Genomic DNA, 72,089 nt, shown 5'->3' on the forward strand with positions numbered 1-72,089 from the left:
TTTGTTTCGATTTTTTAATTGAATAATTCAATATAAAATGTTTGTTTAAAAAGACATGTGATATAGAACTATATTTGCCAGAGTTTTATACTCAAAGCTTTAATTTATACATCCCAAATCAAATATAGAAAGAGTTACAAAACAGGATCACAAATCGTTCAGATTTCAACAAAACTAGGGCATAGAAAACAAAGATATCAGGAGTTGACAACTATATTATTGAAGCAGATATGTAAAATGACATTAAACATTGTGTTAATTGTGTCTGTTTCCAGTCCACAAGTTCGAAGTATGCAATTCCTATCATAATTCGAAAGAAGATGTGTGCTGCTGATAAGGAAGGTATTAGACCAAAAATTTTAAGTCGCAAAGTTTAAGTCATCCCTTCAAACATTTTACGGACCCCACCACAAAATGGTTGACCGTTATGTAATATCTATTATAGGTGATGACAGCTTTTTTCCAATTATTGTGCTCACAATACTTTCATCGTTTGTGACATTACTGAATGAGACCCATCATCGAATTTGTATTTATTTTAAGTTAGACGATAGGTGTCACTAGTTGATTAATTGTTGGTGGTGTTCGTATTGCCTGTTCCTTATAGTAGTGTTTTGTAAACTTGTTTGTCTTTTGGTAAGCTTTCGTTTTATGCCATGGAGTTGCCCTTGTTTATTGCCGTTTTAGTTTTAAATGCTTCATTGGTATCTTCCTTCTCTTTTTGTATTTACGTCTGCATTTAAAAAAATAATTGTGTATATTAATAAAAAATAAAGCTGCAAAACCAGGTTCAACCCACCGTTTTTTAATCAAAATGTTCTGTACCAAGTCAGAAAAATTGTAGTTGGCATCTTATAGTTCGTTTCAGTGTGTGTTGCATTGTCGTTTTGGTTTTTTGTTGCACTTCAGTATTTCTGTTATTTCGTTGTTTTCCTCTCATAGCGAATGTGTTTACCTCAGTTTTAGTTTGAAACCAGGATTTTTTGACAGATTGATGTTTCTAGAATGGGTCGATCCTCTAGAGGGTACTTATTGGGATCCGCTTCTGAACGACCTATGTTCTGTACTCACATGAAGCAGAAATCATATAAAACCTTTAAATTTGGAAGAAAAAAATGAAAAAAGAAAATCATGGAAAGTTCATTAATTTCACTTTTAGATAAAAAGATGATATTCTGTCACTCAATAACATACTTTTCAATGGGTTCTCACATCTCAACTATAATCAGATTTCAATTTTACAATTGAGAACTTCCTTTTTCACAGCAGCACCATGTTCTTATCTCAGATTATACGTGGCGCGCGTGCATGTTCACACTATACGGACTTTATTGACAGGGGTGTTCACCTTAAACAAAAACTACTCCAAATGAGTTACGAAGCAGACCTATAGATCTACACTGCGTGCATTTTGTGATCAACATTACGAATTGTTTGACTAATATGACATGTCAGTATTTTAACTCACTAACGACAATTTGCACGATCTTAGATCTTAAAATACATCTTCTGAACAGTATTTTATCGATGTTGTCCTTTTGCCGATTGTAATAATCTAACTGAGCAGAGCAGAAGATGCACATCCTGTCGAGGACACCGACGGTTAGCTTTGATGGCACAATAACAAAAGGAAGCGATATATATATATATTTTGGAATATCATTAACGTCGTCATGTTTAAAGCCAGATCTAAAAGACAGAATAATACTGTATGTACTTCTGATCTATGCAAAGGACAAGCACTGCCTTGCTTTTAAATATACAAAAAAAAGACTTCTTAAACTATATTATTAAGAGTTGAGGAAATGAAAGAAGCAAACAATCTTCAAATTTTATTATCATAGGGTAGCAATACTCGTTATTGAAGCCTTTTCATATCACTGCTTTCACAATTTAGTACAGTTAAATACAATTTTATCAGTTACTTTCTTTCATATTATGCATTCTAACAATATCATGAGATAAAAACAGACACAGTTCTGAATAATACTCTTATATTTCAAGTTTTGTTTTAAACACTTACAGAAAGGCTGTTTTCAAAAGGCAAAATTCATAAAAGAACCCATTGTTTTAGAACAAAAGTTAGATGTCTGAAATTTTAAATTTATGTCCCTCTAGTTGTTTTCATTCGTATTTACGAGTTTGAAATTGAATAGAGGAAATCTATTGCATCGTCCACCTAAATGAAGCAGATTCCTTGATTGTTTCCGTATATTTTGTTGGTGTAAAATCATTTGAATATCAAAACTCCTGGCACATTCCAAATTGTTTACAACACAAAAGGTGCCACACATGGGGCAGGGACTTTTCAATTTACCTCTCCAGAACACTTGCGTTCAATCCTTGATTTCAGCGATGTTCGTGCTGTCAAATGTTGTTTTTTTGTGTGAAATGTTTTGTGGTTTTGTTTAAAATTCTTTCGTTATTTGTCATTTTTCGCCATGGCGTTGTAAGTTCTTCTTCAACTTTGAGTTAAAAATATCTTTTTGGCATCTTCGACCATTTTATTTAGTGAAACGGAAATAGACGGTTTGTCACACTAGATATAGCCATGTAACATGTTAACATTATTTTATATATAATGTACAAATGGTTTCAAACGAAACCATGACAATGCATGCTTTTTTCAAGACTATTGACATTTGTTTTCACCATCTGTAGGTTATTTATATGTTGACAGTAAGCTACGACTACAATAATAATAGAAAAATAAAGATAAACCCTAACTATATTCTAAAATTATACTTCTCCCGAAATAAATCTGTTTATTTGATTTATAACATGTTAGTGTATATGTATCTGTCAATTGTTAGGTATGGTGATATTTAGATGTCTTTTGGATACCTTATGTTGTTTTCTCAATGATGTATTACCCAAATCTTTTATTTCATTCATACGATGATAAAACGACAGGGTATGCTCATTATTAAGCGTATCATAGAGGAGGAACATCATTTGAAATATGCTTACTAAGTCTTGATGTCAAGGATTATATTGATTAATGATATTACTTAATATTCCAGCATTATAATAATTCAATAATTTATGCTAATATTTGACAATAAATTATCAAACCTATTATGACTATGCTTATATTTACTTTGTTAATCCCAAAACCGATAAATACACAGAATCTAACTGAACCTGACTTTATCTAGGTTGGTTAATGCTACAGCGTTTAAACATTTAATTTCAAGTCAGCTTGCTCAAAAGTTTCATTTAAACACATTACGAATAGTTTTACAATAAATTTGAGTATATTCTTAATCTGTGGAACCGGTTGATGATGAAAATTTAAAAGGCAGTAGAAATAAAACGATTTGTCAAAAGTTTACAAACAAAACTAAGGAAACAATAAGAAACGATCAAACTTTTCTGTGGGCCACTGAACCTTTCAATAAAGGATCGTTCGATGTTCTCATTATATGATATTTACACTGAAAAAGCGTTACTGGTTTAGTTGTTTCACTTCCATATTGATACAATAAATCAAAGTTTGATGCAATATATTTGAAGTTTGTTCCTTTAATATGAACGTTTTCCCCAAGGGGATTTGGTCCACTGTTGGCGTTTGAAAGTTGGATTTTTAGTGAAATATCCTTCGTAAGACTGTTGTTGCTCGAAGTTTTCCATGGCCTTTGTTGTTGGATTTGCAGATACGGTTGTTCGTTTCTTTCCCCATCGAGCCTCCCACATCTGGTGTCGTTTAACTGCATTGTGGTCATACACTGGTAGATCCTGCGATGAGTCCAATGAAGGTCCAAACGATGGCATGGCTATTCCACTATGACGAGAATTCCTTTTCCCATAGGCGATCCAACGGTCACGTTTCCCATAAGCTACTGACCAGGAATATTTGCCTCTCTTTTGAGTGCCAAGTTCACTTAAATGAGATGGGTATTTGTTCTGTCTGTGATCTTCATTTGTGTCTTTGTCCCGAAAATATTCATCTAATAGTTCGTACATTCGTAATTGCCCATCTTTTTGGTTGTTATTATTGCTAATTGGGACGGCGTATACACCTACAAAAGAAATAAATTATTTAAAACAGACTCAAAGAAAACAGGTTTGTTATCCTTTGCGTAAGTTTATATCATTAATAAAAATATAAACAACAAATAGTAAAGTATTTGTATAGTTGTTTTACTACCCCATTAACGTATGCTGCACTTTTTAAATTAACACTTAAAAGTGCTTAATAAGACAAAACCACTAAACGTAAAAACGTTAAAACCACCTACATTATTTGATATGTCACCATTGAGTGCAAAAAAGAAAAGTTTTTTCTTTCTTTTTCGGAAAAAAATGTTCCCTGCCCTAATTCCATCACAGACTATTTGCAAGTCAATAATTTCACACTAAAGCTGGAGGTCAATAGTTTTTTTTAAGAATATTAAATGGCAGTTAAAAGTTTTAAAGACTATTAACCGCAATACAGTAGTTGCAAAAACCATTAACCAAGTTGTTTGACTTAGATAACTCCATTGACTCTTCGTGTTACTTTTTAATTTCAAAGGTAGAACATTTACATAAGCAGTATAGTAAAGTGCTACGGAGACTTTTCGTACTTAACGTATTACTAGTCGAGACTGTTCGTACTTAACGTATTACTAGTCGAGCCGCTTTATAAATCTAGATAGCCAAAACGTAATGAATGCTTTCTGGGGGAGCCAAAAATATTACTGAAGACGTCCTTTAAGAGGCTAGCTTCGTAACATATAGTTCAACACAAATGTATATCTAAGACATTGCTATTATCATTTCTACTACAATATTGAATGGAATCCTGCAGATGGGTTTGTTTATGTGTTACATATTTGTTTTTCGTTCATTTTTGTACATATATATATATAAGGTCGTTGGAATTGTTTTACATTGTCATTTCGGGCCCTTTATAGCTGATAATTCGGTATGGGCTTTGCTTATGGATAAAGGCCGTACGGTGACCTAAAGTTGTTAATTTCTGAGTCATTTTAGTCTCTTGTGGAGAGTTGTCTCATTGGCAATCGTACCACATCTTCCTTTTTTATATTTATAGCTAAAAGTTATTTTCGTTTGCATCCGTCTTAAAATATCGTGGTCATTTTCCGAATATGCTTTGAAATTCATAAATTACTTTGTAGAAGCAAACTTAAAAAAACGTCCATCTGAAAATTTGTTTTTTTTTATAGCTCTTAAACATAACTAATGTATGGTATGGGTTTCTCGTCGTCTGTGAAGATCCTGGTGTATTGTTATATAATTTTAATAAACGCTATTCATTCTCAGACAAAAATTTACATAAGGACGCCTGACTTTGAATAGTATAAAATTAGATACATACATCCAGAAGGAAAATACCTTTTTTTTTGGTGTTTATTTTTGGGTTTAGTAAAATACTTACAGAATTAATGACTAGTCTGTAAGTGTATAACTGTTCATTTAATGTCATTCCAGCATTTTCATCATTTTTTGTAGCTTAAACATATTTTAGTAAGACAGCAAATCATAATTACAATTAAAAAAAAATGATAATAATAGTGCTCTCGCAATTCTGTCAGAAGAAAGAGACAGATCATGCACAATTCTTAAATGCACAAAATATTTTTGAACTGTCAATTTGGTTTGAGTTTACACAATACATTTTGTGATTATTTTTAGCTATTTATATAATAGTATTTAACTTTATGTTAACTTGATATACACTTTCCGGCAATTTGTTCATATAAGAAAATTGATATAACAAAACAGAGGGTGAACATTAATTGTGTTATTTTAAATTATTTCAGTTCTAAACTAATAACAAATAGCTTTTGCAAGTAAAATATCTATTTTACTATCGATTTGGAATTGGATTCGAAACTCTAAGCTGAATTAGTTCACATAAATCATCCTCATTATTGTTTTTGTGTCTCCCAGGGCAGGCAATGGGACATCGCTTAGCAGAAAATACTATTATCAATCGTATCACGTGATCACACAACATTTCCGTTATCTTAACGACAATACGTCAGATAGATTTACGGCAATCTATTACGACAATAGATATGTATCAACGTTTCAAGGAAACAGCTTTTATTTCGATTTATCACTGTTATTATTCTTTGTTCGATACACTTTTATAGTAATGCGTCTGATAATGCAAAAAGTCAAGTATTAGATTTTTTGTTTTCAATATTGTATATACTAGTATCTGTTAATGTTATACTTCTTTTTGTTCTATTTGAAAAAAACAACATGAACTATCAGATAAATTTCAGAAAACGAATTAAACTTTAAACCTGTTCCTCAACATATTAACACTTTATTCGTCTAGGGGTTCAACGACTTCATATTAGCTCAGCATATACAGCTCAGTGTAGATCCTTGTTGTTATGCTCTTAAAACATTTTTTTTGTCGTGAGTTCCAAGTTTCCAGAAAAACTTTTTATGATCACAGAATCAAAGTGACATGTTTGGTATTCATTTTTTTTTATTACTTAATTTCATTATAATTGCCGAAGAAAATTTTACTTTTTCTACATACCAATTCTAAGAAACAAATATTTGACAAATGATTCCAATGTTTCTGAACACGTTACATGTTTCTTGTTAGTACAATGTAAACGTACAAACGTTATTAAGATATTAATATATAATTATATTAATATTTATTAATTCTCTTAAAAGTTTATTCAAAATTGTTTCCATTATAGAAAGTATGGTTTAATTTATAAGACCAAAAAGGGGTCTTTTAAAGTATATCTTGAAGGCCGTACATTGACCAATAATGGTTTACTTTTATAAATTGTTATTTCGATGGAGAGTTGTCTCATTGGCACTCACACCACATCTTCCTATATCTATTGTGTATCCTTTTTATCATTCAAATTATGGAAAGATTTCATATATCAAATTTTAAAGTAAGACCAAAAGTACAATTCAGACGAAATTGCCATAGCTTTAAACCAACAAGGTCATTAAAATTTTTTTAATTGCACTATCGATTAGAAGAAATACTTTTTTAATATTCAAATTATTGATAAGTACGTATTTGTAAGTAAAGTTATAGGTATACTGTCTTAAATACTAAAACACATGTAACCACCAGTGAGTGAAATGAAGATAAGTATTACACGGGATATAAGACTAGGTTGAATCAATCATTTGAGGTTTGAATTTGCATTCTATTTACCTCTTTTACCTAACCATTAATTGGTTTTATAAACAGTATTGTATTGTTATAATCTGAACAATAATTAAGCGTAGGAGAAAAACATGAACGGACTTGAATATTATTACATGTACATATGAGGAAAAATAGTTATTAATAGGAAGAGAGTTAAGAAAAACATCGCTTTCGGCTATCAACACAAGAAAAATGACGCAGATGACGCTTCAAAATCGAATTAATAATTACAATGTAATTTGTAATTATGTAGCCAGCGATAGCTTTGATTCATTGCTAAAAGCCTTTAATACATTCTACATATATGACAAATCGGCGATAAAGACATGTGAATAGAAAAATAGTGATAAATTTACTTTCAATAACTAATATATTTTTAATCTAAATGTTATCTACAACTTAAATAAATTTCAAACCACACAGAATTAACAAAGAACAAGACACGCGTCTCATTCTAAGACCTTTATATTTAATACGACTGAAACAGACGGAACACGATACTTTAGATTAAATTTCTGAATATATGAAGTTTTCTTTTTTTGTGGGTTCTAAACACGTTCGTTAAAAAAGATTCTTGAAAACGTTGTTCGTTTTTTGAAGTTTTTATGCCATTTAACGGTTTGTGTCAAATACAGCAAAATCAAAATAAGATCATAATTTTTTTCTTACATGTACAATGTAGGTGATAAGCTATTTCCACAAATATATTTATATATATATATATGTATTAAGAATGCAACACGCTCAATGGTACACATGTAAATTCACGCCTGTGATTATTTTTATTCCATCAAACAAGATCAACTTCACTATTTTGAATTTTATCGTTTGAAAGTATAAGACTAGCATAACAATGTTGCTTTGAAATTTTATTTTGTGTGATTTGAATTATTGTCTCATTGACGTATACCCAAACATTCGTTTATTCATAATTTTAACTTTTCGGTCTTGCTGCGGCGGCGTTCACATTTTGAATAACCCCTTTTATACTTGCATGTGTCACTTACATATATCATTTGGATTGTTTGTTTAAAATTAAAGGCGTTCATATATAACTAAAACATATATATCTCACAATTGTTTTCAATTATGAATGATATAAACCTGAATATAACTGGCTTATAATGGAATCATTTCCACTGTATCACGGATGATTAGGCTGTATAAGTCACTTATGTTACAGGATTTGTCAATTTCAGTGTCTATAATAGTCTAAAAGCTGACGGTTTAATGCTATTGCAATGATCCGAACGGTTTTCTAGAGTTCTTTGTACACAGAACAAACTTGTGTCATTAGTTTAATGTCTAGTAAAACAAACGACAATGATATGACATTTTAACACGATCAGATAGCAATAAAAGTTTTAAAATTTTTTAAAAATCAAAAAGGTCATCGCAACTATAACAAACAATGCGAGTAAAGCACGCTGCAAATTAATTGTCCATGTTTCGTTTTGTACTGTATCAAACATTATATTGTTATTGTAGAAACTGAGCATAAACTACAAATATATGTACCAGTGTATCAAACGGTAGCTAGACCCCAGTGTCACCAATTTTTTTATATTATATTATCAGTGATATCTTTTAGGAAAAATTAATAAAACCTGTTTACCTATATGGAATAAATAAACTCATCATAGATAACAGAATTGCAATTTTGTGTTTGCGCCAGACCCCCGTATCGTCTACAAAAGACTTCTTTACTCCAAATTCATTGGATGTTGGATGTGTACGGATTGATAGTTTAGTCTTAGATGCATGATTTTGTTATTAGTTGTTAATGGCTTTGAACTAGCTGTCAGATAACTGCGGATACTCTCAGATCTGTTCATTGTGTCTTTTTGTGTCGGGATATATACGTACCCGGCCACGTCCACTTGTATTTTTGTCCATCTGATGAGTTAAGTCTTTTTCAACTGATTTTTATAGTTCGTTCTTATGTTGTACTGTTATACCACTGTCCCAGGTTAGGGGAGGGTTGTGATCCCGCTAACATGTTTAACCCAGCCATATTATTTATGTATGTGCCTTTCCCAAGTCAGGAGCCTGTAATTCAATGGTTGTCGTTTGTTTATGTGTTACATTTTTGTTTTTCGTTCATTTTCTAATATAAATAAGACCGTTAGTTTTCTCGTTTGAATTGTTTTACATTGTCTTATCGGGGCCTTTTATAGCTGACTATGCGGTATGGACTTAGCTCATTGTTGAAGATCGTACGGTGACTTATAGTTGTTAGTGTCTGTGTCATTTTTGTCTCTAGTGGACAGTTGTCTCATTGGCAATCATACCAAATCTTCTTTTTTATATTATCAATGATGCTCGAACAAAGGCCAATTTAGGAAAGAAGTTGATGGGCATTGAGGACTAAACATTCCTAAATGTATTGCCAAATACAGCTAAACTAGTCTATTACTAAGGGAGAGATACACCGAAGCAAGTTTGACAATACTATAGTATTTGTTCATATTCTTAAGATATTACTGAATATTATACGGAGTGAATCAATCTTAGATCAAATAACCTGACCTGAGAAAAGTTTTCAAAACACATCATCATCAGTTAATAGAATTTGAACCTACATATATGTTTTTGATTATTACAATCGTTTTATTGTATAGAATTCCTATCATTCTAATTATGATCAGTATACTTATCATAATATACAAGTCTGTTGGATTGATAAGGAAAGAATCTGTTGATAAAGTACATCTTTAAAGAGCAAGTCATGAATAATTCAACAGAATGAGGAGGGCGTTTTTATTACACGATTCTTCAAAGTCAATTGCATCCTCGACAAGGAAACGACAAAAAAAAAACCAACACAACTTTACTTGGAAGTGTACTCTTGTCTATCATTACAATCATTAAAACAAAGTGATACATACAAATTTACCTAACGTTTGACTTCTAATTTGTTACTAATTAGACATAATACGGTCTTCAAGTCTTTTAGAAGAATCATGGTTAAATAAAAAAATGTATTCCTTTTTAAAATTGATTTATATTTATGCAATAAATTCCATTTGTTTTAATCATCGCTGAACACTTGGTGCAAAAGTTACTACCTAACATGCAACATGGAGTGGTTTGCCGTGTCAAAGCAATGTATTAAAACTGGTTTATGCAACCAACAGCTAAAACATTGAAATACTATTTCCGGTCTCCAGACCTCACTAGAGGTAATAGCACTAGTGGTTATTCTATATAAGTAGCATTTAATAAAATTTCTTAAAGCTATCGAAGAGGGGCGAAAATTCCTAGAAGGCGGTCTACTCAATGCTGAAATGTTGCTACATAGAAATGGAAATTTCACAATTAGGAAGCTTAAATCATCTCATTTGGCGTAAAGTTTTGTTTTCAACCGATCCTCATTGTCAATGTCTAGATGTACCTTACTAAGAAGTTCCTGTATGAATAAAGAAGGGCAACATTAGTATACCGCTGTTCGAAACTCATAAATCGATAGAAAAAAAAAACAATTCGGGGTAACAAACTAAAACTTAGAAAAACGCATTTGATATAAGAGGAGAACAACGACACAACAGAAACACAACATTATAATGTAACACACACAGAAACGAACTTAGCATTAGACAAAATCCGAAGACAGCCTCATAATAATAAAGACACTCAAAAAATAGTGTGCTCATAAGATATCGTAATCTCCAAGCCTTAAGGTAGATCATAAGTAAATGTTTTTTGAGACAGATTTTTTTTATAATTTGCCAAAATGAAGATCTTACTACGCTTTTTTCAAAAATATAACGAAAAGTATGGGTCACCGTGATATTTTTCGAGCTATGAGTCGTTGAAAAATGCCTAAATTTGGTTAGTTTGTGCATGAAAAAACACATAAGAGTGCATAAAAAAAATTCTATGAGATAGAATTTTGAAATAAATTGTGAGAAGATAGTTTTCATAATATATTTTAAGAAAATAAAAGGAAAACATGGTGTCACCGAACTTGTTTTCTTGCCACAAGTAAAAATAAAAAATTTCCCTATTAGTCCAGTATAAATTTTGTACTAAAAGAGTTATCTCCCCTTAAATGGCTCATTTGAAAAAAAATGATTTTAAAAACCAAAAAGCTTGATATTTGTCAAAATATTTTGAATAATACAATAAATTTACAAGTTTTCTTAATATAGATAAACAGTCTAACCATTAAATTGCAAATCTGTTTCCAAATTTGTTGATTTGGGCAAATAACTAGACCGATTTTGTACTGTAATTGTACAATCCAAGATGGCGGTATACCATGAATCTATCTTAAGAGATCCTTAGCGAGACATCAATAATTAAAAAATAAAAAAAAAAAAACAAATACACTGTAAACATTACAAGACATAAAATTTAAACTGACATCCCTGTTTTGAATTGAGTGCCACTGGCATCTGGTGTATCCTATTGTAAGTCTGATATCTTCGGATGAGATGTTTATATACTTCACACAGTAATTGGTATAACGATGCAATAACAGACTCAGGAAGTTTAACATGGCTTGAAGTTAGCAAGTCACAACGATTTCAATTCTTTATAAAGATATGGTATTAATTGTACAAATCATACATTGAAAGTTAGCAAATCGGAACCTGCTTATTTTGCTAACATTAATTCCTCGTTAATCTAGACTAACATTTGTTTTTCATTTTCATTTTTGAATGTTTATGGTTAACGCATTTTTTCACGCGAGTTACATTAACCATAAGTAACATCAGTTTATTGATATAATAGCAATACATATAATATTGCAGATAAAAGCAAAATAATGTTTTATCCAGGACAACAAATTTGAATATCATCAATTAAAAAAAAAAACACTTTTGTTCATAGCTACATTGTATATGAAAGCAATTAATTTAATGACTTAAAATATGGAGGCATACAATAGAATGGTCACGATTGCCAATGAATACGATCAAGTATTTGTATTTTATGGTACTCTATTTTATTATCCATAATGAAGGAGGCATTAAGTGAATATCTGTGTTTGCATTGGCTTGTTAATAGAATAATCATATACAGTACACATTTCACATACTATATTCAATCTCAGATTACTACAAGGTGTCTCATAAGTGTCATTTAATAGAAATAGCTAAACATTTGGTAATTGTACAATCAATGGTAATTAATATACTTTATAATCGAGTCAAAGCTGCCCCGTATTAATGCACTTATATACAAGTTTTTTTTCTAAAAAAACTTATTACTCTTGTAAATCAAATAGTAACGTCTGTCACTGGGCACAGTAAAACTGTTGTTTTTGCTTCTTTTTGTTATCCAATAGGCGTACATGTATGTGGTGGTATTTTTTAACGTTAATATTGAATAGTTTAGTTCCAGCATGTATCGTTTAGTGCAAGAAGTTACAAGCTGAAAGAAGAAAAGAAAAAAAACCCACACAAAAGAACGATAGGAAACCTAATTCTATTTGTGTTTGTTAGACTAATGTCTTATCCTCATTGGAGAAAATAATATTTTTAAATTTTTTTTTTTAATACAATTCAAAGGACCAACATATGCTGTTGCATTATGATATTTTTCGTTTGGCTTCATAATTGAATTGCAATAAATAAATGGGGTAAGAATCAAAGAATGAATTGAACCAATCTGGTTGTGTTATCTGAATAGTGTTGCACTTTTCGACATTATTAATATATGACCATGGCAATACATCATAGGAAATGTGCCGAACATAAGAATAAAAGGGGTATATCTATATTGCATGATGAAATGAAAACATTCACAAATCAGGTTAATTGTAGTTGTCATTAAATTGTATCTTGTCAAGAAACAACATAACATTCGAATGTTTCCGTTTTGAACAGTTTTGAGGTTTTATCAATCAAAATATGGCGCCATTGGTCCATTTTTATCTTGACAATAATACATAGAGCAAGCTAAAAATATGTTTATGACAACAGATTATTTTATGACCGATTTCAAAATGTTGTAAAATTGAATTGTAGTGTTTTCCCCAGTATCGTGTCATCAAAAGTTTAAAGTAAATGATTTGACGAAAGCAGTAAGATTCAGGAAATAATCTATGAGGTCAATTATTGATTTATAAGTTTTATGTTGGTAACAAATTATCCGAACAAACCACGTGATACGCTGGAAGAAAATGAATTCTTTTAAATATTACAATTACATTAAATAGTCGTTATTTAATTAAAACCATTGTTGTTTTTAGAAAAAAAATTACATGAAAACGTTACATACGGTATGTTTCAAATGTATGTTTCCTTTCTTTTTACGGTGAGTAACGAAAAAAGGAAATCATGATAATACAACGTCCTTATTTTTTTTGTTGAAAAAAAAAAATGTTTTAATTAACTTTGAGAAAAACCCAAATTAAAATGAAATCCATGCTGGTTTTTTAAATCTAAATTTTCAATAATATGCCACTTACAAAATAGGAAGTTCTTACAGCATGTACATTGGGTTTTCGTGTCGGGCTAAGAATAAATTAACGTGTGTCTTCAGCTTTACAGTTTCCAGCTTTTAGAGTTCGAGATAAAAATAAATGTGAGAAGGCGTTACGGATAGGACGCATACCATTATTAGGTGTAATTTGCATTTCGTCAGATAACACAAATAATTTGTGGTGTAGTTTATACCTTTATTTCAATATAAACAGAAATTTTAAATACATTGTAAATGAATCGATATACGAAGGTAACAGATTGTGAATGTTGATAGTAGCTCTGTTATTAATTTAAAAAACAAATGAAAATAATAAATATCTTCTGAATGGAGCAAGACGATGTACTGTCCAAATTAGTGTTTTAAAGTTGAATTTTTCATTTGGTCATAGGTTCGAGGATGAAAGGTTAATACTATTTTCCTTTTGTTAATTTTGAAAAAAAAAAAAAAAATAGATCAGTATCCGTTTTGGAAAAATGTGAAAACATCTTGACAGTTTCTGAAACTCATCATGACAAAAGTTTGAAAACGAGTTTTCATTTTCGTTATTCGTTATTTAACATTTCAGCATTGACACATTTATTCAAAGCCAATAAACCAATATTGGGTACATTCAAATGAACACAGCGTCAATGTTTTCTCGATTATCTAAAGTACAAAATATTAAACATGAAGTTGTTTGAGAAATATGAGATAAACAAGAGAAAATAATAGCCAATAATACATATTAACCCAGAGAAAAAATAAATTTACAAAACTCTGTCTGAATATGAGAAAATTATGACTAACAATGCAAACTAACCAGGAACAAGAAAAACACATAAAGACGGTTAAGGTAAATTTTAACATTTAAAACAATATGTGTTTTCAAATAGCCTGACTTTTGTTTGGAATGAACATTTTATATCTTTGAAAGCTTTACAGTTGCCTACACTTATCCAATGATCATTTGTGTTGTAGATGAAAATACCATTTCTTTCGACATTGTGACAATTAATAACAGATTTCTTTGAAGCCGTTCCACCTTTAACATGTCGCGGTAATGGAAATTTCTTTAAATGGTCTCTCAACTCATAGATCAAACCGATGTTTGAATATATTGTTTATGTTTTATGTACCAATAAATTGGCAAGAGCTGTAAAAATGACGACAAACATTAGTTTCGTTATTTACTGCGGGATAGTTGTCTTACGACTAGTTCGCAGTGAATTTATTTTATCACTAATGTCTTTGATCGTAATAAACTGATATTTAAATTTTCTACCCTTTAACGTGTTAATTGATATGAAATTGTTTTTGGATTTGTATTTGTTGAAATACAGACAAATGACGTCGTTTTGCAATAAATATAATGTAATGGCGGGAAAGAAATATGGACATTACTTCTATTTTAAATTTTGGGTCAATGGAAGTGCTCAGTAACATATACCATAGTAATTGAAATACAATTTTTACTAGTTTACTCCCACACTTCGGCAATCCTAATGGCAATGTAACAATAACTTTATATACGAAACAATTGTTTTCATGATATAAATATGTCGTATACGAAACAATTGTTATCATGATATAGATATTTATTAACCAACTAAGTACATTATTGCCGAAAATGACTGTTTATTAAAAATTATATATTTTCTGTAATGGCCCTGTTTTTCTGTAATGGCCCTGTTTTTCCTGTAATGGCCCTGTTTTTCTGTACTGGCCCTGTTTTTTTTCTGTAATGGCCCTGTTTTTCTGTAAAGGCCCTGTTTTTCTGTAATGGCCCTGTTTTTTCTGTAATGGCCCTGTTTTTCTGTAATGGCCCTGTATTAATGCCCGGTTTTTCTGTATAAAGCACAGAGGTTTTTAATAAAGTTAATAAAATTAAGTTGTAAAGAGTATAATACTTTTTTTTATATTTTATTTAATTTAGTAACCAGTTACCAACATTAAAGAACCGTATATAGGGATCACTGTTCATCCTGTTTTTCAACACAACTTCTGTCAGAGACATAAAATGACATTTAAATAAATAATTATGTATGAACTCAAATTATTTAATTAATTATGTTAAATTTAACACTGAAACAGTTAATTTATGCTTTAACATTCACCTTTACTTCGGGTACTTTTAATACATTGATAAAGACTCTATTACCCAAAGAGATCTCGCGAGGTTTAAATCTGGTCGTGTGATATTACGGGATTTCGCCGAGTTGCCAATCTCTTGTATTATATGTCTCTGCTTCTGTCAACTTAATATCTTGGATATTTGGTATATTAGCACATACACTTTTATTCAGTTGGTTAATAAATGTATTAAGAAATGGGTGTTTTTATAATAGCTCTGTTATATGTCCTCGGTCAGTAATAATGGCCTCGGATTCTTTAATGGCCCTCGGCGTTGCCTCGGGCCATTACAGACTTCCTCGACCATTATTACAGACCTTGGACATATAACAGGGCCATTATAAAAATACCCATTCATTAATACAATAGTAATGTACCTTTACAATCTATATCAAGATCGGTCTATCCTTTTAGAATGGTAACAAAGGCTTTTGAAAATTTAAAGACAGAAGGACGGAATTGCCTTTTTTGCGTTTAACAGTTACCAAAAGCGTAAGTTAATTATTTGGTATACTAGTATGCAAATTTATTTAAACGTGAAATATCAGTTCTGTTTCGATGCCAATGCAATGATTCTGCAATATTTTAGGAATGCTTTGACAGGTGTATTTGCTTGTTAAAAGGTACAATTGCATTTATTTCAAATTATGTATGCATCTACAATGTGTAACGTTTCATTCATATATTTCCACTCATAAATGTGAAAAGAAGTATAATAAGATTTACAACAAAAAGAAGTAAATCAAACAAGTTTAAACTACAAAACCATACGGCGACCTGTAGTTGCTAATACTTATGTCATTTGAACTCTAGTGGATAATTATGGCGTAACACTATATCTCCTAATTTTTGTATTCACTTCAAAAAGTGAAGTTCTTATCGATTGCAGCAAATATAAGTAAACAGAACTGGAGCTATTGCTCGTCAACTTTGTATTTGTTTGACTTTCTAACTATTTTGATCTGAGCGTCACTGGTGAGTCTAATGTAGACGCAACGCGCGTCTGGCATATTAAATTATAGTCCTAGTATCTATTGATAACTATTTTATCCCTTTTAACTCAGTATATCAATTTTTTAATCCTTATCTGCAGTACTGCCGAAATGCATTTGATAGTTTATTATGTTATTAGTTCTGTTACATATTAATATCACTTAATGTCAGTAAATTCATATGCACGTTCTCAAAACACACACACAAAAAAAAAAAATACTAGTTATAAGTCCAGATTTTTCATTAATAAGAAAAAAAAAACCATTTCAAATCCTATAGCCTAAAACTAAAGATATGGAACGCGTACTTCCAAACATTAAAAATCAATTTTATTTAAAAAAAAAATGATAATATAATCCAAATATGAATAGTAATATTTAACCGTAAAAAACATATTTAAGAAGTACGAATAAATCAAAGATTTTATCCTCTAAAACCTGTCAAAAAGCAGCGGTACTTTCGTGCAATATTGAATTCTAAAACTTAGATCATTATTAAAACTGTATTATTTCAGAAGTTATGTAAATGAATATACCGTTTGTAAATTTCACACAGAGCTGCTTTCTCAAACTTATTTATTGGTATACGCTTTATAGAATATCTTTCCCATCGATAACATATATACGTTTATATCGGTTTGATGTCGTTTATGTCCATTGATTATACTGTAAATTTTTATAGATTTTGTTTCCTTTACAAGTTAATAGTACAATATATTGGTCACACGATATCGTCATGAAGATTTTAATTCGTAGGTGTCACGGCTATTTAAAGGAGGAGGGTGAATGCAACAACATTTCGTAGTAACGAGGGATTCAATAGAGAAGAAAATATAAGCATTTATATATATGAACATTTAAAATGTAAAGTTCTCTGCCAAATTGTGACCATAATGAAACTTTGATTTTACAGTAAAATGCGACCAAGTGCTTTTCCCAGTGTTTAAGACATATGATTAAGAACGGACGAGCCAGGTTTTAAGAAACTTTCAGCAAGGGTAATGATGTTGGTATAAGTCCTAAAACCTTCCTTCGATACCACAATAGTTTTTGGTGGGGTTCGTTTTGTTTATTCTTTAGTTTTCTATGTTGTTTCATGTGTACTATTGTTTGTATGTTTTCTTTTTCATTTTTAGCCATTACGTTGTCAGTTTATTTTCGATTTATGAGTTTGACTGTCCCTTTGGTATCTTTCGTCCCTCTTTTACCCAAACATTTTACTTATTGACAGAGTTACATATATGCGTAGGTACTTTTTGTTTAAAATATTTACTTCTCTCTTGTATGTCTTTCAAACCGAACCCAAATTATGGTTCTATGTCATATAACAGATGAGTTACACCTTTATTAACATTTATTTCAAGATAATAATGAATATACAATGTTCTACAAAAGTAGAAAGTAAAATAACAAAAATACTGAACTCCGATGAAAATTCAAAACAGGAAGTCTTTCTCAAATGTAAAATTAAAAGCTGAAACACATCAAACGAATGGACAACAGGGGAGTTCTATCTAGATTACCATTGATTTATATCGTTTTGACATTGAATATGTTTAAATTTTTAGTTTTCTTCTATGGATGATTTGCCTTTGCAGGTATATTGGTTGCCGTCTTTATATACATGTTTCTACGCCGTATAAGCGCTCATCTTAAAATATCTCGATCACGTACCTAGGATTCACGGCGGCATGGATTTATTTAACAGTATTATATCAGTATTATTTAATGACGTAATGGACTACAAAAAATCACAATGAGGTACATAGAACACAATTTAGGGCATGCACGTATCTATTTCCGATATACAGTCTCTGAAGAATACCAAGCCGGATGTATTGGTATTTTAATCTTAAGACATTAAGTCTCTCAGAGTTTGAGTCGTAGGATGTCAATTTCGTATTGAAAGTTAAATTAACTTTATGTTTGTCATTTTGAAGATACAGTCCATAACGTTCACAACACCTACGTCAATATAACATACGAAAATTGACTAAAACCAGGTAACAATTTACAATTTCGACTTGTTGAAACCATTTAGTTTTTAATTGTTTAGAAAAACATTCTCTCTAAGTTGCCGTTACAAAATATCCGGTATATGTATATTACAGTAAATATTTATGTTAACCTTTGCATCAATAGCATAAACATATGTCAGAGCAATTATATATGGAGACAAATATTCGTCCATGTGTTGAATTGCAATTTGTGCATATTCGGTATATTATAATCTTGTATTGTTAAAAGACCTCTATATATAAAACATTGGTATGCTATATTGACGTAGGTGTTGTGAACGTTATGGACTGTATCTTCAAAATGACAAACATAAAGTGTGGAAGTTAATTTAACTTTCAATACGAAATTGACATCCTACGACTCAAACTCTGAGAGACTTAATGTCTTAAGATAAAATTACCAATACATCCGGCTTGGTATTCTTCAGAGACTGTATATCGGAAATAGATACGTGTATGCCCATGTATAATAATATGCCCATAAATATACATGTAACTTACATTTTTAAAATACCAGCTCCCAGACAAATTAATAAAGAGGAAGTCCATAAAACAGACGCTATCAATCAACGGAATGAATGGAAACGACTGCAATATCCCATGAATATAATAGACACATAATTGATTAAACTGTGTGTTATAGCTAGGTAAATATCCCGCATGCATGACAATATTGTATAGTTTCGTTTACATTGCCAAAACTTGGTAAGCAACCGAACGGGGCCCAGCAGCCAAAACTTTGCAAAATTATAACATCATATTCATACAACATAACTGACTAAAAAAATCCAATCAACACACACAGTTTTTTCTAACAAAGACGCTAAACCAAATAGGATGAAACACATAAATGCCAGGATCAAAATTTAAACACAAAAGAGGAGAGTTAACAACTTAAAAAACATTTGCTGGCGTACAAATTTATCACTTTATCCAAAAGAGAGTTCAGATTTTTGTCAGACTGAAACACAAACATCATCCCATGTTATTATGTGGTACTTTTTGCTCGTTTGTTAGCTGTAGTGTAGTGTTTAGATGACTGTTGTTTGTATGTTGTATAGATTTTTTTAAATTTTGGTTTAAATTATTGTCTATTTTTCTTTCAAGAACTTATGATACTTGGTTGTAATTTCGGTAGGAAACTATATACAGCTAATCTCGTCGTTTAAGGCATATTTCTATACAGGTTTGTCTGTAGAACTCGTGTTTGATGATTGTGTTTGAATCGCATCTAGTTAGGAAGGACAAAGAACTTATAGTTTCAACCCACATTTTGTCATTTTCTGTTATATTTTAATAGACCACTTTCAAGGTATGTCTCTTACTTGGAAAAAGTCGTCAATTAAAAGCGCATTTATGACGTTTTTTACCAGATTAAAAAGATTGCCAGTAACTCTTTTCAATTAAAGTTCATCAAGCGTCTTCGTGATCGTCATTATCCAGGATAAACGAGAAAAAACATTCTGTTCTGTAGTTAATTACTCACAATTGCCTAATGACAGCAGTGCCTATTATCAACGAAAAGAATTGTATTTGCCAAATAATCCTTGCAATATAGCAACCAATGGCTTAACATTGGTTGGTTGTGCAAATGCCCTAAACGCACGAATTATTTCAATAATCGAAAGTTTTTGACGGAAATGTAACCATTGGAAAGTTGTCTCTAGCATTTCCAAACCTTTTATAAATACTACAGTCTATACTTGATTTTAAACTTCACAACAGTGGGCAGTCATCGAAGTTTTCAGTAAAAATGAATTTAATATTATTAGCTTTTTATCTTTGTATCTTGTGTTCTGCAATCACAATTCAGCGTCAAGTCATCGAAAGTTTGTAAATCCCTTTGTTGAAGTTTTTCTCCTCATATGTAGCATAAAGACGATACACTTTTGGTTATAAAAGGGTATGATGTATAACCCACACAACATTGAAATTTTATCACTTACCAAAATACGTTCTATTAATAGCTAGTTTTACTAAGTACTTGAATAAATCATGGCCTTGTTTATAAATGACGAACAAGCTACAAAATGATTGAGAATCATGATACTAGGCTAAACATTTCGATGTACACTAGGGATAGCAAATACACGTCTCTAAATAGAATTCAACGAGCAACACAAAACGTCAAAATTAACAAAATAACATGAAATACCACTCAATGTATAATGATAGGACTTTAATAAAATAAAAACACACAGTCAATTACTTCAAATATATTAATCAACATCATCATTGCTGTAGGACTTAAAATGTAAGTGATGTTAGTTACTAAAATAAAATTGAGGCCATACTTCTTATCTTAAATTGTGCTGTTTTGTTCAGTACTTGTAAAAAAAAAATAACTGAACTCCGAGGAAATTTCTAAACGGGAAGTCCCCAGGCAAATGGAAAATTCAGAAGCTTAAACAAATCAAACGAATGGTAACATCTGTCATATTCATGACTTGCATGCATTTTCTTGTGTAAAAAATGGTGGTTTAAACCGGCTAAATTATATTTGTGTCTATATTCCATGTTCATGCTGCTTGAAGCGTCATTTCAGGTGGTTGTCTTAAAATATGTAGTCAGTCAGTCCCTTTAAATTTCCAAATCAGATGGCATGTTTTATAGAAAGATAGTGATGCTTGTTTAAATATATTTTGCAACAATACTGGTATATTGTCATGCTGTTGTGTTAATATTTGCAGAAATGTCTCATTTAGTAATAATTATATTTCTTATTTACCATTGTCAAATGTTACGTTTAGAATAGACCATTGTCGTTTATATATTTCTATTTAGCGTTAGATCTTCAGCTCATCTATAAAAATCTTTCAAACCGAGAAATGAAGATCCTGGGATTATTTAAACCAATTTATCTCCGTCTTTAACATATCGCTACTGTTACTTGCCTTGACGAGTTTTTAAAATCAGGCAACGTCGACCTTAGATGGATTTGACTATCTTTTAGGTGTTTGTTGTCATAAAGCTCTTCAACTGTTTTAGTACTTATATATCTCCGGCTTTAAAATATTCGACTTGAGTGTTCCTGATGAACATAAATGCAGAATAGTGCTTCGAATGCATCAATTAATTTACATGTTGTTTTTATTTTTTGTTACAATCCCTGGGTTGAAGCTATATATATACACAAATGGTTGACGTTCCGTATACGTGGGTATCACCAGTGTAGTAACCATACTTTATTCTTATATAATCTGTGTTGTCATAGACTTTTACGATAATGAACTGTAAACATTTTTCGGCACAGTCACAGACATGATTAAGGCTATTAACTACTTAAATCTGAATGCTTAATATGTGTTTGAAGTAGACGAAACAATGGTTTGGAGATACTTAGTTAATATCCTTGATACATTGTCCAATTTGAGATCATTATATGCTTTTTTCGTAACTTGTACTATAAATAAGAAAAATATATAGGCTAACACAGTTATGAGACAAAAACGGACTGATGGCATCAATGACATACAGGTAAAAGACGGATAGAAAACTTTATTCAACAGAGAATTTGATAACATGACTAGGCAATATTAAACCTTTTCAAAAACAGTTGATGAAATCAAGTATGGTAAATCTTTTTCTGTAATTTCACTAATTTGCAAATTAAGTCATATCAATACAGGAAAAGTGCAGAAAAATATTAACTGTATTACAATAAACATAAGTGTTGTTCCCTGATTATGTAAGGCTTGAACAATAAATCGATTCAAAATCCAACTTAAGATGAATTATAAGGTAAAATGTGGTAATATATGTTTTACTTGAAGGAAAAAACAAAATAAAACAAAAAGATGTTGTATATAACATTGATTGATCGATTGTTGGTGTTTAATGTCACTTTAAGGAATATTGGCTATATCGTGACCATCAATGTTTATTGGCCGAGAGCCGGATGCCCGGCGAGAAGTATGACTTTCAGCATGATCACAGATAGTTTTAGTCCATTAGTATTGAAGTAATAAAGCATCTGCCATTTGCGGGCTTTGTCCTCACAACTTCATTAATGCTAGTTAAGTGATACAGTAGAGGAACTACTTAGAAAACTAGGTCACTATGGCCTCCTTTTCATAAAGCATCTTCATGTGAAGCTTGACTTGAAATGTTTTTGTGATCAGTTTCTTTGCCATTTATCTGTTGATAATTCCGGCCATTTTCAATAAGGAATTGAAAGAACACACTCATATCCGATATAATAAGATATGTTTTAGGACAGTTACCATTTTAGGCGACCATAAACTTGTCATGATAGTGACAATACAATTTGCGTTATTCATCATGTTACTATCATTGCAAACTTCTTATCTATATCGTCTGCAGCTCCATACTAGTAACTAAGTTATTTGATTTGATTGAGTTATTGTGATCTGAACAGCTTCCTTTCTGTCTTTCAGTTAATCCTAATATTTAACAGCAGCGGTCAATTCAAAAGTGTTCAAATAATTCGCTTGCAGTCAGTTGAGATCTGTTCTTTATAAAATTATGTTCAACCTGTTAAATATTTATTATTTACCTGTACACAAAAACATCATTTCACATTAACTGTTATCATTATTTTTGTTTCTGGACGAAGCTATAGACGGCTTTAGCTTAACTGAGCACAACTATCGGAAGTGGTCGTTTTTAATAATCTTAATAACATTCTCGATTTGAGTTTCCAGATGTTTTGATTCTATGTCTATTAAGATGTCCGTCTGATGTGCTCTATCATGATCTTCGAATATTTGAGTACTATTTTACCAATGGGTCGACAACTACTACACAAGGACATTCAACTACCATGGAAGCACTAGCCGAGGAGTCAGCACTCATTTCATGTGCTGAAAATATACCATCCTTGATGCAATCGTGTTTTTTTTTTTAATTATACTGACCACATAAGGTTCAACTCATTGGAATGCTATTATTTTTTCTACTCCTAGAAACCTTTGACCTTAGCAGAGATGTTTTTTTGAAATAATTGGTTTCTACGCTAGCTCTTTAAAATTGTTATTGATTTGCCCTTTAGAATAGATGATCTACTGATTAGACTTATGTAGAGAAAACTCACGACTAAATTATAATGCGGATATATTTGATGACTTTTTTTAACAATTTGGTCGACACCTCTGGTAATCTATGTTCCTCGGATAGTACAACAAAGTACAAATTCCAGTGCAGATATGCTATTTAATTGATGTAAATGTTTTAAGCGCGACTAATGACTCTTTTGTAAATAACAGACGCTTACGACGTGATAAATCAAAAGCCCGGAATCTTTATATGCTATTTCCTAGTGTTTGCATTACACCCCACCACACTGTACATATCTATGAAACCAATTAATCTCAAGTTGGAGTGCTCCGAAATATAACAGCGGAAATACCTATACAGAACAAAATATAGGTTTCTTTCCCCCTTACTTATATTCCCTATCACAAAATGTTCGTTGTTAGAATAAGCATGATAAAATACAAGGAACCTCTGCAAGAGTTGCCTTCAACTGCAATTATATTGTATGCTGGCGAAACAAAACTATCCATAGCCGCTGTAGGATTATACACCTGTCCTGATTGATTCAGGGACCTGTCGTTCAGCAGTTGTCGTTTGTTGATGTGGTGCATTGGTATTTTCCCGTTTGGATATATAAATTAGATCGTTGGTTTTCCTGTTCGAATTGTGTACACTAATGATTTTGGGTCCCTTATAGCTTGCTGTTTGGTATTGATAAAAGCCCTGTGTAAAAGGCCGTACTTTGACATCTTTTTGGTATTATCAGATTGGGAACAATACCCCCCCCCCCTTTTCAGACAAGGGGTCATTTTACTGTTGTAGAAAAGATAATAGAAATTCCAAGGATTTGTAAAGTGCTACTATATGTTGTATTTACCCTCTTTTTGAGAAAAAGGTTAAATACAACATATTTTTAACAACTTTTCTAAAAGATGGGTTCTCTTATTTTGAATAATATTAAACTGTTATAGTAAATTTGTTAACATGTTTAAAGTCCAGAAATATTACAAAATTCTTGGACCAGTTAATACCAGATAGACATATAGTTTTTTGGGAAAATAGGAGCCCTTTTGTACTAAAAGGTTTTTAAAAAATATAGATATTATAAAGTTATATTGACCCCTCATTAAAAGGGATATTTATAACATTAAGGGGTTGTTCCCAACCTGATTATGACTTGGATGGAGAATTGTCTCATTGTCTGTCACACATACAACATATACAAAGACCAGATTTAATTATTCAATTAATTCTTGGTAAACAGGAAAAAAATACTTCATAAATTAAAGAAAGTACAAAGTACAAGTGATAAATCAAGTTTAAATATTGTCAAATCCTACTATTTTATGTTTACAAAAAAAATTATAATCGCTCGCCTTTACTTTTCAAGCTTCGCCTAAAAAAATTGCAAATTTAATATTTTTTTATTAAAATTTTCAAATCGCTCGCTCGACCCAATTTTTGGAGTCCAAAAATCCGTAGAACAAGAAATTAAATTGGTGTGGCCTAACATACATTTATTTATATATATAATATATATCATTGACAGCTGTTAGATTTACAGCGAATAACACACTCTAAACTCCATGAAATCTTTACTTCATGGTAGTATCCTGTGGATACACTCACCATAGATATCAAGATAAGAATTAAGACGTTAGGCTCGTTTTCAGTGTTCAAAACACTCAAAAGTAGTCAATTGTTAAAATGAAACTGTCTTGCTAAATATTCTTCCCAACTTTGAAGTAGACTTCGTTTAAAGTAATAAATCTTTAGATATTCATTTAATTTACTCCTGATTACGACAAAGAGAAACACTCATTTCCCAAATATCATTAGTAAAATTAAATAAAAACTTAATACGTTTCTCTAGAAGTAAAAACTCTCTTCCGTGAAATCCAATGTGATAAAAATACAACACACTAAGCATGTCATTTTTGTTTATCTTGGACGATTATCTCGAACATAACGAAAAGAACGTAGACAATAAAATATCATGAAGTATAAGATATACAGACATAATAATATATTTATGTTTCTGTCGATGTGGAGTTTGATATCTACTGCAGTTTTTCATGGAAATTTACAACTGCTATAAAACTGCAAACTGTATAATTATTAATTAAAAATGACATTTATACCAACATAAAATGAAATGGTCATGATTTCTATAGGCTGACTTCGTAGCTTGGAATTACATTTTATCATATTAATTGATTTGGTAATCTTCCATGTAATTTTATTGACCATTTAGCTTATCGAATTAAACCTCAAATATAATGTCTCAGTGGTTGAATAAACAATTATGTTGCGAGTTGTAGAATCATTCAAGGTTCATTGGTTTACTATTAGTCTTGATATAATCATAGCATAATATTACAAGGTATCTGCCAGCATTGTAATCAATTAAACATTTTACCTTAACAAAAATAAAAAAAATCAGTGATATTTACATCAGAGAGAGAGAGAGAGAGAGAGAGCAGATTTTTTAGTTTATTGATTATACATGCCATGCTGTTCATATACAGTTAGTCAACATCGTTCCCAGATATATAGTCCGTTTGACTTCTATAAATCTTCAGAAAATAATTCTTAAAACTTATTTTTTACAAATAAATATTTTTCTTCGTGTTTGTTAATGTTTGATACATACGAACTCTGACTATGAATATCATAGTTTTGAACCCCCCTCCCCCCCCGCAAAGAAAACAACAAAAAAAAAACGTTACTCATTAGGTCTCTATGTTGCTTCTATTTTTTTTTTAATATAAAATACTCAATGGAGTAAGTATGAGTGGTGTAATAGCCTCCCATTCAAAACAAAAACAAAAAAAGACATGTGCTTTAAACCTATTTCGTTGTATCATGTGACTTTACTCCTTTAAATAAGTCTGGTCATGTGGTTACTGAGCTTTCTGTATGCATGAATTTGTATTTTTTATTGCAGAAAGCTCAGTAATCACATGACCAGGGATATTTAAAGGAGTAAGGTCACATGGTACAATGAAACATTGCTTGCATGTCCCCCTGTATTGATCATACCATATTTGGCTCTGTTTAATCGTAGCGTTTACAGTTGTTTTTTTTTTTTTTTTATTTTCTTTAAAACAGTTAGATTTTATAGTTTTTCTTTAGAGCGAACCATTTTTCGTTATTCAGAAAAATGTCTTGCGTTTTTGAAATCGGTACATGTCTAATACAACAATTAAACTAAAAAGATCCTAATTAAAGTATACGATTTTGACATGTACAAGATGAACTACCATTATGTGCACTCTTTTCTTAATGTCCGTTTTCATTTATAAAGGGACAAAATACACGATTAACGTAAACAGGTTAAAGACAACAGACACATATGGACAGGTTTATCAGATCAAGACTTGTTATTAATTCGTGAATGATGAACTTCTAATGAAACAAGCAAGACAAACTATCTATTATCAATGTATTCTTGTCGTTCATCGGCAGATCAAATGCACAGTAGACTTTGTTAGCAATCGGCAATTATGGAAATGTCAGTGGCCATTTTGTAATGTAAGATTTCACCCAAAGGAAATCTGCAAATGATTCCGTGATCAACATGAACTTTTGTTATTTAATGATATTATGAATAATTTCATACAATTTACTGATGAAGCAAATAGAAAATAAATGACGTATCTGATGTGTTAAATTAACAATCCGATATGCTTAATTAGAAAGGAAAACAACGGTCCAATGTAAAAATCAAGTACTTTTTAGAGATAAGTAATCTACAATGTGTAGATTTGTTTAGTTTTGATAAATCCAAATTATCAATTGATTTGTTGGACATAATAGGAAAAACTAAAACTATCCATTACAATATCCCACTACAAACATTATAAGCAAGACCCGTTTTTTTTAGTTGCTGTATGCAGTCGTGACTGTGGCTTCAACAAACAGAGTTAAGTAATATTCAAAGGAGTCAATCTGTTCATTGAGTCCAAACAGTTAGAATATCTCAAATATAAATACCATACATAATAAAACTTTTCATTTCTTTCAAAACTAAAGTTTGCATCAAACTTTAGCATATTAATATTTAAATCTAACATAATGATTTAGATAAAACGACTTACGAATAAACAATAACAACAACCAAACAACCATTAGTTTTGATGTTTGACGTGAGTGCTATATCTTTAAAGAGATACTCGAACGTTTATTTAACAAAATAAAATACATTTATACCTACTATATGTACTTAAAGGGGGAGGGGCTTCTTTCCGAGTGATCTAAGAAGTTTTATTTTATCAAAGTTCGATGAATTTCTCCGGGTGCAATAGTGCTGAAAGTGGCGTTAAACACCAATCAATCAATCTACTGTTTCAACTACGGCTTAGCTAAAAGCTGCCACCAAACACAATACGCTCCTCACTTTGTAACGACCCACAAAACAATAAAAATTATTTTTGTATAACTAACTGCATACAAATATAATATAGTTTACTATTTGTGTTAAGTACATGTATGGAACTTTTGTGGATTTTGTTGTACATGCCTTATTTTTGAAACTCTGTATCTCTTTTTCTGGAATTATAATAAGAGTTTGACATACCTATCTTATATGGAAATTTGTCAAGTACATTTTGGGGAATGGTAACTATTATTGTTAACTATCGTATTGACTTAAACAGAACAGTACTTGATGTGTGTAACAGTATCGAAAAGTTTCGAAGATTTGTTTTGAACAGTGAAAACACATTATCAGTACAAATTCGAAAGTTGATTTTAAATTGTTAAAATAGCCGATTCATTTTACTCAATTGCAGTGTTATTAATCAAATACAGACAGATGCTATTTCATTTTTCATTAGGTTGATTTCAAGTCTGAAGTTGAACGTCCATGTAATACTTGTTAAAAGTACCTTGAGTTTGATTAACAGACAGCGCTACAATGTGTTACAGTTTTTTTTTTTTAAATTACTTATGTCGACCCACCTTCCGGGCTTATTATTAAACTAATAGATATTCTTTCATGCTAAAATTACAAAGAACATATACACATCTGATCCTCCTAAAACAGACTTTAATTAATTTAATTCATGATTAGCTTAGAAAGTTTTTTACAGAATAAATATAAAGAAATGTTTTCTAAATGTCAATGAAACAGCAAAAATAAATTTGAGACGTATGAATTATTTTTCTAGAATAGACAATTTGAAAACAAATGAGAACTTCGAAACCTCAGTAAGATAACATTCTTTGAACCAACAGGAATTACGTCGTTTGTTTCTGTATTTTTATGCAATGTATATGCAAGCAATCATTAATTAAAAGTATGCTAATGTTGTTGCAAGCACTCCTAACGTTGATTGATACATTTTAAAGGAATAGTCTATCTCTAAAAAGATGATTCTTTCAATGTTAACTTGTTGATAACCTATTGCCTTTGTTTTAGCTTCTGTAAAGACACAGCTGATGATTTCAATAACTAACCAACATTCAGTAAACTTTGATACATGTACACTATTCCGAACAGTAGTTGCATGCAATGATCAGACCAATTTATTTGAACTTAAGGGGGCTCCTGGGTATAAATCAATTGTTTTTTCTAATATAGGATTTCGCTATATTTTTTTTATAGATGAACTTTATCATATACTTAAAAGAAAAATGAAATAAAAAAATGGGGTCACCGTTCATTTAAGCTCACAATATGCCCTTGGAAGGAGCATAATTTTTTGTTAATGTCCTTTTTTTTCTGTTTAACTAATAGGAGAAATAGAGGTAATATCGAAATAAAAAAATAACCTAATTACAGAAATCGCTTAAATTTTACAATTATTTAGTTTATGTACAGCTTATTTGAAAACCATTATAAAAAATATAGGTCACCGATGAGTTAAAAAAGAATTTTCAAATTTAATGCCAAAAATGGCATTTTTGCTCCAAAGGATGATAATTTTTCAATGATACAAACATTTAAAAGTCATCTGGGGCAAAACCGAATCGAATTTTTGGGTTGAATTTTGTACCATATCATAAAGTAATAACTAAAAGGGTAATAAATAAAATTTGTAATGACAAAATAAAGGTTTAATTTTTTACTGAAATTTTTGTACCCATGAGCACCTTTAACAGTCGATTCTGGAGTATCTTTCAACAGAACTGACTGAGTCAAATTGAAACTCCGTAAACAATTAAAAGCAATAGAAACATTTTTCATCCAAAATTTTATGACACCTTACATGAGATCAAACACAAAACTAACATCAAAATGCAGATATACAATGCATGACCACAAAACCTGGAGTCAATACAAAGCATTCAAAACGAACTTAAAATTAAATGGTAGAAACACCAAATTCGGCCAAATAAAAGTTTAAAAAACGATCTTTAAACAGATCGTACATGTAGTTAAAAACAAAAAACATCGTGGTGAACAGTTTTTTCAATAAAAAAAGACGAATATTTTTGTTTATAGTAAATCTACGTTTTGTCTTGCTAAGATATAATTAATTGTAGTAAGGAATGCCCTCACATGCAACACGAGATTTTCCAAATTATTGCGATTTTGTTTCAACATTCTTCTCGACAACAATTTGTAATATGTGCAACAAAAATATATACTATCTTCAACAGCAAAGTATAATATTTAATAACAATGTATAATGTCTTCCGCAACAATGTAAATTAAATTTTTTTAACAACTTTTGAACTTAAGGTGTATGCTTTAGGGACAAACGTAAAATTGTATGGATCTTTTTATATGGATTATACAAAATCTTTGATAATTAGATTCCTTTTAAAGCTATAGTTTCTTTCGATTTTTGGCTCTACGAATGAAAAACAAATCAGGATAAATTATAGAGGATAAAACTGTATACTAATCATGGCTACCTGTAATGTTCTTAGATTTACCTTCATTTTTGCACTTTTAATACGTGCTGAAAATTGGATAAGCGTACATCTGATCTTTTCGGGGATAACAACCCACAAAACATCAAAGATCATCGAATAAAAGCATGTACAACTTACAATTAATCTTAATCTAAGACAAAATTTAAATAATAAAATTAATAATAAACCAAGGAAGTAGATAAATAAGTGTTTCGAGTACTTTTTTTGTCGTCACTTATTGTAACTTTTTGTTTTTCTAAACACACGCAGTAACTGTTATTGTCTGTTATTCTTTTAAACTAAATATCGTCTGAATAGCGTTTATGAACTTGACGGATTTTTCTGCTGATTTATGTTCGCTATTATGAATTTTTATCTTCAGACATTAAAATGATTAAAAGGACATATGACGTATAGGTCACCATATTAACACAAAACCCCAAATGTTTTCAGAGATTAGCAAGCATAAAAAATAGTATTGCAACATTTGATGAACTAACCCAAGAAAAGTAAAACAAGTTACAAGATATAGCAACGTTGTTTTTATTGTTGCTTGCTCATCGTCAAGTATTAAATATTTCATGAAAATATTACAAAGGGCTCAATTGGAAAACTTCTTTAATGCATTGTGAACACACTTATTCAATTTTAAAAACTTTTTTTTCAATTATGTTGAGAAACGCGAACAAAATAATTCAACTATTGTCGATGACACCCTTAAACCTAAACCTCAATTTGATGGCTTTCCAAGTCAACATTCAATAAATATTCAAGAAGAATTTTTAGCAACGAACAAAACAGATTCATGTGAAATTACATCTAGTCAATCTTTCACTTATCAAAATCAAACAAAAAGACAGATGTCACAATTTATAGTATTAAATGATTATGTAAATTAATGAGTGATACATCAGTCAATAACATTGATTACATTTAAGAAAATAATTCAGTCAGTGATATTGCAGATTTTTTTTCTGTTAATCTTGAATGACAAAATATCATCGCCCATTTCATCAGTCAAGAAGACTCCGTATCAAATATGTCGTATTTGTTAATACAATTGATTAATTCTTAAATGTGCGTGAAGAAATCAAATATGTACACGTGTTTGGCAACCTGTTCTGTACATTGTATGAAATATTTGGCAAAAACGCAAAGCAATACTGAATATTCATAACGTAAATGTTTTCTATGAGAACTATCCTGAAAACATTGTGGTTCTCTTATATTCCTTTACATTATATAAACTTTTCAATGTACAAATGGATCATCTTGACTCTCCTGGTTCTGCTTTATCACAAAATACGATTGTCTTATAGATAAATTTGAAAATTATCATTTCCCATTAAAATCTTATAAAACAAAAAATCAGTTGAAAGTATATTGAATTTGACCAATTCTTAGCAGTTAACATTTCCGAAATCGAATGAAAAGATGTTTGTCTGTAGTGTAACAATACACAAATACTTAGGTTTTGAAACTTTATGTTCTTAAAAGTAAAATAAAGCAAACCCCCTTAAAATAATTGACTCTCTAAGTAAGTTACTCTATTAAACATAATTTAAATATGAATACCGTAAATAAGCAGGAAATAACTTACCTTTAATAATTAAGGCCACTACGTGTAAAATTGCCAGGTTGATAAGCATTGCTACCCGTATCTCTTTTGTATTCTGTGTGTTAACTGGATTTCCCCTGGTTATTATATCGGTGATGTGAAGCTAGTTAAGTAAACGTGTGTAGGTCTTCGTTGCTAATGACATCATCCAATACAGGTGCCCGTTACGGGATTGGGTTGTGGATTTCACACCGGATTTCTCTCAGGTGTTTTATTCCAACGTTTGTTTCACTTTGACAAAAACAAGTCTGCACAAACTAAATTAACAGGATACTTTTCCAAGAATCGAATACTGTTATAGATCTTGAATATAATAATTCAAAACTTTGCAGTTAGGTTTTCTTTTAAACAAAGAAGACAAAAGAGTTTTAACGAAGCTTTACAAATCTTGAAATTAATGAAAGTGATCTGTAAGCAACTGTACGTTATTTATTCGTTTTGCAAAGGAAGTAATGAGAAAGATAAACGCATTGCCATTATAGGGCGTATTAAACAATTAACCAACCCCAAGTGGTTTCTTAACTAACTTGATATTATATTTGTAACAGAACGTAATCACTTTAGTTTCATCTACCAATAGAAAACTATCTACTGATCAGCTGATGAGAACAATGTGTAGTCAGAGCATAGTGACATAAGAAGTTCTCTTTTCAAACTATTATTTTCTCTTATAAGTCCAATATATTGCTAGTGCTGTCAATGATACAAATGTTATATACTCATTATGGAATATATAAGATGAAATATTTTTACTTATATTGAAGGAACCGTATGTGTGTACATTACTGAAGATGTGCAATCAATCATTAAAACTGTTTTCTGCTAAAAAATGCATGTGCTTATGTTAGAAAACTTCTTTAAAATGATCTTCATCAATTAAAAAACACACGAAACACGATAAAAGATTTCATGCAATTTAGAATTTATATGTTTGATAGAAGCATAAAAAAATTTGCTAAGAATATGATAATACTGTTACATTGTATCACCCACTACATGTACGGTATGCACAATTTAAAAAGGAAACATCCTATATATATAGTTTGTATTTTTGAATTTGTATAAAAAAAATAAATATACACCGTATCACATGAAGATAACTTGAAATTGTGTTGTTGTTTTTAATGAGTTTAAAGATATCTGCCAACATCGCCAGTAAAAATCAAAAACATTATTTAAGCTTCCTTTCGTTTCATGTAACTACAGAGAAGTAGTTCTACCGAATTTAAACTATAGCTTGGATATGTATCTTGCTTAACGTAATGAGAACTACAGTTCATAATTCTTTGATAAAAAGGTGTAACGATGAAAAACAATGTACTTAAAAAATAATTCGAAGACAATATGTGTTTGTGTGTGGAACTAAAAATGCACATAGTCTTTCCCGAGCTTACGATAAAATACATTATCGATCATTTACAAACGTTTCCTAGATTTACAACATGAGCTGAATTTTAGTTATAAACAAATGATTAAGCAACATTTCAGCTTAACCTAGATTTAAGAAATAGAGGAAGCCTTAAGGTTTAAAAAAGGTTTTTAAAAACAAGGATGCGAATGATAAATCAAAAACTGCTAAAATCGTTTACACGTATTAGAAAGCATAAATACGAGTAGTTCCAGCGGAAATATCCGCGTATACATATCAAGTATGTCTTTTGAAAAACAAGGTTTCTGTCAATAAATGAGTAACAAACGCTTATCAAATGAGACAACATGTAAACAATTTACAATATAAACAATAAAAAAAACAAAAAACAAATACACATTGACTTATTGCTGTTCTTCATTTTGAGGATTATCTAAAACGTCACAGACATATGTCAAACGACAGAGCAACATAATTATTACTTTTATGAATGTCTTATGACGTTTACATCACCAAGTACATTTGATTAATGTTTATACAATTATCAGTAATACATTGTTTATCTGAGAGTGGATCGACACCGATTTCTCTAATTCAATATGTAACTGGTTATTGTCTTTCATTTGTACATACTCTTGGTAATTTATACCACCAAATGTGTTTAATCAACGCTACAAGTCGGTAATCAATAATTACTTTTAAATGTGCATTTATTTGGAATTAAATAAATATTATATATCATACTTTGAAGGTCAGCAGTTCTTAAAGCATCTTATATCGTTGGTTTATATTTGTTTCATGTGGATTTGATATATACATTTCAATATTTCTTTTATAAACACAGTCTATGACTGTTAACAATCAAATAATATACATTTTTTCATTCATAAAATTAGTAAAGTTTATATAAAAACGCTTTCATTAAAGAGTAGAGTAGTTTCAATATATAACATATCAATGTAACAACCAGATTCAAAAGAAAGTTTTATAGGACATTTTGTCATTGGTTTGACCTCACAATCGATTTGATTTAGGCGCCACTGATGAGTCGTATCAAGAGGAAACACTCCTCATGTGCATTTCATAAACGAGGCATCTTTGATAAGATTATCACAATGAAATGTTGTTATATAGCAGGAAGGAATCCAAGTATCCGTTCCATTGTTTTTCACAATTAATCAAGAATAATTTAATTTTGGATGTAACACGTCTTCTGATTGGCTGACGTTATTTTGTTATGAGCCCATAGACATAATTTAGTCATGTGACCGTGACGTCATCAACGTTTTTTCATTGTTTTCTACGATTTAAAATGGAATTTAGAATTAAATTATAAGAAATGACTGTAATATTTTTTCTGTCTATTCGAAATAACATAAAAAATGTGGTGCACTGTTCTTTCAACGAAGAATACTTGTCTTTAAGTAATATGACACGAGTTTCGTCTAAGTAATGATAAAGAAAGTTATAATGTTATAGAAATAATTCAATCAATGCATGTATATGTACTGAGTCTTCTATATAAATACATGTATAAGGACACGTTGTATGATTGCCTATGAAACATCTATTCAACAAAGTTTAAATTACGAAGGTAAAAACAACATTTAATATGAATTAATATCATATAATCGACAAAAATATATTGCTTTAGTAATTGTTCTTCGAAAACTTTTGCTGTTAATTAATTTTTGAGTTTTGTTGCCGTCATTTATTAACACAGAATCAGCGAGCACTTAAAGAAAACGTTAGAGAAGAGAGCGATGTTTATTTGTTTAAAAGTCATTCGTTTCCATTTGTTGTATACACTTGATCATGATTTGATGTCTTTTCCATCCATTGCACTTGTGTTATGCATCTGATGGATTCCGGTTGAAAGGTCTCGTGTAATAGGTCATAAGCATGCGAAAAATTATCGGAGAATTAGAATACGGGAAGACAATAATTCAATTGCAGCCTATTTATGAACAATTTCATTGGATAAACAATTTGCTTTCAGAAGATTATCCATGTACACATGTTTTGAAGTAGACATAAGCTATTCAATGTTATGAAACATGTTAAACTATCTATAATTTGAAGTATCATATGGCTTTCATTAAGTTGAAGTACACATTTAACAATAATAGTGATATATATCTCCTTATTCAATCTGCAACTAAAGCACATTATTTAGACAATGTATTTTAGTGAATCATCGTTCATTGACGCACGTTACGTCTACACAGGACTTGAAGGAATAGACCCAAATCAATACCGATGTAACACACAGGTAGTAACGTTGTCAAATCGAGGGGCTTTCAGTACAGTGATTGTGTCTTGGCTTTGATCTAGATGGTCATGGTTTACATCATACTTTCATTGACAGTGTTTAAACTGTGGTTGTTGAAATAAGCCCACGTAGAGCACCCTTTTAAATTTGGATACAGTAATTATAACCTATATAACCTAAGCGAGTATGTTATTAATGCATAATGCATCCATTACAAAACACAGCTACTGTATTCATTTACTTAATTATGTTTGTTGATTATATAGTTTTTTTCTTAACTCAAATTCCAACTAATAAACACAGTACAAAGTATGCAAATATCATGTTATCTAATAAATAATCTTATCTCATTTTCAAATATGATTTTTTTGTTCTTATCAACAAAGCAGCTATGATGTATACTGTATTACTTTCTCATTAAGTTTAGTTTACTATGTCAACTTAACACTAATTCTATTCCTCTGTGTAATATCAATCATCGTGTCATGCAATGAAGAGAAGATTTTACACTAATGTAAAATGAATGGATATAAAATAACAAAAAAGTGCATGTGAAATGAATGAAATGAATGAAATTATTAATGTTGTGATTAAAATATTGTGTTAATTTGAAATTTGATATGCAATTGAAATAGAATTGAGAATGGAAATGGGGAACGCGTCGAAGAGACAAAAACCCGACAAGAGAGCAGATAACAGCCGAAGGCCATCAATGGGTCTTCAATGCAGCGGGAAACTCCCGCAACCGAAGGCATGCTTCAGCTGGCCCCTACACAAAAATGTATACTAATTCAGTGATAGTGGACGTCATACTAAACTCCGTAATATACACAAGAAACTAAAATTAACAAAAGCACAACAATAAGCACAGTAAAACTCAGTTCAAAGGAAGTCCGAGTTCAATATCAGAATAGGTAACAAAAGAAATTAAACAAAATGATAATGATACATAAATTAACAGAGGACTACTAGCAGTTACTGACATGCCAGCTCCAGACCTCAAACTGATTGATAGATTATGTCTTCATTATTTGAATTTCAAGTACTATCCCTCCGTTAGAGGTTTAGTGTTGTACCATCATAACATATATGAGAAAAACATAATCCATATCATGCCAACAACCGGGTTTAGAATTAATGTGTTTATTTTGGTGTAAAGACACTATAAATGAATCAATATCAAAGCAAAAATATTCAATCTTTAATAACCTGACAACAGTATCGTAACTACAAAAATAATTCCCTTCTTAATAGGTCTATTTAAATGTTTTGATAGCTAAATTTGTAGGGCATGCTCGATCACCTAATGGAGTCTTCTTTTTTTGTTTCGTGGAGTTGTTTGTCTTTCGTTTTTTCTGCCATTTCTGTTTGATACACATATTGGGGTATAATATTCCTTTGGTATCTTCCATCTCTTGTTTTTACTTCTGACTATATTTCGTTCTTATCATCATCTGTTGCAGTCAAACCAAATGTCCATTTTAGGCAATTAATTATTTATTGTTTTGCCCATCAAAAATAAAGTACACAGAAAACAGACCGTACCTTACTCGGTGGCAAGAAACGTGTCTTAGCAGATCAGAATTTACTGCAATGGAAATGAAAATGACATTACATTAAATAATTTTGGTTTACTAGTTTTTCAGAATTTGTTTTTAGAACCACCTTGTTATATTGAATAAAGGCTTAAATTTAAATCTTCTTTCTTTTTTTACTGATGACTGCACTTACAATAAAGGTAATTAAAACATTATAGTAAAGCCCCAAGTATTGGCTTTGAACTAACTGTCAATAACTGCGAATCGTCGCATATCTGTAGTTAATGTATATATTGTTTTGGGGAGGTATACCTGACGTCCACCTTCTGTGTTTGTTAAGGATGCATTTCTATTTGTTCGATCTGATGAGTTTTTTCAACTGATTTACATAGTCATTTTCTTGTGTTGTACTATTACCCCCACCTTTTAAAATAGGCGAGGGCTGGCGCCTTCATACGGATCTAACCCCACCGCATTCTGTATGCATATTCAAAGTTAGGATCCCGTAGACGGTGGTTGTTGTTAGTTGCTGTTATGTTATAAGTTTTACGGTATAGACTCTACGAATTATTGAAGGCCGTCCACTGACCTTTAAATGCTAATTTCTCTTTCATTTGACTTCTAGTGGAGGATTGACTCATTGGCAAACATACCAAATCTTCTTTTTATAATTACATTAGTTGAAGAGAGTAATTTGTTTGGCTGGTATTAATATTTCAAATACCATAACAGAGATAAGAACTGCATGTTGTCACATCCTTGTTAGTAGAGAATAGACACCAAGATCTGCATTTTAATAAGATTGTGTTCTTCCCTTTATTTCAAGAGAATAAAAAGAAATTGTCATTAAAAACACACGTCTATAACAAAGAATTGTTAGAATGAGAATAGCGAGTCTTGTTGATTTAGTTATTCTTTGGACATTTTCCCGTCGGCAAATTATAGTGATATTCAATGACCTTTCAGATGTTTCAGTGTATATGGTTTTGGACAATTAAATAGTATAAACATCGGAAAAAAAGATATAAACAGATCTGAATTGTTTGTCTGTACTAATCAGTTATGTATATTTTGAACTACTACATCTTATATGTTTGAGCGTTTACTAATTAAAGAAACTTATTTATCAATGTTTCGGCCATTAATAATATTAAGTCTTAGATTTTATTGCGCCAGATGCGTATTTTAACGGTTCATGTGACTTCGTTGATCCCAAAGGTTAAAGTGGTGGAAAATCCAAACCTTATCACAAAATGAAGAGCAGATAATCCAAAAAAAAAAGGAAATAAAAGGTAAAGCCGAAGCTTTAGAGCCAGAGCTTTTTACGAGGGAAGCATAAAAACAAATTTGTTAAGATCCATCAAAATTTTCTTGCAGTCAAAAACCTTTTTTTAAATGTATAATACATATGTTTGTATGTAATCCGAATGGTCACATAAGAAAGGCAACTACATTTTTTGATGTCATGTGATGGTGAAATAAAAGATTATCTGAACCTCACTGAAAACATCAAATAAAATTCTTTTATATTCTTTCTATTAGAACACACACATGACCTCGCGTGTCAATAACTGAATCAAAGTACCCAAGCCTTTATTTTTAGCCTGAATTGTTAGTACTCATATCGTAAAGTGTTGTTGATTATTATGTTTTCTTTGCTTTCAAAATCTTTCAGTTTAAATCAATGTTTTCTTATCACAACCAGAAACTACATGTACATATATATTTTGTTGTCAACGATTTAATGCAGTAGTGTCAATCCTGTTCATGTGAGAAAAAAGTAAAATCACAAAAATACTCAACTCCGAAGAAAATTCAAAACGGAAAGTCCTCAAATAGCAAAATCAAATGATCAAACACATCAAACGAATAGACAACAACTATCATATTCCTGACTTGGTACAGAAAATAGTGGATTGAACTGATTATGATCCGTATATATACATGGTATAAATATAATTATATACCGTTTGGTAGTGCGCTTGACTGAGGTGGGAAGTTCAAATTGGGCAACAGGTAACAGGTACTATTAGTATCGGTATCGGGTTAGACCTTGAACTTGATAATGTATTTCACAGTGTAAATATATCCCGATTTGCATGAGATGTGCGTGTTTAAGTTTCGGGATATATGCACATGGGGCCTCAGTGGTCGAGTGCTCTAAGTAGTCAAACTGCTTTTTCACTAGCATAACACACCAATGTTGTGAATTTCGAGTTCCACCTTGACAGACACTAACATGCCAACAGTGCTGAATGTGGTGTTTAACACCAATCAATCAACCAATGAACGAAATCTATGTATTATTGGTAAATGATTAAGTCTAGAATTTCGTTACCAAAATCAATTAAAACTTTTCTTAAGTTTTTCACAAATACAAAGTCCGTAATTCAGTGATTGTCGTTTATTGTGGTATATCACATTTGTTTAACGTTTTAACTTTTATAGCTGACTATGCGGTATGGGCTTTGTTCATTGTTGAAGGCGGTACGATGACCTACAGTTGTTAACGTCTGTGTCATTTTGGTCTTTTGTGGATAGTTGCCTCATTGGCAATCATACCACATCTTCTTTTTTATATGTTTAGTGGTATGTGCATACATCAGTCTGATATAGTTTGATCATTTGAATTGTTTCACATTTGTCATTTAGGGGACTTTGTCAGCATGTTTGGTTATGGAGTTTGCTCATTGTTGAATGACAATCGTTGACGTATAGGGTTGCTAATCGTCAACGTCATTTGGTCTCTGCCAGAGAATTGTCTCATTGACATCATACAACATCGTCTTGTTTGTATACAGTTTATAATTATACTTTTACTTAAATGTGGATGCATAAAAAAGAAATGTTCATTTCAGCAAATATAAAAGCACCAATTACCCGTTGATAAATTATTAAAAAACATAAAAGTCTTCAGCGTGAGAAAAAGACAGATGAAAAGACTTGGTCATATTTCTTCTTAATGAAGTGTAAATTTCATCAACTTGAACAAGATGTAAACATTTCATTGGAATATCAACGTTAGATCCATTGTTTCAAGTAAACATCAAGGGTTTGATCATTTCCCTAATGATATAATCAATAGATAATAAACAGGTTTAAAAATATTAAAATAAATAATCTCACATTTAGTTATGAAACTAGACAAATGGGTATGACGTTCTATTTTGTAGTGTATTTAACGAATAATGATACACGATTATCATAAAACCAACTTTTGAGTCACAGTTTACTATTTATATACATGTTATTTACGGTGTCAGAGCAGCTTAAGAAAGTAAAATCAAGATTACAATCGGTACATAGTTTTTTTAGTGGGTGGGGGAGTACTACCTTTCATTTTTTCTTATAGAAAAATTGGATCGATTATGCGTCTGATTTTACATACAAGGATGTCCTACCTCAAAGTTGTTATTAGACTATAAAATCCGGGGTCAAGGGTCAGTAACATGTAAATGGTGTATTGAACTGTATGTAGTGTTTAAATGATAAAGTGTTTCAATAAGAGCCTAGTTTAGCAGTTGCAGTACATACCAAGCTGAATTAATCTGGGCCCTCTCTCCTCTGTTTTAGATCATCGCTTTTATATTTGAAGCGTTATTAGCAATATGCTATCTAAATTTTGGTAAACAATTCTTAAAACTAATGTTAAAATATTGCTGTAATATTGTAGCAAATAAACAACACCAAACTGTTTAAACAAATTCGATACATTTATCGATAAAAAATATGTACTAGTCTCATATCGCTACTTATTATAGGTCGTTGTTATAAAATTAACAGAACCAATTTTGCTTCACCAAATACATTTTGGCAATTTATGTCTCCTGATTGATGCTCGGGGTCACAATATTTGAAATTCCAAAACCTAAAACATACGTTGAAGGGTTAATCAAACAAACATAGTTCTGAAGTACAAAACACCTGGACAAGGTATCGGAGTTGAGCGAGAGGAGATAATTTCCCTAATTCAAAATAGTTTCAAAAATTGTATAACAGTAAACTATTAGTACTTTATTAAAAATGTTCCTCCAATCATTTTACCCTAGACACAAATTGTCTAAATGAATTGATTCTCTCCTTAAATTTTCTGAACGAATTTTTTCTCTGCCTGAATCTCTGTTATGTTTTACACTTAAAATTTACGAATAAAATCACAAGCATCGTTTTAAAATATACTTGATTTTTTTCTTGAATCAAATTCTAGATATCTTATAACATTTTGCAAAGTAGAACATTACTTTACATTGGTACCATCGTCACCTTTCTTCTGATAATTTTGATTGTATAAATGTGATCGTTCCTTTTGACAACGGTATGTGTTAATATTGAAACTGTACTAAATATAATCAGTATCTGATTTTGTACATACTGTTTCGCCTTTGTAGTGACAAAAGGTCTCAGAGTTTATTCTGAACAAATTATTTTGTCATAAATGATTTTACCTAAATATAGAGGCAGCAATTGTATACCGCTGTTCAATGATCATGGTAAGATTAAGCAATTTTAAATATGGGTAACAAACTAAAACCGGGGAAAAAATCAAAAATAACGTATAAGAGTGAAACAACGGAAGAACAGAAACACTTTACTGCAACAAAAGCAATCGCTAACATACATGAAATAAACTGTAGATAACAACTGTTATATTCTGACTTGGTACATTTGAAGAAAAACCATGGTGGGTTGAACCTGGTTTTATGGCTTTCCAACACCTCCTACAAATACCTGTTTAAAATAACCGCTAAAATGTTAACACTTCGTGACTGGAATACAAGCCAAACAAACACAAGAACATGTAGCACAGAGAAATACAGAGAAATACATAAATGTACAACATGTCAACCTCGGAAAATCAACGAACAACTCCCATGAGTTTACGACAGCACCCCAGGACACCACAAACGATATACAAACTGCCCGTCACATTAATGGATAAACACCACAACGTATATTTTGTTACGTTTCTATTATCAAAGGTAAATTTCTAACAATGAAATAGATTTGTTTTATGCATAGCTATAGACACGTGCAAGAATATGAAACTGGAATAAGGTTTGTATTAATGTTATGTTATGTATTTTCTAACCATGACAAGAGTATTAGAATGGAATTGTGTTTCAAAGGGTGATGTTTTTTTGTCTTTAACTATGTCTGTTTTTCTTCTAAATCTAAACTGTGTATAAACAAATAAGGCAATACCATTTAAGACCAAATACTATACACACATGAAAACAAATACATAAAACGAATACCATTTAGACGAACCACAAAAAACTTGATAATACTGTGACAAATAAGACACATGTGAAGTGTACTAAAAATACAAAATTCAAACCACAAACGAAATAAACAGATAACAATTCAACTCAAAATGATAACCCAGACCTCACGTATAAGAAACTAACTACAAAATACCCGAAAGCAGGATATAAACCACATCGTTTCTATCATCCCGATGAGTGAACATACATTTAAGCCTATTAAATATAAAATTATGATTGAATGGTATCAATTGAAATTATAAGAAATGTTATCATTTAAAAAAATTAAATCAATATAAGATAATACTGTTTTTTTTAATTTTGAATATATGATTCCTTTTACATTGCCAATCAAGTTTCCTTCAGAAAACTGAATAATTATTGAATGACCGTAATAGTTGACAAATACGGGTAAGTTCCTAATGAATTCATAAATGATATACCAAGATTTAATTATGTACACAAGACGCGCATTTCGTCTACAAAAAAAAAATAAAATGCATCAGTGACGCTCGACGCAAAAAAACGTAGAAGTAGAAGCCTTCAGAGTGTAAACTATCTTAGGTATAATTATATAGTTCAGTATAAAGTGATATATTTCATTTGCATACTTTGTGGCTCAAGTGAAATTTCTTATAGTCATACACGAAATTTAAACAGTAAATGTTATATTTTGATAAACACCGAAACCCTTTCTAAATAGCTTTTAACCGTTTGTCTGTTGATATTAAAAGCAACTGCATATACAAAGAAGGATACTATCAATGTATGCACTTAGCTGTAAATACATTGTCCGACTTATATTGAATAAGTGACAGGTAACATAAAGAGATATAACTACTTATTTCTAACAAACATTTGGTGTTTTTTATCTGCAACATTTAAAAGAGACATTTCAGAATTATAAATGGCAATAACTATTGGTGATTTCACAGAACGTTAAGCACTTAGCCATTGGATTAGGTTTACTCCGATACAATACGGAAATTGATTTTAATCTCTGTGGGATTGTTATCTTACCCGTGTCAAACGAAATTAATCGGTAATAAGACACCCACCTGTATAACATTAAACAGAAGTGCCTATTGACTTGTCCCTTTCTAGATATTTTGTTCAAATCAGATCAAAACAAATAATAATAATCAACTCATTTAGCAAACTAGTAGCCATCTAAAGCGAGTGCAATACAATGTTCCATCCTAGTGGACATAATATGTTATCAGGAAAAAGCTAATTTCAATAAATTCCTTGAAAGTTGCAACCGACTTTTACTCAAGTTATATATTCAGTGTTTTTACGAATATTATATAATTGCCTTTTTGTGGGGTATAGATTTTGAAACGTAAATTCTACGATGAAGAGGACAGATACTAAAAATCAATATTAAATAATAAAAGGCATCATAGATAATAGGCTGGCATCATAGATACTAGGCTGAACATTTTGTACGCCATACGTGCGTTTCGTCAACAATAAACTCATAAGGGACATTTTATTAAAGTGAAAAGGGCTAAAAAAAAAGTCCAAAGCTGAAGAAACAAAATTGGGGACCAAACAATAATCTAAATTGTTTACCAATTTAAAACACCCCTTAAAATATACATACAATGTAACATAACAAAAAGACAAACAACAATATGAATACAACACACACCGATTGCACAACGCATGCCCTAACTAAAACAAGAGTCTGTTAAATACTATTGCACATCTTATCGTTAATTAAATGACTGTGATATTTTGATTTGATATTTAAAAATGTGCCAAATATACCTAAAGACATCTGTGCCTTGTAGAAGAAAAACATCAAGTTTACCTTTTCACAGAAAATTACCATATTTCTTGTAAATACAAAGTACTGAACTCGGCTATTAATCTGTGTCTAAAAACTGTAGGTTGCTCCAAATGTTTTATCACCATTATGGGTTTTATACCATTATTCAATCCTTATTTTGCTCTTACAATATAGTACATGCTCTTAGTATTACATGTATAAAATACCTGTCGACATTTAAAATAAGACATATATTATACTTTTATTTCGAGTCATTTATTCGTTGTTCACATCGTCATTAGTACGCTTTATTTATCTCAATGATAACAATCATACAATTCACATAATACGTATGACAAATGTCAATTGAGCTAATGTGTAGGCAGAAGGATCTGTTTAATAATACTATTTAGTATACTTCTCAAGGTTTTAACTATCTTTTTGACATATAAGTATATAGCAGTGTCTCAATAGAAGTCGTGTAACAGTTCTTACATAATCTATTATGTGTAATAATATCATACTAACTTCCCTATTTTGTCAATAACATTAGAGCTGATATACGATATTTACAAATATATGTTTTGTATACATATATAGTTTACAGGTATATGACAAATACAAAGCATGTATACTATACATATAAATCATTGAACGTGAAATTTCCATGAATTTATAAATAAAGTTGCTACATTTCCAAGAAAAAAAAACCGAGCAATCTTTGTTGATTTAACAAAAAAAAAAAAAAAAAATAAGTGTACACAATTTAATAAAATTCTATATAATACTAAAATTTCCCATGGTATACTCTCTCCTTTTTGTTATTATAACTTATCTTTGCCAAGGCAGCCAATTCATTTTCATTATTACTTGACTATGATAATGACTTCTTCCTTTTTTAAATTGCACGAAAACAATTTTGCACTTGCCGATCGTATTCTCTCTTTCGTCACCTGTCGCCAGTTACTTTCAAAACTATATTGCAGTTTCATACCATTAACTGTTATTGCATAAGTGCACTTTTAATCAAACATTTTTCTTTTTTGACTATATGCGAATTAATCTAAATTGTTCATCTTAGACATGGCTTTCAGCTATACTAGGAGTTGATACCAATATGTTTTGCACAAATATTTCATATAATGCTAATATGGTGAATGCGAAGAACTATTTTTTACCAATAAATATTGAAAGTGATAGGTAGTTTATAAATAGTCATTATAGCATATCTACGTCCTTGTCGTAAATCTCATTCGTATTAATTTATGTTATGCATATGACATAAACAAAATACAACTCTTGTATGATCTTAATATATGATATTATAACGCGCGTCTGGCGAATTAAATTATAATCCTGGTACCTTTGATAAATATATAGGGGCTGGTCAGGAGAAAAGAGGAAGTTAAAAACAAAAACAACGATTTTGGTGTAAAAACAATTTCATTTCACTAAAATTAATATTGCATACAAACATTAAATTGTTCAATTGACTGTAACGGTATTCTTTTGTCAAACCTAAGATGAGCCACCTCGTGTCTTTTTTTAATTATGTGATTACTTGGACCTTATTGTAGTGAGTATACGCGTTTACTGGTTAATAGGCGGACATTTCACGTTGAATGCCATTCTTTTATCTAGGAAATATATTATGCTCTGCAACACCATGCTAATCATTCTTTAGACCTGAAGAAACAGTTTATTCATATTGTGCCATACTTCATATCGGAATCTTTTTATAACACGAAAGCAAAGATGATTGTTTTTAGGGTATAATATATATATTCATGTACACCTTAAAGAAAAACAACGCATCTTCATCACTACGATTATACTTCAATATACGCTTCAAATGATTAAATGCCGATTGCAATTAGTGTAAAATAATAGTCTTTAAATGGTTCAATACATTTCCAGAAAACTTTAGAGATAGAGAAAACAATCGCCGTAACTATTTACGTCTAAAATTTCTATTTTAAAATCACACCTTAAAAAAAAACAAAAAAAAAAAAAAAAAAATTCGTTACATGTTTCTTATCTACGTCAGTATATTGTAAACTGCCTTCGTTAAAAGTTGTTCGAGTTTCTTCAGACTATAAGACTCGATGATTAATGTTGGAGCTGTGTAGTTGTTCCGTTTGATCTTAACCTTTTAAACGACACATGAACATTTTACGACAGTCTTCACCACTATTAAACCAAAGTATGAATAATTATGAGAGGTGTTTCAGAAAAGAAATATATTTACAATCTATAAATCTGTAAAACTATTGTTCGATTTAGACATCAATAGGAAAGATCAAAGATAAGGTAGCATGCATTAAAAGGAACCTGCAATGTAATTTGTCCATCCCAAATGATGTAAAACTATATACCATTGCTTTTCAACCCGAATGATGTTTTGTTTGTGAGTTTGAATATGAGATAATGGAAATGTAGTGCTTCATTAATCGATGAAAAATTAAAGAGTGATAAATGACTCATTACTACTGTCGTTGGTAATATCTATTTTAAACTTAGCAAAGATGTTTTACTCCATTTTAATTTTTGTTAACAATGATTGAAACAGTAAAGGTATAAATAGTCTAAGGAGCACCCAATGACCATGACCGAATCTATTAATACTAAAATATATCTTTATTTGTGCTCTGGTCCTAATTGATGGATGTCTGATAGGCAATCCTACCACCTCTCATTCTTTTTAGACAGGCATGACGCGTAGCATTTCAAAAAAACTTTGTGTTAGTATTTTAAGTACAAATGTACAGATAGACTAAGTTATATTAATATACCTCTCAAACCTACAAATTAAATTTTTCAAAGATACATGTTTAAAAGAAACGTGCATTTCAAGTATTAAAAAAGCTAAATAACAAACATACCGAATTCAAAGAAAAATTCAAAACGTTAGTCTGTTATCAAATGACTTAACCAAAAGTTCAAACAAATGGATAAGAACTGTCTAATTATTAACTTTGTACAGGCATTTTCCTATGCAGAAAATTGAGGATTTATTTATAAATAAAGAAGATGTGGCATGTTTGCCAATGATACATATCTTCACAAAAGACCAAAACGACGCAAAAATACAGTAAAAGAAATAGAATATTAATCCTCATAGTGGAATAAGTAGACAGCTATCCCACAAGTAAAAACAAGGTGAAACATTTATCATATCAAATTTATAAATATTAAATTTATAAATCCTTTTACAAAAAAAGGATATGATGAATTTTTTTCAGTTTAAGAAAAATATTGGATCAAGCTCTGAGTTCCTGATTTCTTGGTGACAAGAAATCAAGAACAGATTCGTAGGAAAGTCTGTCTGTTTACCATTTATTAACTGTATCATTCATTTTACTGGTGTTTTAGTTCAAGCATCTGACAATGAGATTAAATAAAGTAAAATGTAATAAACAAAACTTATGTTTAGTTTTAATTTAAGATAGTTTGATAAGGTTACAGTGTTGCCATGGGAAATGTTAAAGATATAAGAATTTCAACTTTGGCGAATGAAAAAAAAAAGTTACTTTTATGCTTCTTAGCGCTTTTCTAGATTTACGTTCACCTTTAATGTTCAAACTCACAGAGTTAAAAGCCAAAATATATATCTACATGTACGTTGACATGTTAGGATATGTTTGGCCAATGGATCACCTATAGGTGAGCTATTGAAAATTCCACTGTGAATGGTTAAAAATGCAGGTATGATTGAAGGACAGGGTCAGACGGATACGTGTGCGTATATGGTGTGTGTTTAAGAGGAACATGTACTTCGATATATATATGTATATCTTTTTATAGATAAATATTTAGCCTATTCATGTTTTTAATGTTTTATTCTATCAGTATGTTAAGGGCATACGATACAGTTACAGGGGAGGTAATGAAGTTGATAACGTAATATGTTATTTGCGCGACGTCAAACTGTGAGTGACATATCGTGAAAAGATGCATTTTTCCACTGAATGTTATTATTCAAACTGATTTAACTTGAAAACGAGTTCATGGACCCCTCGTTTTTTAAATGACATTTGGATTAAATACGTATAAAGATTATCTATACCAAATTTCATAAAAGAGTCAATAATGCAATTTTTTTACATACAGCAAAAATGATGTTTTTTTTCTTCTAAATTCAAGAATATTTGATAAAAAGAGGTATTTCTAAAAACAAAAATGCACAAACTAATATGATACTTATATAGAATAGATTTTTCAAATAATGTAACAAAAACAGCTTGTGTTTATCTTTTAAAACAAAATAAGTTATGTAATTCTTTTGAAAGAAAAAAATACGTTAAAGGGGCACTAGCTACGAGATATATAAAAAATCAAAAGTATGATTTTGTTTGTTCAATTTTTAATGAAAGTGAAAAAAGTAAAATAATAATTTGCTTTTATCAGCTAAAATGGTTCAATTTTGTCAAATTAAGCTAATAAACATTGATAATGAAATATTCACTTGCATCTTAATCCATATACATGTGAACTCCAATTTTATCCCGTAGAAAGTGATAGAATAACGCATGCATTGTCCGTGTTCGGGTATTTAAAGGAAAAGAATGTTAACATTGAAAGTGAAACAAAGGTAAATAATTTGATTAACTGATTTGATCCACACAAATTTTTATAAAGATAAAAACGACGATAAACATAAATTTTCAATCTATCATACACAATTTAACAGACCTATAAAAATCCTATTGCACGAGCTACTTAATCTATTTATATCTGTGTTTATGTTTACATTGCTTATATAGAAGGTAATTCGATAGTTCATTAGATGGCGTCTTGGCTAAATTTCACACGACACGAAGCAACATCTTATTGAGACCATGTCCTGTAAATTGTTTATTTGATATTTTTGATAGTTTGGAAAAAGGTTTTACATTGTTATAAATAAAATATGAGAATTTGAGTCAAATCGGTGGACATGAATTTGGCAGCTAGTGCCCCTTTAAGAAATGCAAATTTGGAACAAATATCTTAATATTTCGACCTCATGGTACACAAAACGTAGCACATGAAGGTATGTTTTCATTACATATTAGATTGAATCAGTTAAAAAAATAGCCTATATGCATTTATTCATGAAATTTTCAAGATGGGATAAAAACTGTATCGTATGCCCTTAACAACAAATATGAAATATATATATATTTAAGTGCATTATATTATGTAATAAATACCCCACAAGAAAGTGTTCACTTGATTACTTTTACATGTTTTAGGTTAACCTTCTTCAAGAACGCAAACAAAATAATTAGAGCCTACAGAGATTATATTAATGTCTTTCGTTGTTTTACCATGGTAATATCAGTTTCGACTTAAGAGCCTGGTAGTTCCGTTGGAATCTTTAGCATCTCTCGTTCAGAAGCTTTATGGATAATTGGTAGCAACAAATAGTGAAAAACAAAAATTAAAAGGAAAATGAAATATTATTTGCAATTGTACTACATTAACAAAATCTTCTCATTTTATGTTTTCATGCCGACAGATAACGTGACATATGCATTGGTTTTAATTGGTGGTTAATACGTGATTTAAATTGAAATATTGTGTACAAAATATTACACAAGATGAATGTAAATTATAACAAATTGCTCAATTGAATATTAAATCGTAGTTTGGTACTTGTCAATACTATCTTCATTAGATCTCTCAAGTTTTATATTAGTGATTATACAATTACTTTTATATAAAAAGTGAATTTTGGTAAGAAATAGTGCGTCGGCCGATCAGATTAAATCCAGAAACATATACCTTCCGGTTTTAGTAATAGAGTCCTACGTGTTTACTTGTGACCAAGTTAATAGGTTGTTCATTTTTAATAATTTGTATGTTAAATAGAAGATTTATGTCATTTTTCCGTTTTGCATCCTCATAAATAAAAATGATCTCGACGTTTTGCCATACTTATCACATTATAATGTCATTTCTATAGAATAAACGAGTGATAATGTGTATAATTTTTTTAAAGATTAAATTGATCAACATTGCCGCTTTTCTTATATAAAAAGCGAGATAATCATTTTTGACTTATTACAGAGAAATGTACAAATATTCTGAATTGTTCATGACATAATATTCCAGAACTGTTCAAACTAAGAAGAGAGTAATTAGAATAGTATTGTCGAAACTATGATAATTGTATAAACAATCACAATATGGATGCGGAAAATACCAAAATGATACTCATTCTCATTAGTCTAAAAACAAACTGTCAACGGCATGGCAAAAAACGAAACACTACCAACATCTACAAAATTCCCGAATAACATAATTATTTTTGAAACAATAATCTAAATGCTTTTGGTAAAAAACATGAGGGTTTTACGTCTTAATTTTTTAAAAATAATTTCTTCATTCTGCAGACAGATAGTATTTCAATAAAAGAGTGTTAACTACCGGAATAGTAAAATGCCCGGGATCTAAGAGTCTAACAGATGTCTTAATTTATTTCGTATTTATTAACACTTTTGAATTTTGCTTTATTCAAAGAAAGCAAATTCAATATATCAAAACATTTCTATATTAAATGGAAAAACAAAATAGAACAATGATAATTTCTTCTTTCATTCAACATTGTTTCTATAAAATTGTGTAAAATTTAACAGTAACATTTAAAGCCTGCATTCAATATTTTATTACCTGTGACCCTCTTATTTTATATTTGTCTTGTGCTTAATAATGATCTAACAACACAGAAGTACACCTATTTCATATTACCTGCAAATATTCATCTTTAATTCACGTTTGCTCCACTGTTTAATGATAACAAGCTATTTAACAGAATTTGACAAATACAGGTCTGTGTCGTTTTTGTGAGATATATATCAATTATGAAACTCTCTAGATTTTTACAAACACACTATTTTTTTTACCAATGATTTTATAAATATTTTAAAAATGAAAATTAAACTATATGTAATAAAGTTATGAAAAAAAAGTATGGTCAGATGGCATAATATTTATTGGCACTACATGGATATAACTAGAGGATTTCAACCATCTAACCAAAGTTCAGGTACAAGAGAAGCACATATATTTAAGAGAGGAACGAAAGATACCAGAGGGACAGTCAAACTCATTAATCGAAAATAAACTGACAACGCCATGGCTAAAAATGAAAAAGACAAACAGACAAACAATCGCACACATGACACAACATAAAAAACTAAAGACTAGGGGTGATCTTAGGTGATCCGGAAGGGTAAGCAGATCCTGCTCAACATGTGGCACCCGTCGTGTTGCTTATGTAATAACAAATCCGGTAAATAGTCTTATTCGGTAGGTTCATATCCGATATGATTTGTGAAACGGTTATTCCATAACGGTCAACCAACTCGTGATGGCGTCCGTAAAATTTTCAAAGGGATCATTTTAACTGCACCATTTGGAACTCTTGGTTTAATAGCTTCCTTGTGAGTAGCAACCCTCTATCAAGAAAATGCAGGTGCTACTGGAATGTTGCTACTTAGAAATGGAAAGTTCACAAATGGAAAGCTGAAATCATCTCTGTTGTCGTAAAGTTTTGTTTTCAACCGAACCTCATTGTCAATTTCTAGATGTAAGTCAAGATATGAAGGCATATTAACTGTATTTGTAGTATCCTTTATCTCTAGTTCGATTGGATAGATGCGTTACACATAATCACCAAATTTTGAATTATTTAGTGAAAGAACATCATCTATATATCGGAAAGTAGAGTTAAAGGATAACTTTTTATCTTTCTTTTTAAGTTATGTATTCTGTGAAAATTAAGATTTTGTTAGCGAAAAAATATTGATGATCTTCGTGGTACAGTAGTTATTCTTAATTATGAACTTCTTGATTTAGAATATGATTTTAGAATACCAAAATAAATCTCATGGTTAAAAAATATATGTAAACTAAGCTACGTGATCAGCCTGGACGTCTCAATCTGACAGTGTGTGACTTATTGAAACAATGACGTAAAACTTCGATTCAAACAGATCGATAACCGAAATGACAAATGTCTATGATATAATATAACTTATATAAAAATGTAAACGTAAAATAAAGATTATCGCAATTTACACATATCAGATTTGAAAAACTTCCAAAAGCTCGTACATAATAATTATTGTGAACCAATTTGGATATTCACTTATCAAATTAATTTGAATAAAAAGTAAGAAGATGCAGTATGATTATTAATGAGAATTTTATCTGCCAGAAGCCTAAGAGGGACGAAAGATACAAGTGGGACAGTCAAACTCGTAGATTGAAAATCAAATGTCGTAGATGGAATAGGATTCCAGTTACGACAACCAGTCCAGTACCAATTAACCAAGTTCTCTGGCCTTATGTTTTCAATTCATTTATATCTTAAGGAGCTAAGTGTGATGTTAATTTTCGATGAACTAATGCACATTGTTTTAAGATACAACTGAGGTCCACCTCCGGGTGTGGGATTTTCTTGCTGTGTTGAACACCCACTGGTGGCCTTCGACTGTTTTTTGCTCTTTGACATATTCCCCATTTTCATTCTCAATGTTAATGTTATTATAATCAAAGTTCTGTACGCCATAGTAGATTTGTTTGAAATGAAAGGCTTTTTAGTTGGAATTTCTGTAAACATTTTTTTATAACTTTCAATGCAATATGGCGTCAGTGCATTAAAAAATGCCATAATTTTACCTTGTTGTGAATCAATACAACATTTTGCAACGAAATGTCGGTCATTAGATACCAATATTGTACTATGACGAAAACAACGTCGAACATGAAACACATTTCCCAATGTGAATATCAAATTTGTGTTAGGGAACAGCAACCAATTTATTTGCTATGATTTCCAATGCATTTTAAAGGAACAAACAAGAACTAACCGATTATAGGTATTTTGCTTTCTTAAAACTGGGTAAATGAAATAGAATGAATAACTTCCTCTACGATACATTCAACTTTTTCGGAAGCATTATGGATATTATAAAATTTAGCCATCTAAATAATATAAAAAAATAATGTAAAATGTTTCAAAATTAAAACAAAACTAATACATGTACATGATGTCGCTAAGTAGTAAATTTCGTGTTTGATTAATAAATATGATCCTGTTCAATAGTTCATATTTCATGTAATAAGTATTTTTCAATAAAAAATCAAGTGTCAAATATGTTTTCTAACACATTATACAATTGATGCTATTAAACATAGAAGCGTTTGATTTTTTGTTGTAACAACTACACCTTTTATTCATAGTAAATGTTTCAATTCATATGACAAAATAGCATTGAAAATACTAGGGGCCTGTTTATCGATATGTTCTTAGTACTCGGACATGTCCTAAGATCATGTAAGGAAGTGGTTTTTTTTTTAACATGTCGTAACTTAGGAAAAGTCGTAGGAATCGGTGAACTAATGCACATTGTTTTAAGATACAACTGAGGTCCACCTCCGGGTGCGGGATTTTCTTGCTGTGTTGAACACCCACTGGTGGCCTTCGACTGTTTTTTGCTCTTTGACATATTCCCCATTTTCATTCTCAATTTTAATGTTATTATAATAAAAGTTCTGTACGCCATTGTAGATTTGTTTGAAATGAAAGGCTTTTTAGTTGGAATTTCTGTAACAAAAATTTTATAACTTTCAATGCAATATGGCGTCAGTGCATTAAAAAATGCCATAATTTTACCTTGTTGTGAATCAATACAACATGCAACGAAATGTCGGTCATGAGATACCAATATTGTACTATGACGAAAACAACGTCGAACATGAAACACATTTCCCAATGTGAATATCAAATTTGTGTTAGGGAACAGCAACCAATTTATTTGCTATGATTTCCAATGCATTTTAAAGGAACAAACAAGAACTAACCGATTATAGGTATTTTGCTTTCTTAAAACTGGGTAAATGAAATAGAATAAATAACTTCCTCTACGATACATTCAACTTTTTCGGAAGTATTATGGATATTATAAAATTTAGCCATCTAAATAATATAAAAAAATAATGTAAAATGTTTCAAAATTAAAACAAAACTAATACATGTACATGATGTCGCTAAGTAGTTAATTTCGTGTTTGATTAATAAATATGATCCTGTTCAATAGTTCATATTTCATGTAATAAGTATTTTTCAATAAAAATCAAGAGTAACATGTGTCAGATATGTTTTCTAACACATTATACAATTGATACTATTAAACATAGATGCGTTTGATTTTTTGTTGTACCAACTACAACTTTTATTCTTAGTAAATGTTTCAATTCATATGACAAAATAGCATAGAAAATACTAGGGGCCTGTTTATCGATATGTTCTTAGTACTCGGACATGTCCTAAGATCATGTAAGGAAGTGGTTTTTTTTTTAACATGTCGTAAGTTAGGAAAAGTCGTAGGAATCGTCCTTACTTAAAGACACATACATAGGTTCTAAAGATGGTCTCATGATGGTCACAACTATAGGATATATTTCATGATGATTAATTTTTAAATAAATACTATTGCCTCCTATGTTTTGATCCCGCTAATATCTTAATATTGTTTTCAACTTTCATCACTTATTTAATGTGTTTTTGCTCTGATCCAAAAGATATTACATACACCATTAGATATGTATGGCACAATTCTATTGATATTTTCCACGTTGAAAATACGAATAGGGGGGATTCATATATATTTAAACATACACAATTAAATTAACATATTAGGTTAAAATATTAAAGAATAAAAATTTCTGAAAAAAGTTGATACATTACATGTACCCAAACCAATACGAAAAATGCAAGATATTTCCCTTTGAACTCTGTAAAGTGTTAAACCGTATCACTTCGAATTAAACTCACTCAAAAACATTGTGCTTGTTTCCGATTGTCTTTTGTTAGATATCACTGTAACTGCTGTTTACAAACATTTTTTCCTTCAATTATCACATAAAATGTCTTTACATTTTTGATATACCATTATTTAGATAAACATTATTCGTTTTCTTTATGATAATACAAATAACATTTTTAATCTTTATTATTGTAAGTTTTTACTACTGATGAATTCAATGCATTCTTTGAATTAAAAGAAATCCTATATTCGTTTACATTAACACGAAGGACAGCGGTTAGGATATCCTAGCTAAGATTGTCCTAAGATAGGTGTGCATTCTGAGTCATGTTGTCAGTCGGTCCTAACTGCATCCTAATTTATTTCTATGAAAGGTCTAAGGACATTCCAAGGACATCCTCAATAAGCAGGCCCCAGGTTTTATCATGTTGAATGCAAGACGCTCGTTCCGTCTATAAATGATGAGATTTTAGTGATTACAATGTCAAGTTAATTGATAGATGATTGGTGTTTACAACGCATTTGCGCAACTGGCATACTATGAAGGCCTCATGTTCTAATTTATGATTAAAAACTGGTATAAGATATTGTTTTAAACGAATTTTCTCAGGAGTGTTCTTTTGTCATGATTTTCAAAAATATCTTCAAATATTGCATTGTCTTGACATGACGTTAGCTTAATGGATTACAAGAGACAAAGCTTCAAACGCACGTCAGATATTGAATGCTCTTCGGCTTTCTCATTAATACTCTACGTATTTTTAAAAGCACTAAAAACTAAACATAGACATTACATAAGATAACCAACATCTATTTGAATCGATCATTTTGATCTGAATAGCCCTTAAACAAGTTAACAAATATATATCAGGTCTTTTCGAGCCTTCTGTCAGTTAAATTTCAGACTTATCTACTGAGAAAAATATGCTGTTAAGCCCCCGTCACTATACACCCCGATTGCACCTCGCTAAAATAAATTCAGATCATGATGAGGTCGCGGTATTAGCGGCATGAACACGTAAAGTTGTATTGCTTTTACGATGCGTCCTCTTACGACCATACCACTACGACTGTTACTACGTTTTCACCACACTTATTTTGCAACCTCACTACAAGTATCATAATCTTACAGCACTCATCACGTTCTCTACGACAATACCAAAATGTATCCGATTGCAACACGATTTTCCCATACTTCTGCTGCGATTACACCACACTGTTACCACGATGATACCACATTCATACTGCAATATAATTACGCTCTCAGTAATAACGTCAACATCGTCTTCTATATACATACTGTTTCATTTCTTCTATTTCTCATTCATTCATAGAGTTCTCGGAAACAACACAGTCATGCCACCAAAATCTACTAGAACTCAATTGCGTGATTGCTGAGGTAGACGAAGAGGCACAGGGGCCTCTGATAAGAACCCTGATGCATTAGAGATGTCGGACCGACTCATCCTCTTGAATCACAACCTATTGCTGTTCCATCTCTGGTGGAATTCTCAACAATTTAAAGAAAGAAGGTTCATCCTCGATTCGTAACTCGTTCATCAACTGATCATAATGGCCAAACTGGAGTTGATAACCAATGACGAACCCTACAAGATCGAGGCCGTCTACAAGCTCTCAATAGAAATATTATGGCCTGGTTGTTGATTTTGTATTTTGCGTTAATGATTGTAGATTTATTACTGCATGCTCATGGTTTTGTGTTTCCATGGTTCAATTGAAATTTTCATGTTTAGCCATGGCGTTGTAAGTTTATTTTCGATCTATGAGTTTTACTGTCCCCTTGGTACCGTTTGGCCCTCTTTTACTGATATATATGTATAGTGCACATAATTTGCATTTAATGTATACCTGTAAACTATATATGTATACAAAACATGTATTTGTTAATATCGTATATAAGCTCCAACCTAACGAGAAAATGTGCAACATTATTCAACAGAGTTTAGATTTTAGGTAGAGCGCAGTTGCTATATAAAAATTAACTGGTTAACCATTCAGCATCTGAAAAAACGAATAACGAATACCAAAAACAATAACCAGTAACTGGATTATTTTTCAATTTTAGTATTATGCTATAAATGTGCACTGAAATCATTAATGCATTTTATTGAAAAGGATAACGTGCAACTTAGAATTGAAATAACGATTGTTCGCTATATTGATTATTTTTTAACAGTTGTAAACATTCAAATTGTACAAAATTAAAAAGCAGAGAGACTACTTGTCTATCCCCTACAAAAATTTAAAACATTTTAAGAATACATGTATTTGAAGAGTTATACGTTGATTTTCATATTAACTGCATAATTTCTTCTCTTTGGTATAATATTGTTTAGACCTATATTCAAATATGCCATCTATGTCGTCCAGGGCAGAGTCGTTCCATAACCGAAATGCCGAGTCAAAAATAGCAAAATACTCATATTCATTAACTGATTGGAATGAATGTTTACTCAAATTGAAATACTGCACATAATTTTCTGGGAGACACAAGAGAAAATGGAACGATAACCAGTTTTACACTTTGTCAATACTCCGAGAACAAAAAGATTTTCATCGTCTCAATCTTAATGAAGGTATTACGAGCGCGTATAGTAGCATTGGATTGATAAATGTAATAATTCACCGGTAATGAATGCCTAACGCCAAGCCCTTCAATGTATGAATATAAAATTAACTCTTCGTACCTAAAATCGTGTAAAGTAGATTTAAAATATATGTACAAATCTACTTTACAGGCGGTTAAACAGGTTAATCAATCGAAAGATTATGCGAGTAGTCAGTTAGGCAAACTGTTCGATTTGACCACTAGAAAAAATACTGAAAAGTACTGAACTGACTGCAAGCAAATAATCTGAACTAGTATCATAAATACCCAGCATCGATACATGTAGTTGACTATACTCTAGTGAACCATAGTCTACATGAGAGGGTTCAAAATTAAGTTGATGAAATCTTTTTGTAATTCGGTGTTGCTTCGCACATCTTTTGAATAGTTACCAAAGGTAACATGTTAACATTTTAGACACTTGATTAAACATTTCTGTAAACAAAATATGACCAAGAAATAATGTTTTGTCTGTTATAAACAGTTAAGCTCATGATCGAGATGCAATTTCTGTTTTTTTTATGAATGCACTCCGACATTTTTTAAAGTTGAAACCACTATTCAGTTCTACCAGGGCCTACTGATAATTCTTTCTCTGTAACAGTACCACTGAAGAGTGAACTTTCTGCGATGCTTTATGGTATATCTACTAGGCAGTTCATTCTAAGTCTGAACAATACACAAAATATTCTGATCAGGGACATCCGTTTTCTTAGCATTATAATCAGATATTGTTTAGTTCACTGTTAGATTTAATGACCTGTCAAAAAGAAAATTCGAAATATAATTTTTCCTATTGCCTTTCAAAACAAGGTTAAAAAGATCAAACATTCTAGAAGTGCTAATGACATAGTCAATGTTGTAGAAGGCACAACATACTTGATTTTTGCGAAACAATTAAATGAAGAAAAAAGAACTCTGATGAATATTCGAAGGGTAAAGTCTTTGATAAAATGACAAAATCACAATCTCCAACAGCTTCAAACATCTGCGACTGTAATTCATCTATTTATAGAGTCTCAAACAAATGCTAATCAGCCTTATCAAGTTTCAAATGAGTAGAAATTAGGCTAATACCACCATTGGTTTCAACCGATAAGTCTTGCACTGTTTTCAAAAATAATGCAGGATTTATCATGTTTCAAAAACAGGAATACTTGGCATGAAAAAAATGTCATCCTGTCAAGTGATATCGACAAAATTTCACATAAAATGTTATTGCAAATAAAGAAATAACCATCTCTAAAAGTCAACCAATCAAATATTCACCTTTTTTTTTACCTGTGTACAAGCTTTGATAATTATGTAACCTAGTTTCCAAAATATTCCATAGACACACCAAATAGAAATACAATGGTGCTGTGAAACACCCCAGACATATGTTTATTACACAGATTTATTTTACTGCATTGAAATGAAGGATTGTTTTCTACAAATGTCAAATTCAGGGAAATTTTTGTTATACTCTATTTCGTATGCAACTGGATGTGACGTACTATGATTTGATGGTATTACACATACAACAGAGATGTTTAATATTGGAACCTGTAGACCTTTACAGAGTTGGAGAGGATCCGCATTTTTTTAAAACTAAGGATTTTCTTACTCTTGAAATTCACACTATATTTGGCCTTTTTTATGATTTTTCTATTCGAGCGTTACTGATGAGTCTTTTGAAGACGAAAAACAAATATACAATCGTGGTTTCTATGACGAATTTATTCAGATTGTGGTTTGACATCTATGTCGTTTGCCTGTTTAGAAAGTTACTTAAACCGAATATTACTATTTTACCAAGTGTAAATTTGCATTGTTATATATACGACTGTATTTTAGGCATTCCGACTTTCAAGCATTTATTTTTTATTTTTATTTTGTGGTTTTGGTTAGATTATGTGGTATGTCTTATCGTTTGTAGTCCAAATAATTATAACATAGTCCGTTTAATTCTGTTTTTAATATTGTCATCATAACTGTTTTGATTTTTTTTCTGAAAATAATTGTTAGAAGTTCAAGATTACATATTTGTGATTAAGTACATCACTGTTTATGATTTCCTGTTCTCTCTGTCGTTTATGGAAGATGTGAGTTGCTGTTCTGCGGTTTGCATTTTGTGTCATCTTTTATTTTATTTGTATGTGCGTTTTACTGAGATGAGTGTTCGTGCGTGTATTTGTGTTGTATTTCTATCATGCAGTGTAGTCTTTTTATGGTGTATTTTAACATTGTAATATAAATTTGAGGTTTTTCTAGCCAAAAAGAAACAGGTTCAACCGACCATTTTCTCTTACAAAATGTTAAATGTCCTAGAATATTGCAGTCACTATCAAGTAGTTTGTTACTATGTATGTTGGCGTTTGTATTTGATGCACTTAAGTTCCCATGCTGTTCCTTTGTTTTCCTCTAACATGCATGTCTAATAATTGATACGTTCCGCTCGTTTTTGGTTTGTTACCCGGATTTGTTTTCTCTCAATAATCGATTGATGACTTTTGAACAGTGGTACCCTATTGTTGACTTTATATAATTCTTTCATATTTAAGGGTCAAAAACTTTTCTTGAATTAGAATGAGTTTTTGCGAATCGAATTAGTCAACCAAATAGTTTATCCTGGTTCTACTTTCAATGCTGACTTTCTTTTCCTTTAAATAGCTTGACAAGCTTTGTTTATGCGTTACACATATTTACCAGGTGGTTGAATTGAAGGTGACATGAATTAAGATCCAATGCGGTCAAATTATTTAGAACTGTCATTTGAATAATTCATCAACGATGTTTCCGTTTTTTTTTTTGGATAACATTGATTGATAACAAACTAGATATATAGCTGCTGAAAGCGAACTGCTATAAAAAAACAAAGAAGATGTCATATGATTGCCAATGAGACAACTGTTCACAAGAGACAAAAATGACACAGACATTAACAACTATATGTCACCATACGACCTTCAACAATGAGCAAAGCCCATACTGCATAGTCAGCTATAAAAGGCCCCGATATGACAATGTACAACAATTCAAACGAGAAAACTAACGACTAGTTCAATTCAATTAATGATTGCACAAAGCAAATAATGAGTTTTTCATATCTTGTGAAACATAATATATAAATATTCAGTGTCTTACCCGCTGCATATATCCTATCGATACTATCTACCATACAATTTCTAAAAACACTTCAACGGACAGTCTTACCCAAAAGTATCAGTGATTACATCAAGTGACGTAATATTGATCTAATTCAAATTTAATAAATTGACGATAACTAAGCACCTGCATTAATTAGGATTTGTGAAGTTATCTTGGGAATAAATTTATTCAGTTATATTTATTTAAAACAATGCATTATTTTACTTTATTACTAAAAAATCGAGTCAGTTTAAAAAAAGAGAGCTTTGCATTAGTAATTCAGTATGATTAATACATCACCAAGGTAGCTATATAGTTTGAATAAATTCCAAGTTGATTTGAAAAAGTTATTAAAAAACTTAAAATGTACTATATCTATTTTGTTCGAACTGCAAATTCTAGCTTTTTTTACCTAGATTAATTTAATTCTTGAATTTGACAGCAATACAACAAAAAACAGAATGACCTGGGATTAAGTAAGCTTAATATATATCTAAGATAACTCCATAGTTTGATGAAAATCCAAGTTGATTTGAAAAGTTATTAAAAAAATTAAAGTGTACTATTTCTATTTAGTTCGAACTTCAAATTTTAGCTTTTTTTACCTAGATTAATTTAATTCTTTTATTTGACAGCAATACAACAAAAAACAAAATAACCTGGAATTCAGTAAGCCTAATATATATCTAAAATAGCTACATAGTTTGATGAAAATCCAAGTTGAATTAAAAAAGTTGTTAAAAAAAATAAAATGTACCAGTTTATTTTGTCCGAATTGAGAATCCTAGTTTTTTTTACCAAGATTACTTTAATTCTTAAATTATACAGCAAAACCAACAAAAAACTAAATGACATGGGATTCAGTAAGCTTGATATATATCTAAGATAGCTGCATAGTTTGATGAAAATCCAAGTTGAATTTAAAAAGTTATACAAAAAAATTAAAGTGTACTATCTCTATTTTGTTCAAACTGCAAATTCTAGCTTTTTTACCTAGATTAATTTAATTCTTAAATTTGACAGCAATACAACAAAAAACAAATGACCTGGGATTTAGTAAGCTTAATATATATCTAAGATAGCTGCATAGTTTGATGAAAATCCAAGATGATTTGAAAAAGTGGTTAAAAAAATTAAAGTGTACTATCTCTATTTTGTCCGAATTGCAAATCCTAGCTTTTTTTTACCAAGATTACTTTAATTCTTAAATTTTACAGCAACACAACAAAAAACTAAATGACCTGGGATTCAGTGAGCTTGATATACATCTAAGATAGCTGCATAGTTTGATGAAAATCCAAGTTGATTTGAAAAAGTTATAAAATAAATTAAAGATGCCTATCTGAATTTTTAAATAATAATGTTTATTTTTACATATTGTAAAATTAAATTCTTTCATTTCACAGCAGTAAATCAAACTATCTAATAAGCTTGAATTTTGTAAGATCAATATTTAATTTAGTTAGATGGTCTGATTTACACCAGTCAAAACTAAATTTGAAGGTCAAGACTAGTCGGGACTGGTCAAGACTAATCATGACAGGTCGAGACAGGTCGAGCCTTGGTCAAGACCATTTCAAACTACACAAAGATCATCAAGTCCTGCATCAGACTAATTAAGTAAAGTCAAGACCTAGTCGAGTACACTTAAGTACAGTTAAGTACAGTCGAGACAATGTCGAGACTAGTCGAGTAAAATGTGTGCTCGATTTTACCAATATTTTGACTATTTTATTTATTGTGTCTGTTTATTTAACGCATCAATGTAAATATAACGGAATTTAATGAGACTGTCATTAAGTGAGAGGGTTAGCGCTATAGAACCAGGTTTAATCCACCATTTTCTACATTTGAAAATGTCTGTACCAAGTCAGGAATATGACAATTCTTGTCCATTCGTTTTTGATACGTTTTGTTATTTGATTTTGTCATGTGATTATGGACTTTCCGAATTGATTTTCCTCTAAGTTTAGTATTTTTGTGATTTTACTTTTTACTGGTCGAGCACAAAAACTGGTCAATTCAGACTCTGAGCAGTTTGTAGTGTAAAACGGGAGGTTTGGCATGACACAAAACCACGTTTAACCCACCATTTTATTCTTAAAATGTCCTGTACCAAGTCAGAAAAATGACCATTGTTATATTAAAATTTGTTTCTTGTGTGTTACATTTTAATGTTATGTTTCTGTTGTGTCGTAGTTCTCCTCTTATAGTTGATGTGTTTCCCTCAGTTTTAGTTTGTAAACCGGATTTTTTTTCTCAATCGATTTATGAATTTCGAACAGCGGTATACCACTGTTGCCTTTATTTAATATATGATATCGATTCAGTTCGAAAACGTTAACTGGTTTGATTTTCAGGCACATCAAGCATTTTATATGATATATAAAACAAATACCAGTAATTAGGACTTCACACAAAAGAAACAATGTAAGTTTTAAATATTTATTTTCATAAACTTTACTTTGTACAAACAACACAAAACACGTCTGCTGAATTTGTATACGGAGGACATCGTAAACTGCCACAGCTGGTTCGTAGAGGATAGAACAAAGCGCCATTTTCACTTCCATTACTATTGTCTAATGTTCCTGCTTTTCTGTCCACACATGTAAAATCTTTTTTATAATGAGTATAATGGTCACTCATCAGATAACCGTTATATTCTGAATTCCATCCCTTATAACATGACTTTCGACCTACAACATTATTACATTTTACTATAATGATACTAGTGATTGATAGTTATCTATTCTTAATCTAGTCAGAGAAAAACTCTTTGTTGAGTTATGAGCTTACGGTCTTTAATTTGTTTTAGATTTTATCAATGCCAATGCGAAGTAAATATATATATATACATATGTATATATGTGTGTGTGTGTGAGTGTGGATAAGCACAACTATACTATGTATGTGAAGCTATGATCTAAAACTGTTCTGTGGCTTCCTTTGTTTGTTTGTAATATATTTGTATACCTCATATTTTACAAAGAGTATAACTTAAAACTAATTTACGTGGTATGTAGAACATTTAAGCATTTAATGATGAAACAATTTTGTTGGATTCAATTTGCTGACTGGATGTTGTTTTAGTCATAATATTATGATTGTGTTAAGCTTAAGGGGGAAAATGTCGAATCAAAATGATTCAAACTGTAAATTCAAAGGAAGGAGAACAATTCTTAATGATGGTTTTTAAAGAATATATATATCTCACTGAGAAAAAAAAGTAACCGTATTAGTTTCAGCTGTTTATGCATGTCAGCTTTGGTTCTTAAATCATTTAAATTGTGCTCATCTCATAATTTTATATACCTGGTATCATCAGGACAGTTGATCTTCTTTTTTGGTAACATACAGCACATGGTACTTCCTTGTTGTGCATACTTGGAGACCACCCCGACGGCCTATTGCCTGAAGTAATTTCATATTCTCCTCCATATACCTGAGGATTGCCATATGGTTGATGTTCGCCATTCTCTGGATCATTTGGGAGACATAAATAATTCACACCACCTCCGCTATGTGTATATTGATTTCCACCGACTTGTCCTGAAAGGCATAACAAGTGTTTAAACATAACCTTTAAAACACATAAGCAAAACCAAAAACAAAACGTTGTCAAATTCATATGAAACAACTGTTCATTGAAGAAAAATAATAGGATTATTCAAGGAAAGAACTAATTTAGATTCTGTTTAAAGGTATATGTTGTATTGGCCCTCATTTTTAAATTCTGAAAAAAAGCAAGTAATTCTATTTTATCATAGTAGTATAAACATACAAACGAATCTGACATTCCGCTGATGAAATTGACGTTTTTTTTTTAGGTGAATGTGAAAATAATCAAGTTCATAAACTGAACTGAAATGTTTATAAATTACATACTTGATACCGATACGCTTATATAAGAAAACTGTTAAATTACCTGTATATACAATGTCAACTCCTTCTGGACAACCTTTTTTCCCCCATCGAATATAAGTCACTCCTAAAAATAAACACAAAAGACAAATGTAAAGTTATAACAAAACAAATCGGAAACAAATATATATTTTGACAATTCTAAAGGTACATTCGGAAAATATTATTTTAATGTTTAAAGAAAGATAACACTCGTATTATTTCAATCAGAAAACAACATAGTAAATTGCAAATATTAATTGTTATGTTTGATGAATGAATATTTTAACGCATATCAGTTAATTTTTTTCATATTTTACTCTTATCAGTTGTCTCTAACTTTCATAAACAATATAAAACACGATATATAAAATTTGGCACATTTATAAAAACCTGTGTGGGTCGTTTTTCGTTCCTGTGGACACTCATCTTTCCTTGACGTGATCAGGTAGTTTTTCATCATATCTAGCATTGACTGGTCTGATTCCGAAAGGACAGAGTCCCTGCATTCATGACTACGGAGAACCAGCACAACGCTTGCTATCAGCAAAGTCGCATAACGCATACACATATTGATTCTGCAAATCATATAAAATCCAGATATTACTTTTTACATTCTTTACATGTTTTAATAATTATCAATCACCATTCGTAAAAAGAAAGATAACTGGCGTGCCTATACAAGCATTTTGTTGTATATTCAATTATATGTGTTTGATTTATGGTGGTGAATGGTAATTTCATACAAATATCGAAAGCGAATATTCATAAGCTTTTCGTAAGTCATCTTTATTTCTTTTTATTTGATGAGTTAAACGTGTCTTTCTTTTCATTCGATGAGTTAAATGTATGGGTAACGCGACTCCGATGTACTTCATCATAAGCCTTGTATTGTTTATGATTTTTTTATTGATGTAAATGTTAAATTGTAATTTTAATAAAAGGTAATTAAAAAATGTAACTTACCTAGTTACCTTATCTACCGTTCAAAAATGGGTTATGCCTAAAAGACATGTATAGCTGGGGTTTTATGTTTATATAATTTATAGAAAAAAACTTCAGAAAAGTGATAATGAGGTAGATGCGTGACAAGATATTAACTGTTCCGTGAAAACATATAGGTACATTACAAATACAAGTCTCTGAATACCAGTGACAAGCAACAACTATTATCCCTAATTTTATATTCGCGTAAATACTAGTAGATGGTGTCCTTTGATAATCAATGTTACCAATTTAAAGTTTAGTAACAATGTTGAACATGTATCGCATCTTTTAAATCGAATCTACTTATTTAACTGAAAGTATTTCCTATTTTGACAAAATCTAAAACTCGACGTTGAAAGTTCAACTTTAACATGTGCGACAACAAGGATGATTTCTGCTTTCAAAATTTCGAATTTAGAGCTTTTTAACTGTAGTGAAGTAGCACGCCATACATATCCGCATATGAATGCTATATCTCCCTATTAATATGCTTTTTTGAACGTAACTATGTTCTATATCATTGTTACAGGGTTGCCACTTGTAATGGAGCGTTGACCAGTAGCTATCTCCCCACTTGAAGTCATTCATCCGAAAGTGTTGCAGCAACAATCATGATACAGATTAAATGAATATGGTGTTAATATTTCAACAACACTCACGTCTCCTTGGCTTTGATTATGGCATTAATAAATTTGACTTAACACCGATTATATTTGTCAATAATTTACTTTAAATACAAGCCGCAAATATTTCTCACTCTCTTTCATTACATATATATTTCTAAACATTTGAGTTATCAGCTTCCTACATTGTATAATGTTTTATTTTCGTTTTTTCATATATCTCTTGTCATCGTTCATTGCTATGAAGGGGAAATCTAGATACTATCATCACAGTATAACTTGTTCAGTCTTTGATATACGAAATACAAAAATGTATTTCAATGTTATTTGAAGAGCAAATGATCGTATGGCGGAAAACCATTTGGAAGATCGCCTGTTACTATGCTGCGTTTATTTAACTCTTGTAACGCTAAATACAAAATTAACCTTTTATAATCAAATTTAAATCGGTTTAATCAAACAGAACTAGGATACTAGTAGCTTTCATAATGGTGGATAGAGTCTTTGCGGAGCTCTAATGACTGCCTTGCATTCAATGAAAACCATTTGAAAAGGCTGCATTAAAATTAATTTTTCATATTAGATCAAAGTTCTTATCGAACTAAGTAACAGATATAACAAAATGTAAGTTATTGCTGTATGTTAAAGGATGTTTGAATGTAGCCCAGTCCTTTAGTTTGAGCATCAACAAAGGATTGCTTAATACGGTTTGAATTTGATGCGAGAGGTTAAGCTAGCTTTTGAAACCAGATTTAATCCAACATTTTCCAAATAAGAAAATGACTGTACCAAGTCAGATATATGACAGTTGGTAACCTTTCGTCTGATGTTTTGGGGATTTTGATTTTCCATTTGATTAGGGACAATCCTTTTTAAATTTTAATAGGATGATTTTTTTTTTGACTTTACTATTAACAACTTTTTGTAAGGGTCCTAAAATAATAATAATAATATTAGGTAGCAAATTTGTGATATTTTCGTTTCGTTGTTTATGTAGGAAAATTTCTACTACTGCCGCATCGTTTTGTTGTGGTAAAGATTCTTGTGGATTTATAAAATTGAGAATGAAAACAGGGAATCTGTCAAAGAGGCAACTACCCGACCAACAGATGAAGTTGTCGCCAAGAGCAAAGCATTACAATTGCGGTCTATGTGGTAGAATCTAGTAACATGGCTTCTTTGTACATAGTTTTGCAGTCCTGTGTTGTATTCTTTATCTTAAGTGCGATGGAATGTATTTGTTCAACAAGTCACCAAATTTGAATTATTGAGTGAGTTAACATCATTATACATTTTGCGGAAATTAAAGTTAAAGGATATTGCTTATCTTTTTTCTTTCTTCCCAAGAGGATCCTGAATGAAATCACCCTCATATGGATATATAAATACGTCGACAAAAGAGGGACACCGTAGGTTTCCATGGAAATATATGTTTGCATGATTACCGAATTTGTACATGATATTATCATCTTAACTTTGAAATTTATTTAAGTATATGATTCATTTGTTACACATTAAAGTATGATAATCTTGATTTTCAGACTTGTGTCTACATGATATAAATATATCACTACTAAGAAGATATTATATTGTTATCCACTCCATCAAATAAGATACAATATAAAATGAAATATCACGCTTCATAAACATATCTTAAACACATTTAAAGGAACTTACTAATGCTCATTAGCATCGTCAATCTCTTTATTCAGAAGTATAACGTCATATATTTGAGTTGACGGTTTAATTTGGAAAATTTGGAGGACATTCCAAATCTATTATTAAAGAGAATTCAATAATACGATAATACGAATTTTGACCACATTTTGCTAATTAGTGCTCAAGATATGAAAAACAAAACGATTCTAATATTTTAAAATTGTAAACATTTCAAGTCAACGAAACATAAATGCTTGAAACGCAGCACTGTCCGGTACAAACAGACTTCCAGGTAGGAAACTGACAAAAAACAACAACACGGTACTTCCAAGAATCTGTTTACTAGAAAATTCTTATTCATAAATGTGGAGAAAAAAGCCCTAAAAAAGAAAAGAAAAGATGAATGAAAAACGTCTTCGATACATAAAAAATTTGACTGGCGAACACAACAAACTTATTATCCGTGATTGCAAATACTGGGCCAATATATGCACCAATTAAAGATCAAAGTAACTGTAAAATGCATTTGTCCGACCTGAATGTTGCGATTACTACACTGAATTATTTTTGCGAATACTTTAACAAATCAGTTTGTAAGCAATCACTTAATTTCAACAAAAAAGAACATTCTATGATTTACTAATACAAAAAAAAAATGAAAACAATCTAAGCAGTGTTGTGTTACAGAACAAGCATGGACGATGCAACCATTAGAAATAACAAAAGAAAAAACTGAGCTGCGAGAAAATGGAAAAGGTTGAACTTATCAAACGAATAAAAGTGTAACCTCATTGACATATGATAAACTATAACAGATAATATATACCGACACAGAAGTATAACCTCATTGACATATGATCAAATATAACAGATAATATATACCGACACAGAAGTATAACCTCATTGACATATGATCAAATATAACAGATAATATACAGATATATATATATATATACCGACAAAACAGAAGTATAACCTCATTGACATATGATCAAATATAACAGATAATATATACCGACACAGAAGTATAACCTCATTGACATATGATCAAATATAACAGATAATATATACCGACACAGAAGAATGTTCCCAACGTAAAGTATAACCTCATTGACATCTGATCAAATATAACAGATAATATATACCGACACAGAAGAATGTTCCCAACGTAAAGTGATCTCTAGCCTACATTATTTACAAAATTAAATCAAAATTTGATATAATCAAAAATTCAAATGAGCATGTAAAATTGCAAACTAGAAAGCAGAGGTATTCAAACATACGAAATGGAATATGATTTCAAATCAGACAACTCTCCACCACGTAGAATTTAGCGAGTACATGTCACCATACGACCCCAATCGGCATTAACACAACGAATATATTTTCAGTGTTACTCAAGATTCCAATATTTGACACCTGGAAGTCAAATAATACTTTGAAAGATGATATAACCTAAAAAAAAAAAAGACCAAACAGTAGAGCAAAACCCCGACGATAAAAAAACTAGCACCGAAATTTGCAATTGAGATAATTCAATTTGAGTCATGTTCAAGGATTTTTAAGTTATTTTATATGGATATCTATACTGAACAATACGTAATAATTGTGTTAACTTATATTGGAGTTCAGACATATTTAATACAACTTTCTTTTTTATTTTTGTTTTTGGCTACATGAGTAAAGATTCACTCCACATATCGATGCATAAAAAAACAGTGTTGAATCGCCCATTGCAGATGCATGAATATATATATTCATGATTGATACAGAGAATTCTTAAACACCCCGTTACAGTTATTAAGAACATTTACTGTAATTTAGTCTATTATTACTTGTTTATTTCACTTGACTGGGCGGGATTTAACCGGTTCGTTTGTTTAAGACCAGTCCATATATACACAGGTGTTTTGAGATAAACGTATCAACGCAGTGTCCAGTTATTCGTCCCATATCATGAATTCAGCTCTTTTGTGAATCCGTTTGGCGACACTGACACGTGATTAAAATTCAATAATAATTATAACGACAATTATCCTCACCACACACATCTTCAAATAGACTATCAATATGAAAATTAAACGTAAGCTCCGCCCGATCAGTTGAAATAACATTGGTAAGTTACTAAACACTAGTAACGAGTTTTACAACTGACACGATTATTTTAAACATTTTGTATGATAAGCATAGAAAATTAAGATTTATTAACAAAGTACAACATACATAAAATCCTTTTCCGTTAAACAGGCTCAGTTGTTTTTGAAAATTGCATTTGTTAATCCAATTTTCAGTAGGAAAGGCAGTCACATTTATATCGTAACCATCGTTCTTTTTTAGTTCGCGGTAGCCAACATAATGTTTTTTTTCAGAATTAAATTGAAAATAGAAAATGGAAAAATGGCAACAACCCGACCAAAGAGCAGAAACCAGTCAAAGGCCACCGATGGGTCTTCAACACAGCGGAACAATCCCCCACCGGTACTTAGGATTCGGTTTAACAAAAAACAGTTTATCAACACTTAAAAAAGTGACTATGCAGGTGTTTCGTTTTGAGACTCTGTTTTTTAATAAGGATAAATGAATAAGAAATAGTTCATTGGGGCTTGAATAAATACTTATTTTACCATAAAATTATGTTACCCCTTTATGCCAAATATTTTAGAACGAGCGAAAATATCGGTTGCAAGGACAAACCCGAGGTAGAATTAGTATTACTTCAAGCCCCCATGAAATTATTTCTATTCCAGTAGAACAATAAACAATTATTTAGGGTCGAAGGTAAAGGCAAACACTTGCTGTGCCAGTAAAAAAAAACCACAAAATTACATTGACGTAACAGAACAGGGCAAATTGAATTAGTGGAAAGCTTAAAGTATTTACAATAACGTTTTTAGATATGTTTGGATAAATTTAAATGATAATTATTTATATATAACACATTTTATCATCGTTTGTTTATGTTTCCTTGTAATGATTTTCGGTTCATAATCGTGCATTTTCCGTAAAAGGCTTATATTCTTCCGTCATTTGTTAGTGACGTCGGGTAGCTCGTTTATAAAACAGCATATTTGGGAGTATGGTCGAAACAGTCAAAACAATATATTCATATTTTACCACGGGTGTGTACTCAGTGCGTTTGAAAAACATCATATAAGAGTATAATTGATAACATTGGAAGGACATAATATATTCTTTTTGTAGATGCCATTTCTTTCATTGTTACAGCAGACGATAATCAAGCAGCAGTAGCTATGTCATTGACTGATGAAGTATAATATAAAATATATGGCCAAATTATGAGCTGTTCAATTTATCGCAAAGACAAGACTTTAACGTTTTTACAGTTTGAATAGTTTGGCTACCATTTGAGTCATCAGCTTCATGGAACAAACATTTAGGTTTAATGAAATATTTAGATAAAGGCAACAGTAGTATACCGCTGTTCGAAGTTCATAAATCGATTGAGAAAAAAACAAATCCGGGTTATTAAACTAAAACTGAGGACAACGTATCAAAAACAGAAACACAACATTAAAATGTAACACACACAGAAACGAACTATAATATAACAAAGACTTGGTACAGGACATTTTAGGAAACAAAATGGTGGGTTGAACCTCGTTTTGTGGCATGCCAAACCTCCCCTTTAATGGCATTGTTAAATATAACATTAAAAGTACAACATTACATGACAGGACAATAATACAAATAAATAGGAGAAGATATATAACATAGAAACACACGAATAATAGCTAACAAAATGTACCAGGTTTAAAATTTAATACGCCAGACGTGCGTGTCGTCCACACAAGACTAACCAGTGGCGCTCAGATGAAAAGAGTTTGAAAGCCAAAACAAGTACAAAGTTGAAGAGCACTGAATATCAAATGTTCCGAAAACTTGTAGGCAATACGGCTAGGGTTTTTTTTTCTTGGATAAGAACATCC

General features: G+C 30.8%; 2 protein-coding genes across 2 annotated transcripts; both read right to left on the reverse strand.

Moving 5' to 3' along the window:
* Positions 1-3,318: 3,318 nt before the first annotated feature.
* On the reverse strand, positions 3,319-32,650 carry LOC143082436 (uncharacterized). The gene is made up of 2 exons (XM_076258093.1): positions 32,161-32,650; positions 3,319-4,022 (listed from the first exon to the last, which is right to left on the reverse strand). Exons 1-2 carry the CDS (start codon positions 32,207-32,209, stop codon positions 3,526-3,528), a joined length of 546 nt encoding a protein of 181 aa, XP_076114208.1. The 5' UTR covers positions 32,210-32,650; the 3' UTR covers positions 3,319-3,525.
* Positions 32,651-63,401: 30,751 nt separating this feature from the next.
* On the reverse strand, positions 63,402-65,966 carry LOC143082437 (short-chain collagen C4-like). Its single transcript, XM_076258095.1, has 5 exons — positions 65,840-65,966; positions 65,267-65,451; positions 64,899-64,961; positions 64,286-64,522; positions 63,402-63,669 (listed from the first exon to the last, which is right to left on the reverse strand). Exons 2-5 carry the CDS (start codon positions 65,442-65,444, stop codon positions 63,431-63,433), a joined length of 717 nt encoding a protein of 238 aa, XP_076114210.1. The 5' UTR covers positions 65,445-65,451; positions 65,840-65,966; the 3' UTR covers positions 63,402-63,430.
* Positions 65,967-72,089: the final 6,123 nt, after the last annotated feature.

This window comes from Mytilus galloprovincialis, chromosome 7, assembly GCF_965363235.1.
Source record: "Mytilus galloprovincialis chromosome 7, xbMytGall1.hap1.1, whole genome shotgun sequence".
NCBI lineage: Eukaryota > Metazoa > Mollusca > Bivalvia > Mytilida > Mytilidae > Mytilus > Mytilus galloprovincialis.

Coding starts and splice junctions, on each gene's coding strand:
- LOC143082436 (XM_076258093.1), bottom strand. CDS start 32,209: ATGCTTATCAACCTGGCAATTTTACACGTAGTGGCCTTAATTATTAAA. Junction 4,023..32,160: donor AGTGGCCTTAATTATTAAAG/GTAAGTTATTTC, acceptor TTTCTTTTGTAG/GTGTATACGCCGTCCCAATT.
- LOC143082437 (XM_076258095.1), bottom strand. CDS start 65,444: ATGTGTATGCGTTATGCGACTTTGCTGATAGCAAGCGTTGTGCTGGTT. Junction 64,523..64,898: donor AGTTGACATTGTATATACAG/GTAATTTAACAG, acceptor TATGCCTTTCAG/GACAAGTCGGTGGAAATCAA. Junction 63,670..64,285: donor AACTGTCCTGATGATACCAG/GTATATAAAATT, acceptor ATAATGTTGTAG/GTCGAAAGTCATGTTATAAG.